Source organism: Mustela erminea, chromosome 2 (genome assembly GCF_009829155.1).
Source record: "Mustela erminea isolate mMusErm1 chromosome 2, mMusErm1.Pri, whole genome shotgun sequence".
Taxonomy (NCBI): Eukaryota; Metazoa; Chordata; class Mammalia; order Carnivora; family Mustelidae; genus Mustela; species Mustela erminea.
The window spans coordinates 107,017,347-107,089,435 of NC_045615.1; the positions used below are offsets into that span (position 1 = coordinate 107,017,347).

Sequence of the window (72,089 nt, forward strand, 5' to 3'; positions counted from 1 at the left end):
GTAGAGTCATGATTTGTCTGTGGTTGTTGCATATGTCTCTTTCCATTACCACTCTATGAATGTCTTAAAATTAGGGCTGGTTATTTTTTATTCTTATATTATCCTCCATCTTGTGTCTCCCACTCCAAAATGTGGTATAATGCCTGACACATAATAGTCATTCACTTTTAATGCCAAGTTTAAGCTTTCTAATTCCACTCTTAAATCATCTACACTGCCAACAGAAATACCTTTCTAGTATACAAATAAAATCTTGTCTTATTTCTGCTTAACATCCTTTGATGACTTCCAAATGGCTAAAGGATAAAGTCCAAATTCTGAATCCTTTGAAAAAACGAGGCTGTCTTTGGGGTAAATACCCAGGAGTGCAATGGCAGCATCATAGGGAAGCTCTGTTTTTAATTTCTTGAGGAATCTCCACACTGTTCTCCAAAGAGGCTGCACCAACTTGCATTCCCACCAACAGTGTAAGAGGGTTCCCCTTTCTCCACATCCCCTCCAACACATGTTGTTTCCTGTCTTGTTAATTTTGGCCATTCTAACTGGTGTAAGGTGATATCTCAATGTGGTTTTAATTTGAATCACTCTGACGGCTAGTGATGATGAATATTTTTTCATTTTTTCAATGTCTGATAGCCATTTGTATATCTCCATTGGAGAAGTGTCTGTTCATATCTTCTGCCCATTTTTGATATGATTGTCTGTTTTGTGTGTGTTGAGTTTGAGGAGTTCATTATAGATCCTGGATATCAACCTTTTGTCTGTACTGTCATTTTCAAATATCTCCTCCCCTAAGATACAAATGTCGTAAAAAGAAGGGCCATCTGTACCCCAATGTTTATAGCAGCAATGGCCACGGTTGCCAAACTCTGGAAAGAACCAAGATGCCCTTCAATGGACGAATGGATAAGGAAGATGTGGTCCATATACACTATGGAGTATTATGCCTCCATCAGAAAGGATGAATACCCAACTTTTGTAGCAACATGGACGGGACTGGAAGAGATTATGCTGAGTGAAATAAGTCAAGCAGAGAGAGTTAATTATTATATAGTTTCACTTATTTGTGGAGCATAACAAATAGCATGGAGGATATGGGGAGTTAGAAAGGAGAAGGGATGATGACAGCTTTGTAATAGAGCTTGAAGTCCGGAATTGTGATGCCACCAACTTTGGCTTTCTTTTCAATATCCCTTTGGCTATTCCAGGTCTTTTCTGGTTCCATATAAATTTTAGAATTATTTGTTCCATTTCTTTGAAAAAGATGGATGGTACTTTGATAGGAATTGCATTAAATGTGTAGATTGCTTTAGGTAGCATAGACATTTTCACAATATTTATTCTTCCAATCCAGGAGCATGGAACATTTTTCCATTTCTTTGTGTCTTCCTCAATTTCTTTCATGAGTACTTTATAGTTTTCTAAGTATAGATTCTGTGCCTCTTTGGTTAGGTTTATTCCTAGGTATCTTATGGTTTGGGGTGCAATTGTAAATGGGATTGACTCCTTAATTTCTCTTTCTTCTGTTTTGTTGTTGGTGTAGAGAAATGCAACTGATTTCTATGCATTGATTTTATATCCTGACACTTTACTGAATTCCTGTACAAGTTCTAGCAGTTTTGGAGTGGAGTCTTTTGGGTTTTCCACATATAGTATCATATCATTTGTGAAGAGTGATAATTTGACTTCTGGTACTGGCACAAAAACAGACACATAGATCAATGGAACAGAATAGAGAGCCCAGAAATAGACCCTCAACTCTATGGTCAACTAATCTTTGACAAAGCAGGAAAGAATGTCCAATGGAAAAAAGACAGCCTCTTCAATAAATGGTGCTGGGAAAATTGGACAGCCACATGAAGAAAAATGAAATTGGACCATTTCCTTACACCACACACGAAAATAGACTCAAAATGGATGAAGGACCTCAATGTGCGAAAGGAATCCATCAAAATCCTTGAGGAGAACACAGGCAGCAACCTCTTTTACCTCAGCCGCAGCAACATCTTCCTAGGAACATCGCCAAAGGCAAGGGAAGCAAGGGCAAAAATGAACTATTGGGATTTCATCAAGATCAAAAGCTTTTGCACAGCAAAGGAAACAGTTAACAAAATCAAAAGACAACTGACAGACTGGGAGAAGATATTTGCAAACGACATATCAGATAAAGGACTAGTGTTCAAAATCTATAAAGAACTTAGCAAACTCAACACCCAAAGAACAAATAATCCAATCAAGAAATGGGCAGAGGACATGAACAGACATTTCTGCAAAGAAGACATCCAGATGGCCAACAGACACATGAAAAAGTGCTCCATATCACTCGGCATCAGGGAAATACAAATCAAAACCACAATGAGATATCACCTCACACCAGTCAGAATGGCTAAAATCAACAAGTCAGGAAATGACAGATGCTGGTGAGGATGCGGAGAAAGGGGAACCCTCCTACACTGTTGGTGGGAATGTAAGCTGGTGCAACCACTCTGGAAAACAGCATGGAGGTTCCTCAAAATGTTGAAAATAGAACTGCCCTATGACCCAGCAATTGCACTACTGGGTATTTACCCTAAAGATACAAACGTAGTGATCCAAAGTGGCACGTGCACCCGAATGTTTATAGCAGTAATGTCCACAATAGCCAAACTATGGAAAGAACCTAGATGTCCATCAACAGAAGAATGGATCAAGAAGATGTGGTATATATACACAATGGAATACTATGCAGCCATCAAAAGAAATGAAATCTTGCCATTTGCAACAACATGGATGGAACTAGAGCGTATCATGCTTAGCGAAATAAGTCAAGCAGAGAAAGACAGCTATCATATGATCTCCCTGATATGAGGAAGTGGTCATGCAACATGGGGGCTTAAGTGGGTAGAAGAAGAATCAATGAAACAAGATGGAATTGGGAGGGAGACAAACCATAAGTGACTCTTAATCTCACAAAACAAACTGAGGGTTGCTGGGCGGAGGGGGGTTGGGAGAAGGGGGAGGGATTATGGACATTGGGGAGGGTATGTGCTTTGGTGAGTGCTGTGAAGTGTGTAAACCTGGTGATTCACAGACCTGTACCCCTGGGGATAAAAATATATGTTTATAAAAAATAAAAAATTAAAAAAAAAAAGAAAGGAGAAGGGAGTTGGGGGAGGTGAATCATGAGAGACTATGGACTCTGAAAAACAATCTGAGGGGTTTGAAGTGGCGGGGGGGGTGGGAGGTTGGGGTACCAGCTAGTGGGTATTATAGAGGGCACAGATTACATGGGGCACTGGGTGTGGTGAGAAAATAATGAATACTGTTATGTTGAAAATAAATAAATTAATTAAAAAAAACCCCAAAACCAAAACAAAACAAAAAAAGAAAAAACAAGGCTGTCAAGGTTTTGTTCTCACTCAGTTCTCTGAATCACCAGCCATTACACTCTCTTCCACTTCTTAGACACCATATTATTTTGTATTTTGAGCTTTAAATCTGTAGGTTTTAAAGTCCAGAACGCCTGCTCTGTTGACTGCCCAGTGGACTGCTCTTCATCCTTTGGGATTCTGTGTCTTGAAGGGGTATGACAGATTATAGTGGTTAAATCTGTGGCTTAGGCAAAAGGCTGCTTGCTTTCAAATCTTGATGCTAGTTGTGTGACCGTGTGCAAACAATTTAAGTTTTTCCAGCCTGAGTTTTGTGGTTTGTAAAATGGGGGATAGTAGGGTTCTTGGTCGAAAAAATCAATGAGCTAATCTATCTAAAGTGCTGCACACGATGCCTGGCACATAGTGAGTATTCAGTTAAATTAATCTATTTTCTAAGCTGGGATTCAGAACTAAGATAAAAGCTCATTGTAGCAAAAACTGAGGATTATAATGTAGTTTTATGGGGATTGTAATCATGGTGTGAAGAAAATGCTAAGGGAACACAAAAGGTGAGCCCAGAAAGAAAGGCACAGATCCAGTGGGGACAGGGATCTGAGAAAATGCTTATGGGAAGATGGCCGCTTGAACTGAGTTCTAAAAGATGGATCAAAAGTGTTGTGCCTTAGGGAAGGGATGAGGATGGTGGATCAATGATGTGTGGAGTGGGGGCCTCATGGATCTTAATCTGGCACATCAGCTTCATTAGGGTGAGAGGCTATTATTCAAAGGTGGAAGTTTTTAACATTAGTGTTTTGGATTATTTTTGGATGCAGTGGTCTCCTTGTTAGACCATTACCACCCCAGGCAACTTGCCTCTTTCTCACATGCAGAAGAATACTGGAAGGAAGAGGGCTCAGACAACGAAAGCTTTCCTCTTGATGGAAAAAATAGATGGAAGGTAAATATGAGCCAGAGTGTGGAAATGTGGCTCATAGAGAAGCCTTTCCTTAATCTCTCCCTTCTTTTTTCTTTTTTTTTTTTAATATTTTATTTATTTATTGAGATATTAGTGAGAGAGAGAGAGAGAGAGAGAGAGAGACAGCATAAACAGGGGAGCAGCAGGCAGAGGGAGAAGCAGGCTCCCCACTGAGCAGGGAAACTGACTCAGGGCCCAACCCTAGGACTCCAGGGTCATGACCTGAGCAGAAGGCAGATGCTTAACCGAATGAGCCACTCAGGCACCCCTCTCCTTATTCTTGATAAGTAGAATAAATAAAATGGTGTGTGTGGAGCAGGCTTTATCCTCTTCCTCATGGCGAGTGTGGAAGGGTGGGTATGCCAGGGCTGGATGGTCTCCTGTGAATTAAGAGCAGGAAGCAGGATGTCTCAAGCTTATCATTCTGGGGTCGACTAGCAGTCTGGGACTGAGAGGAGTGCTCAAATTCCATAGCTATGTTTGACATGAATGGAGCAAAACCAACTCCTGATCTCTCTCTCTCTGCCCAAGAACATCATTTATGCATTGTCAAGATAATTTCCTCCGTTCAGTGAAAAAAGAATGAAAAAAAAAGGGGGGGCAGCTATTCTTGTGGTAGGTAGGGGAATTCGAAGAGAGGGAACCCAATCGGATTTTTCACTAAGGCTCATTTTAATTGGCTAGAAGTTCGATAGCGGAATGTATGCAGGGTGAGGTAGTGAGAGAGTACTAGAAGCAGAGGGCAGGTCATGAAGACAAGTATGGCACTCTGATATGTTAAAGACGAGAAGAGGCATTATGAGTTTTTTTCTTTGAAATTCAAATTGGGTGAAAATACCACTTAGTAAAACTCAGGGGAAAAAAAATCAAGTCCGACATGCAAAAAGCTGTATGAATGTGATTGGAGATGTTGGTCTACAAAGCTTAATTTCATCTGAAAGAAATGCAAGAGAAAAGAAAATGAAATGTATTCATTAGTAATTGCCCTGTGCTAATGGGAATACTGAGTAAGAGATGGATAAAGAAATAAGCATCCTATAATACTGCTATTTAAGTGAAGTCCCAAAATGTTGAAAGGGTACTCCTTCTTGTATATTCTTTGGGAGATCTTCTCATTTCAACAGTTTGATTCAAAAGGGAAGAAACATATTAAAATGTTATTAAATGTGTGATTTGGATTCTTAGAGTCTGTCTACAAACATCTGAGAGGTCCTGGGAAATTGACCATTCTTCAGATATCTACCTGTACAAGTGATGCATTGAAAAGAAATGGGCTTTTTAGCTGGACATACTTGGGTTTTATCCAGGCTCTACCTTTACTAACTGTATATACAGGGAAGACAATTTGTGGAAATTCTAGGTAATCCCTCAAAAACAGAAGTTGCCATTTTCACTAGCTGTTACGTGAGTATCTAAAATGAAATGATAGTCAATCCTTTGGGAAAGAAGTAGAATTTAAAAATTAATTTTTTTTTTTTTTTTTTTTTTTGCTACACGGAGGAGTGCAGGTTAGTATGTTGTTCTTTTATAATTTTTTATTAATTTTTTAAGTTTAAATTCAATTAGCCAACACATAGTGCTTCATTAGTTTCAGATGTAGTGTTCAACAATTCATCAGTTGTGTACACCACTCACATCACATGCCCTCCTCAATGCCCATCACCTAGTTGCCCAATCCCCCCACCTACCTCCCCTTCCACAACCCTCAGTTTGTTTCCCAGAGTCAAGAGTCTTTCATGGTTTGTCAGTCTCTGGGATTTCTTTCCATTAAGTTTTTCCTCCCTTCTCCTGTGATCCTCTGCACTTCTTCTTATGTTGTTCTCATCAAACATTGACATCATATCTTCCATAAGAACAAACAGATGGTATGATGTTACGTAGAGACTCTCATCTAGAGTCTTTGAATATAGGTTTTATGGAGTTTAAGAACATTCTAAAATTTTTTTTAAATTTATTTTTTATTTATTTTCAGCATAACAGTATTCATTATTTTTGCACCACACCCCGTGCTCCATGCAATCCGTGCCCTCTATAATACCCACCACCTGGTACCCCAACCTCCCACCCCCCGCCCCTTCAAAACCCTCAGATTGTTTTTCAGAGTCCATAGTCTCACATGGTTTCACCTCCCCTTCCAATTTCCCCCAACTCCCTCCTCCTCTCTACCTCCCTATGTCCTCCATGCTATTTGTTATGCTCCACAAATAAGTGACATTCTAAAATTTTGTTGAAAGTGTATGTGTGTATGTGTGCACATGTGCTCATGTGTGTGCATTTGTGATCTGTCTCATTTTGCAAGCAGACATGAATAAATGTCAGATTCCTTTGCTTTCTAATTAATACCTAGGTTATCTGTGAAATTTTATAGTCCTTCACTTTTCTTTGGAAGATGCAAAAAATTGAGGCCTAAAATTTAAGCGACTTAAAGATTATTATTATACCTGAGGCTTGAATCTAGCTCTTCTGACCCCAAAGGTGTTGGCATTTCTGCCACATTATGCTGATTCTGATTGGAGACTTAAGCATTAATCATGGCACAGATAAATTCAGATGGTTCTGGGGAGTAATAACCTTTTCCTAATTTAATTTTTGTTTTAATCAAGAGCCTATGTCATTTTCCCATATTATTACTGGAATTGTTGGCAATTGCCTATGTCCATCTGTGTTTTTTTAAGATAAAGGTGATGTTTCCCCATTCTAGATGCCCACGTGGAAATTTAAAAACAAGTCTATGTGCTATACTGTGTCTTGAGATTGAGACGGTGTGTCATGAGGGCAAAGAGTGATTAGGTTTTTACCTGAGTGTTTTTGTTTTCATCAGATGGTTGAGTGTCATGGGGATACCACCAAAGTATACTCTCATTTCATCCTGTGATTCTCAATTATGAAGCTGAGGACCAGTGCTTCCTGTAGACGATGTTTATCTGTCAGGGTCAGTGACTACTGGTTACTTGATTCCTTGTTAGGATACTGAATTTCAGAGTCAATTTTCTCAGTCTTGCTCACTTTGCTCAGCCATGGGAATTGTTTTCCAGTGCCATTCAAAATTCTATTTTACAACTTAAGTTCTTTTTTTCCTGAAACATAATCTTTTCTATTATCAAAAATAATCTAATAAATGAAAAGGGTGAAACACTGAGAGTACAAATGGTACACAATTTAAAAGTAACAATATAAGTCTTCCTCACATTCGAGAACTGCCTCTGGTTCTCTTTCCTTACTCCCTAGACCCTTACCTCCTTTGTTGGAGAAAAGGTTGAGCAGCAATGTTCATTTGGTATAGTTCAGAAACTTCCTAGGAAATTACATGCAAAAACATTTGCATATAACTTGAAAAAAAATTAAGACAGAGTGGTACACCGTTCTGTACTTTTTTTTTTTCTACTTAAAACTGTGTTTTGGAGCTATTAGCACAATCAACAACCTAACTCAATAACTCATTTTTAAAAAGAATGATTCATTGGTATCTCATCATATTATTGTGGCATCCTTTATTTAATTAGCCCCATAAGTTTATGTTGTTTTATCCTTTCCCTTTATCATTGGCCAATGCAAATAATTCTAAAGTGAACATCTATCTGCATACATCTTTGCACACATGAGCATAGATATCTGCAAGCTATCTTTAGGTTGTTTCCAGAAGTGGAATAGCTGGGTCAAAGTATCTGTTCAAATTGCTTCATTTTGCAGCCTCCTTCTTCTCCTCCTCTTCTGTCGTCGTCGTCGTCGTCTTCTTCTTCTTTTTCTTCTTCTTCTTCTTCATCCTCTTCTTCTTCGACGGAGAGAGAGAGAGAGAGAGAGAGAGAGAGGGGAAACAGGGAGGAGGGCAGAGGGAGAAGGAGAGAGAGAATCTTAAGTAGGCTTCACACTCAGCGTGGAACGTGATCCGGGGCTTGATCTCATAACCCTAAGATCGTGACCTGAGCCAAAATCAAGAATTGGGCGCTTAGCTTAGTGTGCCACCCAGATGTCCCTGAAATCTTTATTTCTATATTTAACCATTAGCATGATTAACTAATCAACCAATTAATTTTTTAACTTCTTATTGTGGTTACAAACATACAAATTTGGGCAAAGGTTAAAAGTGAAAAACAAACGATTAAAATTCTCTAGTCATTAAATTGCCTTCTTTTAAACACCAGGTAAAGAAAATTTTCTTTCACCTATGAAATTCTTCCAGGAATTTTAATTGCTTCTAGATTATTATTGTCCACTCTAATCTGTACCTGAGTGATGAGTATAAGCATTAGATTTGTTCTTTAAAATTTCTATCACCTTTGAGAACTCTGTGCCTATGGTGTGCTTTAAGTTGTCTTTTGCATAGTTTCTTGTTCCATACCTGGTCTTCCTACCATGCAGTCACTTGGACTTTATTTTAATATATAGACATGTAACACCTGGTGTTATACTACGTATCTCCATTATTTAGTTAACATTTCGAAAAGCCACAATAACTTGAATTTCCTCCTTAGTGACACGCAACATCTCATATGGTCATATAGGAAGTTAAGAATCTACCCTGGGCTTGAGATTTGTCTTAATCTTGGTAAAATCTTTTATTACACAGTAAACTCCCATATCAACAAAATGTCTTTTACCTAATTATGTTTCACCCACATCCATTTGATCCAGTGCTCTGTGCTTACTTGCCCAGAAACTGCTGGTATATGTTGACCAGGTCCCTTCCCTTCCCCATGCAGGGCAAGCATTTCCCTGGATGGGTGACACTGTGTTTTTCCCCTAGCTATTAGTCTGGTGGTCAGGCTTGGTGATGGAGACAAAGTTGGGAGGGGCAGGTGGCTCATGTTATCTTGAAACTTCTGCAATATTTTCAAGAAAGAACTAGGAGAAAGAGGCTTTAACGTGGAGAAATGATCACTTCTCTAGGACCATAGGGGTCAGGAGAATCTACGGATTCCTTCTGAGGCATTGACATGAAGGACTATATGCAGGATCTTGCATACTACTATTTTCCTACACCACACCCCCTACTTTTTTCCACACCAAAGCAGAACACTTTCCAGGGTTAAAATTCAATCTTCTCTGAACTCCATGACCTCTATAATTGAGCCCTGTATCTGATCCTTAGTTGTTTTCTGTCTTCGGGCTGCAGAAGATGAAAAGTCTATATGCTGTCAAGGAGACCCTCCAGGTTTTGCACTTTGCCTTAAATTTGTAATTGCATCTTCAGCATTTCATTACATTTGTTTAATGTACCCCCCCCCCCCCCCATAAAAACCATCTGCTTCCATGGTCCTTGTGATTATCATTTTTCCTAAATCTCAGCGATAGTTCAAGTATTGCCCTGCAGGTCTATTTCCACTCACCAACATTCTGTCTCAGTTCTCCACCAGCAAAACTGTAACAATTCCTGCTATGATGTGCTTTGGGCTATTAGGACTTCCTTTACTCCTTGTGATGGATTTCCCAGTGTTAACCAGCTGGCAAGGGACCCAGATCCAAAATCCCATTTTAAAAATCTGTTTTTTGACCCCTCCTAGGACTAACTCTCTCAGTTTCTGTTCTCTGAGAAATATTTGGAGATAAAGACATGTGGGTAGGTAGCTTATTGAGGAGTACCTTTGTTTCTAAAGGTAGCACCAGATAGGGAATGAGGTGAGAGGGAGGAGTTAATACACTTATAATAGAGGTCTCAGATGATTTCATGGGGGAGTTTCAGAGCTAGGATGGTGTTTTAGAGTTGTCCCTATCTAGGTAGAAGCTGAATTTTGTATCCCCCACATATCCCAGTTAATGGGTGTGGGCTGTCTCTGAGAAAGCAGTATAATATGGGGTGAAGCAGCTCTCTCTGCTGAAAGTCTTGGGGAAGGACTCAGGTGAGAACTATCAGCAGTGGGTACTCTTAGCAACAGGTATTTGTATAAGATGAGATAATGCATAAGAAATTGTTTATGAATGGCTTTATTTCACAAAAACAAAATCACATAGTAGCAAAATACAGTAGAAAGAGCAAGAGTTTTGATACCAGACTTCTTACCAGTTTTTTTTTTAAAGATTTTATTTATTTATTTGACAGACAGAGACCACAAGTAGGCAGAGAGGCAGGCAGAGAGAGAGAGGAGGAAGCAGGCTCCCTGTGGAGCAGAGAGCCCGATGTGGGGCTCGATCCCAGGACCGTGGGGTCTGACCTGAGCTGAAGGCAGAGGCTTTAACCCACTGAGCCACCCAGGTGCCCCGAGTTTTGTTTTTTTTTTTAATTTTTAGTTTATTCCTTAATCTTTCTGAGCTCTGGTTTTACCTTCTGTAAAATGGAAATGAATATATTTTTCTTGTAAGAGTGGTTTCAAGGACAAATGAGTCAACACTTATTATAGTGTTTTATAAATCTGGCAGCCCTGTTCCAAGGTAAAGAATCATACTCCTACTCAACCCAGATTTGCTCACTCAGTTAGCTCTTGTCCATACTATCCTTTCTGCTGTATACAGAACTTATAATGCCAGTGATGAACTTGAAAAGGATACAGATTTTATTTGATTTGAAAGGCTAAACAATTTCATATTCCTTTGCTTAGTGTTCAAATCCATGTTTGTACATAACCCTTTCAGAAGTGACATGAAAGAGCTCATTTGACATGATGATGAGAGTTAATTTTGCTAGGGTAAAAATTTTAGCTCAGTGGGCTGGTTACATTTAAATACTGAAACTTGACTTTCCCTAAAGCATCCCATGGTCAGAATCTGTCTCTCTAAGTAAAGGTCAATGACAATTCACCTTCAAGGGGAAGACCCAACTGCTTCTCTAGAATGAGGATCAATACAATCATTGCAAGTAAACCTTGTCTGACCTTATCCTTTGTAAGAAGGAAAAGAATCAACAGGGCATGAAAAGTGTCAGCATTTTGAGTTTTGAGAGAGGAGAGAGGGGAAAGAGTATATGCTATACTCATCCATCATTGGACTTCAGTAAGATCAGTAAGGTTCAAACTACAGATAAAGAGGTAGGAGTTTGTTCAGTTCTGCAGTTTCTAGCACCAATTCAATTCAATTCAATTCAATTCAATTCAGTTCTATTCAATTCAAACTTTTATTTAGTGCCAACATTTTGTATGACTTTATGTTAGTTGCCAAAAAAAAAAAAAAAAATCTCTGGCTGTTTGTTCATTTTATTTCATGCCAGACCTTACTAGGTGCTGGGCATAAGCATCTATAGAGAGAAAGATAGGCAGACACACAGAAAATTTATTGTGATAAATACTAAAGGAATTGGATAAAATTCTGTGGAATTACTATGAGAAGGAAACTGAAGCTATGTGTTCATGGGGAAAAAGGTGATTTTGAGTTAGGGCTTGCATAAGTAAGCATTTACTCATGACAAGGGGAAGGTTTGGCTTAGTTCATTTTGACAATTATTTGTCAAGGTATACTATATGCTGGACCCTGGGATCGTCAGAGGCATAGAGAAGGCAAGTACAGCATCACACCTGCTGTCAGGAAGCTCACAAGTGTCATACAGCAAGTGGAGGTAACACTCTGAAAAAACTTGTCACCTGGAAAAGAAACAAATGAATTGACGAGGAAAGGCCTTATTTGTAATCCTGATCAACATATCTGCTTTCTAAGATAATCTTTGGTCTGGCTACAGGTGTTAGGTTTGCCCTCAGGATGGCAACAACATTCTCAGAAAAATGCCAGGGAAGACATGGTAACCAAGAAGTTTCTGGTATGTTTGGGATTATGGTGCATATTTTCAATGGAAGATGATGCAACTGTTTAAAATGGTGCAGAGAAATACGTTATAACATGGGAAGTGACTTATGATCTATAGTTGAATGAAGAATGCAGGTAATACAGTATATGCAATGTGATTTCACTCTTGTAAATTTTTAGCATACATTCACAGGAAATAATATAAGAAGATGTCTAAAATGATCATGGTAGTTCTATTTGGATGGAGGGATTATGAAGAGGAATTAAGAATAGTTCTCACTTCTCTCTCTTCCTCTTCCCCTCTCTTCTTCCTCTTCTTCTACTTGGCTCATGTGCATTTCCTTTCTTTTAGTGAACAAACCTGAGTTATTTCACGAATGAAAAACTAGCAAATAAAAAGTTTATTTAAAAAATCCTTTAAATTAAATGAGTACTTCTAAGTTTATGATAATCCTTATGGTTACGGAATTTGTTTTCCAGAAGAACCAATACTGTTGGGAGGATTACATCATTACTATCATTGCCATTATTGCTATTTTATTTCCATGCTTTGGTAATTGAAGTTTCCATTGGTGTACCTTCCTCACTCCCAGATCATGTAAGACAGAGATCATCTTCTTCAGAACTAGAAACAAAGGCACAAACACTTGCCATAGACATATTTGGATGCATACTTTGCAGAATAAATTTTCTTAGTGGCAGAGATCATGAAAGAAAAATGGTCACAGGCTGGGGAAGGGAATGTGCAGCCAGGAAGGCCTGATAGAACGAAATGGCAACCCTCAGACTGGTAACTCCAGGGCTGCATGGAAGCTGAGTAGGGGAGGTCTTAGTGATCCCGTCACCATCTAGGAGGAACAGCCATCCACATATCATCCACCAGTCTTCTGGTCTGGAGTGAAACTCAGCTGAGGCTTGAGATTCTATTCAACTTGCAATGTATCTGTGTAGACACTGCCCACTTCTGAGTCTGAGCAGCCCACTGTTGCACTCCCATTTTATTGACAGAGGAGTGGAGGTTTGAGGAAACTGAGCTATTTGCTTAGAGGTCACCAGCAAATTTGAAGCTAGAATTTGAGTATCATGAATCCTTGTTAAGTACCCTCCCTCCCACATACACACTACCTAGAGCTTGATTTGTTGACCACATTTATTCACAGACTACAGTTCTTTCCGTCAGTGCTCTCTGGGCAATGACTCCTTTCTGTGATGAGAAATAAACAAGATGATGACAGGCTCCTGAAGTTGTTGTGTCATCCCTAACCTGGTGCTCCACTCCTATAGCTCGAGACAGGGTTATTTCTGGTGAAATCTTTGCTGTAAAGTACACCAATCAATTTTCCTTGATTGATTTCTAATATGTAATTATATAATCAAGCACTCCCATAAACAAGCTTGGCCCTGACACAGAGTGATGGGGTGCAGTAATATTTTAAATAAAAGATGATCGCATAGCCATTTATTTTGAAGTCCAATTTTCAGGATTGGGAACTATACATTAATGGCAGTTTAGAGATTAACAACAAGCTAAATGTGAAACTGTATGAGCTAATGCCTTCTACATAAACAAATGTACAAAAATAGCATCCTGCAACTGTTTTCAAAGTCTGACAGAGTTACGGGGCTTTCTGCAAAGCAGAGGGTGCAAAGAGTACCAGATTCATCAAATTCTGGCAGCGATCTGCTAAAAAATAATGGTTTTGTCTACAAATGGAAACTGCTAACAGCTTTTCCCGTCCACTGTAATCGTCTTTCCATCTGCTTGGGTTTTATAATCGTGTCGCTTTTGGAAAATTACAACACAGAGCATATTCTCTTGGAGGTCTGTTGTTGAGCTGAATATTCTGGGCCACGAAATGGTGACAACAGTTGAAGAGTTTCCCTGCAAACGCGTTACAACCATTGCATCCCAACAAGGCCCGCTGGTGCTGCAAGGCTCTGGCAGGAGGGGAGCAGCGGACTGTGTTCAGTAGAGCACAATTTAAAAACCAGTCACATACACTTGAACAGGCACGATCTAATGCTCGTGGTGCTTTGGAATAATGGCTATGACTTTTTTGCCTCCTTCTGACAGCTTTTCTTCTTAATCTATCTTTTCTCGTTTCTATTTCTCTACTAAAACTGTATTATTATCTAAGCACAAGGTCATGAGGTATCTGGACAGCTCCTCTAGCCTATGATCTGCTCAAGAAGGAACATTATTTTCTTGTGTCTTCAGATCTTTGGCCCAGAGCCCAGCTCATGGTGGTTTTCAGTACCTAACCGCTGAATGAATGAATGAATGCTGCTTTGTCTTTCATATGATGATTTTTACTTTATAAAACCATATGTACTTAATAAAACATTTTCACTGACACCATCCTCACAGCAACAGAGGAGGAAAGAAAATGAGGTATTGTCTCAATGTGTTAGTTCAGGTCTTTCAAGAGGCAGATGACAAAATTGGATTGATCATGAAAGACATTGATTATGGAAGTCACCCTCAAGAGAAAAGGGGCAGTGGAGAATGGGGGAGCCATCAGATCATGATGCAAGTCTTACTACCACAGAAAAGGAAACGAAGGATTGAGTAGTAGAAATATTCAATGGAAGAGCAGTTAAAAGAAGTTTCAGCAAAGCTGGTAGAGAGTCTTTGGGCCTAAGTCATGGGTCTGTGGAGTCTCACATCTCCCAGTAATGTGCCTGCCTCTCCCAGGAGTGGCCTTGCTTCTTTCAGACTTTGGGTTGCCAGTGAGGTGAAGGATTTCAGACAGTGTGACTGGGGCCCTCAGTCAATTACACTCCACGCAGTAGGAGACTTGATAGGAGAATTCTCATGGTGACCACATTCTATTTTAGAGATAAGAGATCCTGAGAAGTTAAGATTCATTCTCAAGGTGTCATGCCAAGTGAGTGGCAGAGTAAGTGTTAATGCCTTGTTGTCGAAACCTAACCTATGTGTTTTCTTTATAGATAAAATTGTGTCTTCATTTTTACTGTTGACCCTGTGCCCCATGTGGTTGGTGCTGATTGGTGGGGAGTTTCTAGGCAACACTGTGTGGGCAAAACATCTATCAGGGACACAAGAAGAGACAGGGAGTGGATAAAAGTGAAAAGTGAGGATGAGAAGTCTCCTGGGTGAGGGTGGGTAAAGCATTTATTCAAGAACAAATGGGTAGAATGATGAATCACTTGGAGAAAAGCAACACACGAGACCTGTATGAGGAGATCAATGTTTTGGGATTTTCACAGGAATTCCCAGCTGACAGACTGTAGAAAGCAGAAAAGTAGAGGAGAACTGACATAACTATTAACTGCCATCATGTAGCTTTTGAAAACACTAGTCTTGGATGTTGATTTGCTTATCCTGCCAGATTGGATGTTGATTCGCATATCCACTTAGGAAATATTTATTGAGCACAAACTCTGTGCCAGGTGCTGTGATAGGCTCTAAAGATTATTGGCAAACAAGACCCTATTGTTTCCAGGATAGAATAGACATCCAGTGGAAGAGACAGACAGTGAATACACAAATGATAATTCTAGACACTTGGAAATGTTTTCAGAGAAACACTCATGGCATGGGAAGCAGAATAACTACATGGTAATGGGAAAACTCTGAGGCAGTGGAAGCAACCTGAGATCTGAATGATAAAGAATTACCTCTATGAAGATGTGAGGGCAAGAGTTTCAGGAAGAGGAAGAAAAAGTGGACCCCAGTAAGAATATGAGTGGTTAGGGAGCAGAAGAAATGTCAGTGTGGATGGAACACAGGGCAAGGAGGATGGCACAAAGTGAGATGAGAAGGAGCCAGGGCCAGATTCCGTAGGGCCTTGGAGGCAGAGCAATAAGTTTGGGTTTTATCTAGTGGTGTCAGGAAGCCACTGGAGACTTTAAAAAAATTTTTTTTATTTTATTAATTTTTCAATTTTTAAATAAACATATAATGTATTTTTATCCCCAGGGGTACAGGTCTGTGAATCACCAGGTTTACACACTTCACAGCACTCACCATAGCACATACCCTCCCCAATGTCCATAACCCTACCACCCCCTCCCAATGCCCCTCCCCCCAACAACCCTCAGTTTGTTTTGTGAGGTTAAGAGTCTCTTATGGTTTGTCTCCCTCCTGATCCCATCTTCTTTCATTTATCCACTGGAGGCTTTTAAGCAGGAGAGTGTCATGGTGTGATTTACATTAAAAAATGAAGTTGATATGCAAGAAGGTGAGTGGAAGCAGGGAGACTAGCTAAGTCTGTTACCAGAGCCCAGCTGAGCTCAAATGGGCAATTGAGTTGAGGGGGATGGACAAGCTGGAAATAGCCTGGTGGATGATACAGAGAGAAGTATTCTTGCTGAAGGATGGTGCATGTGCAAAACAGACAGGCATGGGGGAAAGAATAGGGGACATTGGGGTTCACGTGTGGTTTTCAATGGCTGCAGCATTAGGTGTGCATTGCATAGAAGGAAGAAATGTAAAACGAGGGTGATCACTAGTTCCCAAAGCGATGAGGGTCTAGCTTGAGAAAACAAGCCCCTCCCCTTTCTGTGTCTCAGTTTCATTCTCAGTAAAATGAAGAGTGGTGTCACAATGGAATCACTAAGACACATTCCATTCTGTGATTCTCCAGCAGCCCCGGAGGAGAAAACTGAAAAGTCGACAATGCTGTGGCTTTACCATGTGGGTTTTCATGGCCTTGGTGCTGGGAACATGCTTTTAGGAGTTAGAATAAGAAATATAACAGATGAATAATGGAAATAGGTGTTGGATATCGCAAGTATTGAAAGCCCCTTTTTTTTTTTTTTTTTTTTTTTTTAAAGATTTTATTTATTTATTTGACAGAGAGAGATCACAAGTAGGCAGAGGCAGGCAGAGAGAGGAGGAAGCAGGCTCCTGGCTGAGCAGAGAGCCCGATGCGGGGCTTGATCCCAGGACCCTGGGATCATGACCTGAGCCGAAGGCAGAGGCATTAACCCACTGAGCCACCCAGGCGCCCCTGAAAGCCCCTTTTAATGGGGGCATACAAAACAGGTCATTCTAGGAGCCATGTGACACAGGTGGTGTACTTCCTGTTTTCCCATCCTCATCAGGGTTGAATCTTCCATGAAATGCAGAAATTCCTTACTGTCCTGAACACACAAAAATCCCTTCTGTAGAAAACAGCTGAGGCCCTGACATAATGATTACTAATTTGGGATTTTGTTTTAAAAGTCTGTTTGACAAACTGAGGGTTGCTGGAAAGGAGGGGTGTAGGAGGGGTAAGGTGGCTGGGTGATGGGCATTGGGGAGGGTATGTGCTATAGTAGGTGCTGTGAATTGTGTAATGTGATGAATCACAGACCTGTACACCTGAAACAAATAATACATTATATGTTAATAAAAAATAAAAAATAAAAAGTAAAAGGCTGTTTGATAATAGCACCTACCCTGTGCCCCATGTGGGTCCAACCAGTTGATTTGTAGCTAATTTCTGTGATTTGTAACAAGTAGGTGATGTGGTGATGGTTTTCTTTCTATTTTACCTATGAGATGAGTGAGGACTAACCAAAAAGGTAAGTGATTACTTGAGGCCACTATAGACTTTCTACAGCCCTGGTTGGGATGCCACAGGAAGCACACTAGACTCAGTCTTCAAGAACTGGGCTCTGCCACTGGATAAGAAATGACCTTGACTTTCAAACCACTTCACTCTTGTTCTTGAGTGATTTCCTATTCTGTGAAATGGGAATAATTACAACACCTCAGGGAGCTCTGTGAGCATCGAGACAAATTGTGTAAAGAATCTGGTGCAGTAAACATTGGTGCTCTCCATGCCTAAAGATGTTTTGCAGACCACTGTTATCCAAAGATTTAATACAATCCCCCTCAGTATTTCTAGGCAATTAATTTGGTTTTGTACAAAAATCATTTAATCTGGAGATATTTGTAGCATGGGAGAATTCCTAGGGTTCTTGGATTTCTGTATGTGTGTGGAGGGAGGTGTTGAAGTAAATATTTCCTCTGGAGATTCAAAAACAGTGAGTCAGGAATTTGAACAAGTTGATATTAATTTCAGGCACTATTTTCTTCTGTTTTATAAAGCCAACATGGAAGAAATAAACCAAATGTTTATTAAGTACTCAGCCATGTTCTAGGCCCTCTGGGAGAAGGGGTAAGGTCTGGACATGAGCTGCACTGTTGATTTTCCGAAGGAGCCTGCTGTTGACTGTCTAGTGTAATGACTAGATAGGGTGGGTTTCTGCTGGAGGCAGAGGTTATTCTCTCAGTAAAATCTGGTGTCTGTGTATGTGTATGTGCATGCATGTGTGTGTGTGAGAGAGGGTGGGAGAGAGAGAGATTATATTCATGTTACTCAAAAGGTCTTGGATTAAATAATGTAGAAAAATCCTGGCCCAGACAGAAGAGATCCATGAGAGGAAAAAGGGAATCAGTAAATTTGTGAGAAATCGTAACTAGTTTTTATATAGATAGCATGTGGGTAACCAAATATCTGTCAGGGGTTTCCTGGATCTAGGCAAGATGGCCCAAAGGCTGTGATTCTTATGCCTCCATTTAGTAACTAATATTACACAACTTGTTCTTCACTTTACCAGAAAGATAGTACAACCCATCCACAATATGATTTCAAAGCAAATCAATAAAACCAAGGAAGAAGTAAAAGGAAAGTAACTTAAGATAAAGTAACATGTATAGTATTTTAGTATGTGAGTGCTCAGATCTGATTGCACTGGAGAGATCATGGGCTAATCATACGATTGTGCTCCAAGTCACCTTAGGGACACATCTGGGGCCTTGGTGTGGGCTGTCGTTGGGCACCGGTTTTCCACCATGTGGTTTTTCTCTCTATGTGTTGTTCCACTATTCTGTGGTTTAGCCTACGCTTGCATGTGGTAGCTGGCCTCTAGGAGGGTGGAACAGAAGCACCAAGTTTTCAATCTCTAGGCTCTGCTGTCACATAGCACAACTTCTCCTGTGTTCTTTCCATGAGAGAAAGACATGGGGCCAACCTAAAATATTCAAGGAGTGGGTGGGTGGGAAACAGACTCCTGCTTTACAGGAGGAGTGGAAAAGTCATGTTGCAAATGGGCATGTGGGATGAAAGATCATTGTTGCCATTTGTGGAAACAACCTACCACAGAAGAAGAAGGGTCCTGAAGAGTAAAAATATAAAAAAAAAAAAATCTATTTATTGAATTCTCTGGATATGTCTGGCACTGTGGTAAGGCTTTCTGTGTCCATGATGGGTAAATCTTTGAGCAAGCCTATGAAATCAACAATTATTATTATTTCTACCTCATAAAAAAATGGACAGAGAGGTGAAGTAACTAATTATGGTCTCATAGTCAATACGGATCTGAGTCAATACCCATCTCTGTCTGACTCTGAAACCTATGGTCTTTCCTGTGGTTCATGTAGCAGCTACTTATCTTTTAAGTAATCTCTACACCCAATGTGATGCTTGAACTCACAATCCCAAGATCTAGAATGGCAAGTTCTACCAACTGAATCAGCCAGGTACCTCTCATGTAGCAGCTTCTTCGAGGGGAAATGCCTTCTGAATAGAGTAATGGAGTTGATTTGAGTATGTGGATGGATCCAGGGATTGCACACAAAAGATGTTCAATTCCTTGATAGCAGAGAACTGCAGCTGTCTACTTGATGCCTTTTAGTTTAGGGAAATGGGGAATAAGTCCATGTGTTGGTCTGTGCATTTGTTCCCACATAGTGGGTTGAAAAGGCATTGGCAATTTGTAAGTCTATGTGTTTCAGTGCCTGTAAGATGTTCAGGTATGTACTTGTACAGAAAATGTGTAGTTCTGGAGTGCCAATTGTCTGGATGACACCCATGTCATTCATGTGCAGAGGATGATTCCTAGTGATCCAGGGGAAAGAAAAGAGGAAAGTGCCAGAATGATGGATGAGACATGTGTTTCCTGGTGGGACAGAACTACTAGGAACAGTTCATAACTGGGCATTCTCTTCATGCAAGGAGGGAACAATAAAAAACATCCCTGATTCTTTTGATCTTTGACATCACCAAGCAAGGTTAATCTTTTTGAGGGTGTGATACTCAAGTCACAGTTAGTATTTGTTATGAACTTGATTTAAAAATCATATCTTTTTGTGAACAGAATCAGTTTGGGATGATCATTAAGTCAACATTTCTCACAAAGTTCTGATTGAGGGCATAGAGAATCTGCCTAGCATCAAGCTGATTCTGATTTTTGTTCTACTTGTGTTGTGGCCTGGCTGTGTGAAAGGTCTTTCTGAAAAAGCTTCTACAGCCCCAGAGCTCAAGAGTTTACTCATCTATTCATTCATTCCCTCACTCAGCCAATATTTTTGGAAGCTGCTAGGGACATTGTTCTAAACATTGTGGATATAGTAATAAACAAAAAGATGGGGCACCAGGGTGATACAGTCAGTTAAGCATCTGATTCCTGATCTCACCTCAGTTCTTGGTCTTGGAGTCATGAGTTCAAGTCTTGCCTTAGGGTCCATTCTGGGCATAGAGCCTACTTAAAAAAATTAGAAAAAGGAGGAGGAGGGGCAAGATGGTGGAGAAGGAGAAGACCCTGTTTTAACAAGACCTGTAAAGTGAGCTGAATATCTACCAGAACTCTGAACACCCATGAAATTGGCCTGAGATGTAAGATTATATACTTCTGGATCTCTGCAGAGGCTGAAGACATCAGTGGAGTGGTAATACAGAGTGAGAATGTTTGGAATGATATCAGAGGATAAACAGAAGGGAGAGGGAGCCACCAGAAGCCATCCATTAGAAAATAATACACCAATATGAAAGTGCCCTGTGATGGGGACCAGCATTAACTTGGAGAATGGTTAAAAGCACTCAACAAAAGCAAAAGATCTTAAGGGGCAACTGGTGGAATCAGGCCATCATGGGCACAAGCCTAAGCCCACAGTCCAAGAATGGTCACTGCCAGGGACAACACATGCCAGAGAGTCCAGCAGGGCCTCCAGTCTTTGGTCCCCGAGCCCACAGCTTTCTGCTGCTTGCACCACCGCTCGAGCTTGGCACACTCCTGCCCGCACCTGAGAGTGACCTATGTGGGCACCAGCTGGCACTCTCTAGGCCTGCAGCTTTCTGCAACCTGTGTGGCCCCGAGGTCTTACTGCACCCAGCCTGCACCTGAGAGAACCCAGTGCTGAGGTCAGGGTCGCTTGGCCCACAGACTTCCACGACCTGCACCTCCGCCAGGTGTGAGGGCACCAGGTGTGGGCATGGACCACAGACAGCAGTCCCAGCAATGGCAGCCACCTGGGTTCAAGCTTGCCCGGACCAATATCGCGATGGTTTTATTGGCATGGGGTGCAAGTGGGGTCCTTGGACGGTCACTGAGACAGTGGCTGCGGGGTGTGAACTGCCTATGGGAGGCTGCAGTGTTCAGCAGAGTTTGCAGAGGGGGAGTAAATGTGTTCTGGACCACTGGAACAGGCTGTGGCTTCTCTCTGAGGCAGACGTCTGGGTACTAGACAGTATGCTTTCCACTAAACCTCCAAAATGTTGCAAAAAGATGCTAAAGAACAAAAACCTCCAGAGAACAAAAGCCTGAAAAACCGGTTTCCACAGAAACCTACCCCCTTGGTAGGGGGCAGGGTGATTCAGCCCAAGCAGGACCAACTGAGAAACAATGTGGCAGGCCCCTCCCCAAACAGTTCCAATGTCAGAATTATTGGGATCCCTGAGGGGGTGGAGAAAGAGAGAAGACTCAAGATACAGTTGAAAAGATTCTGAATGAAAATTTCCCTAATCTGGGTTATGGAACAAGTGTTCAGGTCTTAGGGGCAGAAAGGGCACCTCTCCCCCAAGATCGACAAATCTAGAAAGACCTCCAGGCACTTAATTGTGGAATTCATGAATCACAATTTTAGACAAGAGTTCCTAAAGGCAGCTAGGGGGAAGAGATTCCTTAGATACAGAGAAAGGTCCATCAGAATAACGTCAGACTTGTCCACGTAAACCTGGCAGTCTGAAAAGGCTTGGCAAGACATATTCAGGGCACCAAATGAGAAGAACATGCAGCCAAGAATATGTTCTCCAGTAAGGCTGACATTCAAAATGGTTGGAGAGATAAAGAGCTTCCAAGACTGGCAAGGTTTAAAAGAGTATGTGACCACCAACTTGGCACTACAAGAAATATTAAGGGGGGTGCTATAAAAGAAAAAAAGAACCCAAGAGTGACCTTGAGCAGAAATTTACAAAGACATCTATATAAATGAGTACTTCTCCAGCAACATGATGTCAATAAAAACTTATCTTTCAATAATCACTCTCAACACGAATGGCCTAAATGCTCCCATAAAATAGCACAGGGTTGCAGACTGGATAAAATGACAGGACTGTCCATATGTTGTCTACAAGAGACAAATTTGGAAGCTAAAGATACATCCAGACTAAAATTGAAGGGATGGAGAACCATTCATGTCAATGGGCCTCAAAAGAAAGCAAGGGTAGTGATTCTCATATCAGATAAATGAGATTTTAAACTAAAGACTATAGTCAGAGATACAGAAGAACACTACATCATTCTTAGAGGGTCTGTCCACCAAGAAGATATAACAATTGTAAATATTTATGCCCCCAGTATGGGAGAGGCCAACTATAAAAGCCAACTGTTAATCAAAATAAAGAGTCATATTGATATGAACACATTAATTGTAGGGGATCTTAACATACCACCCTCAGCAAAAGACAGATCATCTAAGCAGAAAAATCAATAAAATAACAAGAGAATTGAATGGACCAGATGGACTTCATAGATATGTACAGAACATTCCACCCTAAAACAACAGAATACTCATTCTTCTTAAGCACACATGGAACTTTCTCCAAAATAGACCACATACTGCATCACAAATCAAGGCTCAACTGATACCAAAAGAATGAGATTATTCCCTACATATTATCAGACCACAATGCTTTGAAAATGGAACTCAACAGCAAGAAAAAGTTTGGAAGGAATTCAAACACTTGGAAGCTAAAGACCATCTTGTTCAAGAATGTTTGGATCAATCAGGAAATCAAAGAAGAACTTAAACAATTTATGTAAACCAATGAGAATGAAGACACATCAGTCTAAAACCTATGGAATATGGCAAAGGCGGTCCTAAGGGGGAAATACATAGCCATCCAAGCCTCACTAAAAAAAAATGGAAAAATCCCTAATACATCAACTCTCTATACACCATAAAGAACTGGAAAATCAACAACAAAATGAGCCAACCCCACACACAAGAAGGGGAATAATTAAGATTAGAGCAGAGATCAATGAGTAAGAAACTAGAGATACAGTAGAACATATCCACAAAAACTAGAAGCTGGTTCTTTGAAAGAATTAATAAGATTAAGAAACCACTGGCCTTTCCAAAGGTTTTGGAAAAAATCTTTTCCAAAAGAAAAGGAGAGGACACAAATTAATAAAGTTATGAATGAAAGGGGAGAGATTATGAGTAAAATAGAAACAATCATTAGAAATTATTATCAACAGCTATATACCAATAAGTTAAGCATTCTAGAAGAAATGGGTGCATTCCTAGAAACCTATAAACTTCCAAGACTGAAACAGGAAGAAAATGACAACCTAAATAGACCAATATCTAGTAACAAGATTGACAGTGATCAAAAATCTCCCCAAAAAACAAGAGCCCAGGACCTGATGGATTCCCTAGGGAATTCTACAAAATGTTCAAAGAAGAAATAATACCGCTCCTAAAGCTGTTCCAAAAAAACAAACAGAAGGAAAACTTCTAGACTCTTTCTATGAAACCAGCAGTATTCTGGTCCCCAAACCAGGCAAAGACCCCATCAAAAAGGAGAATTTCAGGCCAATATCTCTGATGAATATGGATGCCAAGATTCTCAACAAGATCCTAGCTGATAAGATTCAACAGTGCATTGAAGAGATTATCCACCATGACCAGGTGGGATTTATCCCTGGGATGCAAGGTGGTTCAACATCACAAGTCAGTCAATGTGACAGGAAAAATCAATAAGAGAAATAGAAGAAGCACATGGTCCTCTCAATTGATGCAGAAAAAGCATTTGACAAAATACAGCATCCATTCCTGATTAAAACTCTTCAAAGTGGAAAGAACCAAGATGCCCTTCAACGGACGAATGGATAAGGAAGATGTGGTCCATATACACTATGGAGTATTATGCCTCCATCAGAAAGGATGAATACCCAACTTTTGTAGCAACATGGACGGGACTGGAAGAGATTATGCTGAGTGAAATAAGTCAAGCAGAGAGAGTCAATTATCATATGGTTTCACTAATTTGTGGAGCATAACAAATAGCATGGAGGACAAGGGGAGATGGAGAGGAGATGAGTTTTGAGGAAAATTGGAAGGGGAGGTGAACCATGAGAGACTATGGACTCTGAAAAACAATTTGAGGGTTTTGAAGGGGCGGGGGATGGGAGGTTGGGGGAACCAGGTTGTGGATATTGGAGAGGGCACGGATTGCATGGAGCACTGGGTGTGGTGCAAAAACAATGAATACTGTTACACTGAAAGAAATAAAAAAAAAAGAAAGTTAAAAAAAAAAACTCTTCAAAGTATAGGGATAGAGGGAATATTCCTTAACTTCATAAAATCTATCTATGAAAAACCCAGAGTGAATATCATTCTCAATGGGGAAAAGCTGACAGCCTTCTCTCTGAGATCAGGAACACAATAAAAATGCCCACTTTCACCACTCTTGTTCAACATAGTACTAGAAATCCTAGCAACAGCAATCAGACAACAAAAAGAAATAAAATGTATTCAAATTGGCAAAGAAGTAAAACTCTCTCTCTTCACAGATGACATGATACTTTATATGGGAAACCCAAAAGACTCCACCTGAAACTACTAGAAGTCATACAGCAATTCAGTAATGTGGCAGGATACAAAATCAATATACAGAAATCAATTGCTTTCTTATACACTAACAATGAAAATACAGAAAGGGAAATTAGAGAATTGATTCCATTTATTATGGCACCAAGAACCATAAGATATCTGGGAATAAACCTAATCAAAGAGGTAAAGGATCTGTACTCGAGGAACTACAGAACACTCATGAATATAATTGAAGAAGACACAAAAAGATGGAAAAGCATTCCATGCTCATGGATTGGAAGAATAAACATTGTTAAAATATCTATACAGCCCAGAGAAATCTTTGCTTTTAATGCTATCCTGATCAAAATTCCATTGGCATTTTTCAAAGAACAAAGAATCCTAAAATTTGTATGAAATCAGAAGAGACCCCGAATTGCTAAGGAAATGTTGAAAAAGAAAAACAGGGGAGACAAGATGGTGGGGAAGTAGGAGGAGGCGCCCTTTCAACCTGTACCCTAAAGTGAGCTGATTACCTACCAAGGAACTCCGATCACCCACGAAATCAGCCTGAGATCAGAATTACACACGTCTGGATCTCTACGGGGGCAGAAGATGTCAGTGGGTAGGTAAAGCAGAGTGGGAATGTTGGACTGATATTAGAAGATAAACAAAAGGGGGAGGGAGCCACCAGAAGCGACCCACTGGAAAGTAATATCCCAATACGAGAGTGCCCTGCACTGGTGACAAGCATTAACTTGGAGTCTGGTTGAAAGCTCTCAAAAGAGCAAAGGATTGCGGGGAGAAATTGTGGGAATCGGGGCGGTTAGGGACAGGGGCTTAAGTCCCCGGACCCAGGACAGCCACCCCTGGCACTGAGCCAGAGTGTGGCAGAGAAACCAGGACTTGGTCCCTGAGCTGCCAGTGCATCTGAGAGCGTGTGGGGTCAGGCTCCTGTGAGGGGCTGGGAGCCTCACCAGCTGGCAGAAGCACAGACTTTTTACAGTCCCCAAGAGAGTGCTGTATTGTGCTATCAAGAGTCTGAGCCGCACCCTGCACCCTCCCTTGAGAGAGGTGCATGCAGGCACCAGCCGGGAGCTCTCAGACCCGGAAAGACCAGGAAATCCCAGCCCGGGCCAGCAGGAAAATCTGTGTGCAATCACTGCTTGGAACCTCTCTGGCAGTCTGGAGCTGCCCAGACAGCCTCTGCTGGTTTTGGGTACAAGCAGGAGTTGCTGTGAGTTGCTGTGTCCCCAGGGACTTTGACTCAGAACATGCTCTGCCAGCAGCCAAGGGGGAACTTAATGTGTTTTGGAGCACTCACAGGGGAACAGACTGAAGCTTCTCTCTGAGAGGGACATCTGGGTGCAGTTTGTTTTCCTCCAAACCTCCAAAAACCATCAAAAGCTGTCAAGGTGAGAGAAAACAACAACAACAACAACAAATGAACAAACAAACATAAAAACCTCCAGAGAACAAAAGCCTGAAAAACCCGGTTTCCTCAGAGCCCACCTCCTTGAGGGGGGCTGGAGTACTTAACTCAGGGAACATTGCCTGAAAACCCACGTGGCAGGCCCCTCCCCCAGAAAGCCAAAGATGGGGGGGAATAAAAAAAAAAAGACTACAAGAGAACAACCACCACTACTTCATAGATACCACTTTTATTTTTAATTTGTTCCCACAATTCTGGTTCATTTTTTTTATATAGATAGTTTTTTAACCTATTTACCATCACAGTGAAATGTCCAGTACATCAAATTCCATAATAACTTTTTAACCTGAACTTTTGATACATATACCTGTATTTTTCTTTTGCTTTTCTATTTTTAAATTTTTTAAAAAAATTTAGTTTAGTTTAGTTTATTCATTTTTTATTTTATTTTTTTTAACATTCATGTAGAGTTAAACTTCAAGGTAATCCCCTTTCCCCAATCAATGCTACCCCTATAGGTAAACAAATTTTCAATCCCCCTTTATCTTAGGAAAGTTGAGTCCTTTAACAAAGATATCAAGATACATCCAAGAAGAATCAAAATAAACTCGCCCACGCTGAGAACTTATAACCACTCTCCCGTTTTTTCTTCTGCCAGTGTTTCTGTGTGTTTGTGTTTGTCCTGATAGTATATAAATCTTATACTTGGGGTTCTTTTTGACGAGGTTCTTTTTTTTTTTCCATATATATATGCAAATATATACTTTTTGCATATATATGCAAATATTTGCATATATAGAGAGTCATATATATATGTCTTGTCATATACTTTTCTCAGTCTTTTTGTCATATATTTTTATCTTTGTCATATACTTGTCTTATACTTTCATATACTTTTATCTTGTCATATACTTTTGTCTTGTCATATACTTTTATCAGTCTTTTTGTTTGTCTGTTTTTGTTTATATATGTCATAAATCTTACCTTGTGGCCCATTTGGGGGGAGCCTTCTCTTTTATCTTTCTTTTTTTCTCTGTCTCTCTCTATCTCTCTTTTTTCTTTTTCTTTTCTTTTTTTCTTTCATTTGGGTGGGGACTCCTGATTGCTCAGAAGCATTCCAGGGTGCACCTTGACTGCACTACAGTTAATACATCCAGCTACATCCGTTCAGCCATCTCTCACCAAAATGACTAGGAGAAATGCCTAACAGAAGAAAAATTCAGAGGATGGGCCTTCTGCAACAGAGCTAATGTCTATTAACATAGACAATATCTCAGAAAGGGAACTCAGGATAACACTTATCCAGGCAATAGCTAGGTTGGAGAAAGCCTTGGATGACCAAATGGTCATCCATGATTAGGGCAGAACTGAAAGCCACCAGGGATGATGTACACAATGTTAGGGCAGAACTGAAAGCCACCAGGGAGGATGTTCACAATGCTCTCAATGAGTTCCAATCTAACCTAAATTCTACAAAAGCTAGGATAACTGAGACAGAAGATAGAATTAGTGATCTGGAGGACAAAAATATAGAAAGGATCAGGAGGAAGCCTGGAAGAAACAGCTTAGAAACCACAAAAACAGAATCAGGGAAATAAATGATGACATAAAACATTCCAATGTCAGAATTATTGGATTCCCTGAAGGGGAGGAGGAAGAAAGATTCTAGAGATACTGTGGATTTTCCCAATCTCACGAGTGGAACCAGCATTCATATATTAGAGGCAGAACGGTCTCCCCCCAAGATTATAGATTCTAAAAAAATTCAAGGCACCTGATAGTAAAATTGAGAAGTCATAATTGTAGATACAATCTCTTGAAAACCTCTAGGACAAAGAGGCTCCTTACTTACAGAGGAAAGCCCATCAGAATAATGTCAGACCTGTCCAAAGAAACCTGGCAAGCCAGAAAGGGCTGACAAGACATAATAAGGGCACTAAATGAGAAGAACATGCAGCCAAGAATACTTTATCCAGCAAGACTGACATTCAAAATAGATGGAGAGATAAAGAGTTTCCAAGACCGGCAAGGCTTAAAAGAGTATATGACCACCAAGCTGACACTGCAGGAAATATTAAGGGGGTTCTATAAAAGAGGGAAAATCCTAAGAATATCATTGAACAGAAATATAGAGACAATCTACAGAAAGAAAGACTTCAAAGGTAACAGGATGTCAATAAAAACGTATCTATCAATAATCACTCTCAATGTGAATGGCCTAAATGCGCCCATAAAATGGCACAGGGTTGCAGATTGGATAAAACGACAGGACCTATCCATATGTTGTCTACAAGAGACCCATTTTGAACCTAAAGATACACCCAGACTGAAAGTGAAGGGATGGAGAAGCATCTTTCATGCCAATGGGCCTCAAAAGAAGGCCGGGGTAATGATTCTCATATCAGATAAATTAGATTTTAAACTAAAGACTAGTCAGAGATACAGAAGGACACTACATAATTCTTAAAGGGGCTATCCACCAAGAAGATCTAACAATTGTAAATATCTATGCCCTCAATATGGGAGCAGCCAATTACATAAGAAAACTGTTAATCAAGATAAAGAGTCATATTGATATGAATACATTAATAGTAGGAGATCTTAACACACCTCTCTCAGTAATAGACAGATCATCCAAGCAGAAAATCAATAAAGAAACAAGAGAATTGGTTGACACATTGGACTAGATGGGCCTCATAGACATATACAGAACATTCCACCCTAAAACAATAGAATACTCATTCTTCTCAAGTGCACATGGAACCTTCTCCAGAGTAGACCACATACTGGGTCACAAATCAGGACTCGACTGATACCAAAAGACTGAGATTATTCCCTGTATATTCTCAGATCACAATGCTTTGAAACTGGAGCTCAATCACAAGGAAAAGTTTGGAAAGAACTCAAACATCTGGAAGCTAAAGACCACCTTGCTTAAGAATGTTTGGATCAACCAGGAAATCAAAGAAGAACTTAAACAATTCATGGAAACCAATGAGAATAAAGAGACTTTGGTCCAAAACCTATGGGATACAGCAAAGGCGGTCCTAAGAGGGAAATACATAGCCATCCAAGCCTCCTTCAAAAAAATGGAAAAATCCAGAATACACCAGCTGTCTCTACACCTTAAAGAACTGGAGAATCAACAACAAATCAAACCAACTCCACACATAAGAAGGGAAATGATCAAGATTAGAGCAGAGATCAATGAGGTAGAAACTAGAGATACAGTAGAACGTATCAATGAAACTAGAAGCTGATTTTTTGAAATAATCAATAAGATCAATAAACCATTGGCCACACTAATCCAAAAGAAAAGAGAGAAAGCTCAAATTAATAAAATTATGAATGAAAAGGGAGAGATCACAATTAACACCAAGGAAGTAGAAACAATCATCAGGAGTTATTATCAACAGTTATATGCCAATAAGTTAAGCAATCTAGATGAAATGGGTGCATTCCTGGAAAACTATGAACTCCCAAAGTTGAACCAGGAAGAAATTGACAATTTGAATAGACTGAATCTAGTAACAAGATTGAAGCAGTATCAAAAACCTCCCAGAAAACAAGCGCCCAGGTAGTATGGGACATACTAGCAAACTTTCAAAGAAGAAATAATGCTTACTCTCCTGAAGCTGTTTAAAAAAATTGAAACAGAAGGAAAACTTCTACACTCTTTTTATGAAGCCGGCATTACCCTGATCCCCAAACCAAGCAAAGACCACACCAAAAAGGAGAATTTCAGACCAATATCCCTGATGGATATGGATGCTAAGAGTCTCAACAAGATCCTAGCAAACAGGATCCAACAGCACATTAAAAAGATTATCCACCATGACCAGGTGGGATTCATCCCTGGGTTACAAGGATGGTTCAACATTCACAAATCAATCAATGTGACAGAACAAATCAATAAGAGAAGAGAGAAGAACCACATGGTCCTCTCAATTGATGCAGTAAAAGCATCTGACAAAATCCAGCATCCGTTCCTGATTAAAACGTTTCAAATTATAGGGATTGTCGTGGCTGGCGTGACAAGCTGACCAGGAACATGAGGGTAAGAGGATGGTGAAAAGAAATTAAGAGACAAAGATATGGGGGCAGGGAGAGCACCAAGGATGATGTCCCATAGTGCCAAAGTTTATTTTGCAGAGTTCTGATTTATACCACACAGTAAGGGAATCACCTCCTGTACATCTGGTGCTAGTTTCTATTTTGGCCTGAGAGTAGCTGGCCATGCAGAGATATCAGACAGCCTTGACCTTCGTGGTTTGGACACTTAGGTCGTAACTCAATATTCACAAAACACAGGAGCCTTATTAACTTAGTCTTGAGACAGAAGCTGCAATGGCAACAAGCCAAACCTTACAATGTTCTCATAACAATCACCAGGGGAAAATGGTGGCACTCTAGATCTCCACCCATGAAAGTCCTTGGTTGAAGAGGTTCCCAAGAACTGTTGCTCTATTGGGTTAACCCCTTCTAGGCACGAGGCTCCCAACAACGAATAAAAGGAACATTCCTGAACTTCATAAAATCTACCTATGAAAGACCCACAGCAAATATAATTCTCAATGTGGAAAAGCTGACAGCCTTCCCGTTGAGGTCAGGAACACAACAAGGGTGCCCACTCTCACCACTCTTGTTCAACATAGTATGAGAAGTCCTAGCAACAGCAATCAGACAACAAAGAGAAATAAAAGGTATCCAAATTGGCAATGAAGAAGTCAAACTCTCTCTCTTTACAGATGACATGATTCTTTATATGGAAAACCCAAAAGACTTCACCCCCAAACTACCAGAACTCATAGAGCTATTCAGTAACGTGGCAGGATATAAAGTCAATGTACAGAAATCAGTGGCTTTCTTATACACCAACAATGAAAATACAGAAAGGGAAATTAGAGAATCGATTTCATTTACTATAGCACCAAGAACCATGAGATACCGGGGAACAAACCTAACCAAAGAGGTAAAGGATCTGTACTCAAGGAACTACAGAACACTCATGAAAGAAACTGAAGAAGACACAAAAATATGGAAGACCATTCCATGCTCTTGGATCGGAAGAATAAACATTGTTAAAATGTCCATACTGCCTAGAGCAATCTATACTTTTAATGCCATTCCAATAAAAAATCCACTGGTATTTTTCAAAGAGCTGGAGCAAATAATCCTAAAATTTGTATGGAATCAGAAGAGACCCCGGATCGCTAAGGAAATGTTGAAAAACAAAACTAAAACTGGGGGCATCACGTTACCTGATTTCAAGCTTTACTACAAAGCTGTGATCACCAATACAGCATGGTGCTGGCATAAAAACAGACACATAGACGAGTGGAACAGAGTAGAGAGCTCGATATGGACCCACAACTCTATAGTCAACGAATCTTCGACAAAGCAGGAAAAAAAATATACAGTGGAAAAAAGACATTCTCTTCAATAAATGGTGCTGGGAAAATTGGGCAGCTATATGTAGAAGAATGAAGCTCGACCATTCTCTTACATTGTACACAAAGATAAACTCAAAATGGATAAAAGACCTCAATGTGAGACAGGAATCCATCAGAATCCTAGAGGAGAACATAGGCAGTAACCTCTTCAATATCAGCCACAGCAACTTCTTTCAAGATGTGTCTCCCAAGGCAAAGGAAACAAAAGCAAAAAAAAAACTTTTGGGACTTCATCAAAATCAAAAGCTTCTGCACAGCAAAGGAAACAGTCAAGAAAACAAAAAGGCAACCCACGGAATGGGAGAAGATATTTGCAAATGACAGTACAGACAAACGTTTGATATCCAGGATCTATAAAGAACTCCTCAAACTCAACACACACAAAACAGATAATCATATCGAAAAATGGGTAGAAGATATGAACAGACACTTCTCCAATGAAGACATACAAATGGCTATCAGACACATGAAAAATTGTTTATCATCACTAGCCATCAGGGAGATTCAAATTAAAACTACATTGAGATATCAGCTTACACCAGTTAGAATGGCCAAAATTAGCAAGACAGGAAACAACGTGTGTTGGAGAGGATGTGGAGAAAGGGGAACCCTCTTACACTGTTGGTGGGAATGCAAGTTGGTGCAGCCACTTTGGAGAACAGTGTGGAGATTCCTCAAGAAATTAAAAATAGAGTTTCCCTATGACCCTGAAATTGCCCTAATGGGTATTTACCTCAAAGATACAGATGTAATGAAAAGAAGGGCCATCTGTACCCCAATGTTTATAGCAGTAATGGCCATGGTCGCCAACCTGTGGAAAAAAACCAAGATGCCCTTCAATGGACGAATGGATAAGGAAGATATGGTCCATATACGCTATGGAGTATTATGCCTCCATCAGAAAGGATGAATACCCAACTTTTGTAGCAACATGGACAGGACTGGAAGAGATTATGCTGAGCAAAATAAGTCAAGGAGAAAGAGTCAAGTATCATATGGTTCCACAAATATGGTATAACAAATAACATGGAAGACATGGAGAGATGGAGAGGAGATGAGATTTGAGGGAAATTGGAAGGTGAGGTAAACCATGAGAGACTATGGACTCTGAAAAACAATCTGAGGGTTTTGAAGGGGCGGGGGTGAGAGGTTGGGGGAGCCAGGTGGAGGATATTAAGGAAGGCACGTATTGCATGGAGCACTGGGTGTCGTGCAAAAAGAATGAATTCTGTTATGCTGAAAAGAAATTAAAAAAAAGTAAGAAGAAAATAAGAATCACCCATATTTTTAGCATATAAAATCAGTGTTATGATCTATTTGCTTCTGGTATTGTAATATTTTCTCCATCTCTAAACTTTTTATCACATAAGTAACATATGAATAAATTCTCTGTAAAAGAATGTGAAAATCACAAATAAAACGGAATGTCTTATTTTTAGTACAAAAAAAAAGAGAGAGAAGAAAAGAAAAACAAAGCTGAGAGCATCACGTTGTCTGATTTCAAGCTTTACTATGAAGCTGTGATCACCAAGACAGTATGGTACTGGCATAAAAACAGACACATAGACCAGTGGAACAGAGTAAAGAGCCCAGATATGGACCCACAACTCTATGGTCAAATAACCTTCAACAAAGGAAGAAAAAAATATTCAGTGGAAAAAAGACAGTCTCTTCAATAAATGGTGCTGGGTAAATTGGACAGCTCTGTATAGAAGAATGAAGTTCAACTATTCTCTTACACTGTACACAAAGATAAACTCAAAGTGGATAAAAGACCTGAATGTGAGGCAGGAATCTATCAAAATCCTGGAGGAGAACATAGGCAGTAACCTCTTCGACATCGGCCACAGCAACTTCTTTCAAGACATGTCTCCAAACGCAAAGGATACAAAACTAAAAATGACCTTTTGGGACTTCATCAAGATCAAATCTTCTGCACAGCAAAGGAAACAGTCAACAAAACAAAGAGGCAACCCATGGAATGGGAGAAGATATTTGCAAATGACACTACAGACAAAGGGCTGATATTCAAGATGTATAAAAAACTCCTTAAACTCAACACACACAAAACAGACAATAACGTCAAAAAATGGGCAGAAGACATGAACAGACACTTCTCCAAAGAAGACACACAAGTGTCTAACAGACCCATGAAAAAAATGTTGATCATCACTAGCCATCAGGGAGATTCAAATCAAAACCTCATTGAGATACCACATTACAGCGGCTAGAATAGCCAAAATTAATAAGATAAGAAGCAACAAGTGTTGGAGAGGATGTGGAGAAAGGTGAACCCTCTTACATTGTTGGTGGGAATGCAGGTTGGTGCAGGCACTTTGGGATACAGTGTGGATATTCCTTAAGAAATTAAAAATAGAGCTTCTCTATGACCCTGCAATTGCATTACTGGGTATTTACCCCAAAGATACACATAAAGTGAAAAGAAGGGTCATATGTATTCCCAATGTTTATAGAAGTAATGGCCACAATCACCAAGTTGTGGAAAGAGCCAATATGCCCTTCAAGAGACGAATGGATAAAGAAGATATGGTTCATAAATACAATGGGATATTATGCCTCCATCAGAAAGGATGTATATTCAACTTTTGTATCAACATGGGCAGGTCTGAAGGAGATTATGCTGAGTGAAATAAGTCAAGCAGAGAAAGTCAATTATCATATGGTTTCACTTATTTGTGGTACATAAGAAATAACATGGAGGACATTAGGAGAAGGAAAGGACAAGTGAGTTGGGGGAAGTCAGAAGGGGAGATGAGCCAGCCATGATAGACTGTGGACTCTGCAATACAAGTGGAGGGGTTTGGAGGGGGGGCGGTGGTATGGGTGATCATGGTGGTGTGTATTAAGGCGGGTAGGTATTGCATTGAACACTGGGTGTGGTGCATAAAAAATGAATCTTGGAACACTGAAAAAATAAAATTAAATAATAATAAAAAAAAGATACGGAGTTCCTAATCTCATGGAACTTATATTCTAATTGCGTGGGTGGGCTCTAGACATTATGTGCTATGTCATATGTTAATAGGTGTTAAGAAGAAAAATAAAACCAAGGAAGAGGACACAGAATGATAGTGCAAATCTATTTTGGACAGGTTACTTAGGGGAATCCTCTTAATATACTAACATTGGAATACAGTCCTCTGTGAAATGCAGGTGATAGCTAAGAGGATGTCATGAGGAATCAATTCTCAGACACGGAGAGCAATCAGGACGAATTCCTGGAGGTAGACAGGTGCTTGGATGGGTCAGGAACAGCCTTGAGGCTCTCATGTGGCAGGAGTAAAGTAAGAGAGGGGCCCCAGTAGGAGATGAGGTCAGTGAGGAAGGGATCCAGTCTTAGACACCAGTGGCCTTTCAGGGCTGGGTTATGACTTCTAATTTATTCTCAGTGATGCAAAAATCTATTGAAGAGTTTTGAACAGAGGAGAGAGATAATTTGATTTATAATTTTAGAAGGTCATTCTGGCTCTTATACAGGAAACAGAGTGTAAGGGGGCAAGGACAGAAAAAGGAAGGATTGCTGACTAGTGCAAAGACTACTGTAATAATAATCCAAAAAAGGAATTATGACAGTTTTGACTAGAGTGATAACAGAAACTTGTGAGAAGTGGTCTGATTATAGATATTCTTCAAAATTAAGGTCAACAGGGATTTGTTGAAAACGAAGTGCAGGATGGGAGTAAAGAATAACTCTAACTTTTCAACTTGAGAAACTGTAAATAAGGAGCTACCATTTACTCAGATGGGAAAGATGAGGGTAAGGGCAGGTTGGGAGAAAAGGAGAAGGAGTTGAGTTTTAAAAATGTGAAGTTTGAGATGCCTATGAGACATACAGGAATATATTTTAAATTAAGTTGAATGTAGGAGTTTAGAGTTCAGGGTATATGTCCAGGTTAGTGATGAGTATTTGGATATCATCAGCATATAAATGATATTTAAAGCCATGGGATTGGATGAGTTGATCTATTCAAGAAAGTAAATGTAGATAAATAAGAACAGAGATCCAAAGGACAGGTCTTTGAACACTCCCACATTCATACGTCAGGAAAACCAGTGAATGAGCCTGAGGAGTGGCCAGTGTGTTAGGAGGAAAGCCAAGTGATAATCCCAAAGGTAAGTAAAGGAAATATATCAAAGATTAGAGAGTGGTCATCGTGTTAAATGTAGCTGTTAGGCTACATCTGGTAAGAATTGAGAATTGGTTTTGAATGGCAGAGTAAAGGCCATTGCTGACCCTGATTGAATTAGTTTTGGTGAGGATATGAAGTTGAAAGCCTAACTTGAGGATGTTCAAGAGAAGATGGAAAGTGCAGACAGAACATGGACCACTCTTGGAAGAGTTTTTCTGTGAAAGAAATGGACTGAAGTTGAAAGTGGTTGATGGGGGGCATTATATTATATTTGGATGCTGCTGGTAATGAACAAGAAGGGGAAATGATTGATGATAGAAGAAATGGAGATTTGTTGGAGCAATTTCCTTGAGTTAGTGAAATGGGATAGGAACTAATTCACATGTGGAAGTTTTGGCCATGGATGGGAGCATGCCATTATTATATGGGGAGAGATGCAGTATGTATAGTTCAGGTGTATTTAGTGTGGTAGTTTTGTGTGAAACATTTGGAGGTTATCTTCTGATGGCACTACTGTCTCAATTAAATAAAATGCAGGGTCATCTACTAAGAATAAGGAAGTAGCAAAAATGGCAGAACTTTGAGGAGGGATAAGAAGCTGAGAAACAGGCAGCCAAACAGACAGAGATGTTTGAAGAAGGGCATGTGTTACCTTTTGTGAACAGCAGTGAGACTCTCTGGAGGTCACTACTCAGGAATTCAAAGTGGAATCACTCATGGGCTTGTGTGTTTTCCTCAGCTATGTTTGAAGACACAAAAGAAGGTTGAGAATTAGTTTTAAGCATTTTTGGGGGTTCATTTTTTCTTTTCCTTAAGGAAGAGTGAGAGGAAAAAAGATACCTATGTAGAGAACTGATTATAATGACGGGCTGTGGATTTTAACATGACTAAAAACAAAAGGGTGAGGGATGAGGAACACTAAATTGAATGAATTTTAATCTGGTTGTGATTGAGGGATTGTTGAAATGTGAGCACAGCAGGAGAGAGTTGGAGGTCGAGTTAGTAGTAAGTGTGGGATTCTTCCAGCTGATCTTTTAGAGGGATAGTAGTAGAAGGTGGTCATCTGTGATAGGACATGGAATGGGTTTGTGAGATGAGATAGAGGACACAATTGAGATAGAGGAGAGAAAGTCAAAGAATTGAGAAGCTAGAATGTTGGATGGATCATCTATATTGATATTGAACATACCAACCTGAAACTCTATATTGCTACTTACTAGGGTTATTCCCTAAATGCTTAATTCTCAGGGAATATTTATTGAATAAAATATTCCAAAATGATAGTCAAGTTGCAGGTTCAGAATAATTTCTTGTGTGCACAGTTGAAGCCAAATAAGTAGATCCTATTTCACAGTGAGCCAAATTGAGGATACTAATCTCTAAAAATAGAGTACAGCAAATTAGCTCTTTGGGGGAATTACTTGGCAAATTCTCTTTCCTTGGACCCTGCAAAACTTAGCTTCCCAAACACAACAGAAGGAATTCGCACAACATCAACAAGAACTTTTATCTTTAAAAATGTTTCTATTTCTATATAATTAGGTCTTTGGTAGGAAGACAAACATAAGCAGAGGGTATTGTGTACAGAGAAGGTGATGAAGGGGAAAAGAGTCAATGGAATTTGGATTTTTCCTCATCATTATGATGGTACCTAGAGTTTAGCAATTTTCTTTTTGGTCCCAATTAAAAGTAAGAGCTTTGAAGCCGACCTTCCCTTAGAAATAGTGGGTACTGTGAGAATGCAGGGCTGTATTTATACTGATAAATGGGTTGAGTTTCTAACATTTGGGGGTTGGCTTATTTGGTAGGTGAAATGTATTTTCCCATGGAAATAATTTTACATGTGGAAGTCAGTTTCCTAGGCAAGTTTTTGTCTTCATAATGAACCCAAAGTAATGAGTATTATTTTGTTTTGTCTCAATAAAAAGGGTTGTAAAGTTTTATAATACTATGTTAATATATTTAGAAGGAGAAATGTCTCCCCTTTCCTCTGGAGCTAGCTTATTTGATATATAATTACACCAATATTTCTTTCCTTTTAAGGAAAAACTGAGGTCCGGGTTGGAGTGTTGAAAGTGATTCTTTCATCTGGCCAACATCTTAGTTTCCTCTAGAAGTAGAATCTCCTAAGAAATATGAAAGATAGAGGTAGGTCATTTCAGTGGCCCATTTTGGCTTTGAGAAGCATCATTCTACAATTAAGCTCTACCTGTAATAAAGTAAGCACTGTATTTTAATTCCTGTCTAGAACCTGTGTCTACATTCCAACTGGACCAAAATCCTTAAGAGAGAATAATGTAGTATATTGGTATCCTCAAGCTTCAACAATATTATATAGCACCAGACCAAGCTGCACTTGGGTGGTGCTCTTCACCGATGCAAGTGAAGTCAGGCTTGTCCACCAAATTCATCTGCTGCCTGTTTTTCCCTCACTGTTTGAGAGTTTCTCCCTGCCATTGACACTGTGCTCTCCTCTGCTCCTCTTTCACAGCCTTCCTATGCCATCACTGTTTTGTCCCTGAAGGGGATAGATGGTGTAATTTAGAGAGCTCTGGCAAGAGAATTCCCACCTCATTACCATTCAAGCTGTTTGCAAATGTACCAATCTATTCTTTTTTGGAAACCAGTGTGGTTTGGGGAAAAGATATAACTTTGGAATGGACAAGTTGATTTTGGTGTGAGTTGACTATCTACTTGTTTTGGAATTTGGGAAACCTCATTAACTGGCGGAGACTTGGTTTCCTCATATGTAAAATAGAAGATGTCAACTTCAACGTGACTTGAGGAGTTGCTCTGTGGATTGAATGTTTCCATCAGTATCTAACACTGTTGCTGGAAAAATTAGGTAGATTAGCATGGATATCACCTCCCTCTTACTAACTTTAATGGTAGCATTTATCTACATTTTATAAAATGAGCTGGGACCCTGAGTGGGTAAGTAAATTGTAGAGCTTCACACCCATGTTCATCTTACTTCCATTACGTTACAAGCTCAGCACCCTCCCAGAGGACCCTTCATGTCATCCATGAGGATGGAGTATTAACTGAGGTTGCTGCTGGTGCCATCCCACAGCCACAGTCCCAGAACTACCATGTCAGATAGCAGGAGGATGTCTTTTAAGCAGAATGGGCACCCACTGCAGGCTCATCCCAAAAGTAATCGTGACTTTTGGTGATAAAATTTTTAACAAGAAATGAGATCATTTTTTTTCTTTTTGAGATATCAGTAGGCCCCATTAAAAATGGTTATTTTTTCAAACAATGATTAGAAAAAGCCATACTGGGTAGAATGCCAAATCCAAGAATCTGAGATTAGATATGACTCTGAATACTAAAAGACCATATATTTAGTAAAAAAAAGTGGAGAGAAACATGTAAGACACATCATTTTTTCTTTTATTTATTTATTTTTAAATATTTTATTTATGAGAGAGAGAGAGAGTGAGCATGAGCAGAGAAGAGGGAAAAACAGATGCTGAGCAGGGGGTCTGGCGCAGTACTTGATCTCAGGACCCGGAATCATAACATGAGCTAAAGGCAGAGGCCTAACTGACTGTGCCACCCAGGAGGCCATCATTTTGGCTTTTTAGTAACTGGGAATGAGACAGAACTTTTTAAAAGACAAAGATAAAGATATGGCCAGTCATGGCTCCTTGTGTAGATGGAAAGTACTACAAATCTCCTGAAGTCCATTATTCTGAATAAGAGTAACCTTGTCATCACACACCAGGTGTGCACATTTCAATCACCAACAAACCAGATAGGAGGAATTACTAGGGCTTCAGAAGGTTTTGGGTTACAAGTAACTTATTGATGAGAAAGTCAGTATTGGAAATATTTTCTGTATTAAAAAGTTAAAAAAAGTTTGAAGTCCAGAATTGTGATGCCACCAGCTTTGGCTTTCTTTTTCAATATTCCTTTGGCTATTCAAGGTCTTTTCTGGTTCCATATAAATTTTAGGATTATTTGTTCCATTTCTTTGAAAAAGATGGATGATACTTTGATAGGAATTGCATTAAATGTGTAGATTGCTTTAGGTAGCATAGACATTTTCACAATATTTATTCTTCCAATCCAGGATAATGGAACATTTTTCCATTTCTTTGTGTCTTCCTCAATTTATTTCATGAGTACTTTATAGTTTTCTGAGTATAGATTCTTGGCTCTTTGGCTAGGTTTATTCCTAGGTATCTTATGGTTTTGGGTGCAACTGAAAATGGGATTGACTCCTTAATTTCTCTTTCTTCTGTCTTATTGTTGGTGTAGAGAAATGCAAGTGATTTCTGTTCATTTATTTTATATCCTGACAGTTTACTGAATTCCTGTACAAGTTCTAGCAGTTTTGGAGTAGAGTCTTTTGGGTTTTCCACATATAGTATCATATCATCTGTGAAGAGCAAAAGTCTGACTTCTTCTTTGCCAATTTGGATGCCTTTAATTTCCTTTTGTTTTCTGATTGCTGAGGCTAGGACTTCTAGTACTATGTTGAATAGCAGTGGTGATAATGGACATACCTGCTGTGTTCCTGACCTTAGTGGAAAAGCTTTCAGTTTTTCTCCATTGAGAATGATATTTGTGGTGGGTTTTTCATAGATGGCTTTGATAATATTGAGGTATGTGCCCTCTATCCCTACACTTTGAAGAGTTTTGATCAGGAAGGGATGCTGTACTTTGTCAAATGCTTTTTCAGCATCTATTGAGAGGATCATATGGTTCTTGTTCTTTCTTTTATTAATATGTTGTATCACATTGATTGATTTGCGGATGTTGAACCAACCTTGCAGCCCTGGAATAAATCCCACTTGGTTGTGGTGAATGATCCTTTTAATGTACTGTTGAATCCTATTGGCTAGTATTTTGGTGAGAATTTTCACATCTGTGTTCATCAAGGATATTGGTCTGTAGTTCTCTTTTTTGATGGGATCCTTATCTGGTTTTGGGATCAAGGTGATGCTGGCCTGATAAAATGAGTTTGGAAATTTTCCTTCCATTTCTATTTTTTGGAACAGTTTCAGGAGAGTAGGAATTAGTTCTTCTTTAAATGTTTGGTAGAATTCCCCCGGGAAGCCGTCTGGCCCTGGGCTTTTGTTTGTTTGGAGATTTTTGATGACTGTTTCAATCTCCTTGCTGGTTATGGGTCTGTTCAGACTTTCTATTTTTTCCTGGTTCAGTTGTGGTAGTTTATATGTGTCTAGGAATGCATCCATTTCTTCCAGATTGTCAAATTTGTTGGCATAGAGTTGCTCATAGTATGTTCTTATAATTGTATTTCTTTGGTGTTAGTTGTGATCTCTCCTCTTTCATTCATGATTTTCTTTATTTGGGTCCTTTCTCTTTTCTTTTTGATAAGTCTGGCCAGGGGTTTATCAATCTTATTAATTCTTTCAAAGAACCAGCTCCTAGTTTCGTTGATTTGTTCTATTGTTTTTTTGGTTTCTATTTCATTGATTTCTGCTCTGATCTTTATGATTTCTCTTCTCCTGTTGGGTTTAGGGTTTCTTTCTTGTTCTTTCTCCAGCTCCTTTAGGTGTAGGGTTAGGTTGTGTACCTGAGACCTTTCTTGTTTCTTGAGAAAGGCTTGTACCACTATAAATTTTCTTCTCAGGACTGCCATTGTTGTGTCCCATAGAATTTGAACTGTTGTGTTTTCATTATCACTTGTTTCCATGAATTTTTTCAATTATTCTTTAATTTCCTGGTTGACCCATTCATTCTTTAGAAGGATGCTGTTTAGTCTCCATGTATTTGGGTTCTTTCCAAATTTCCTCTTGTGGTTGAGTTCCAGCTTCAGAGCATTGTGGTCCGAAAATATGCAGGGAGTGATCCCAATCTTTTGATACTGGCTGAGACCTGATTTAGGACTGAGGATGTGATCTATTCTGGAGAATGTTCCATGTGCACTAGAGAAGAATGTGTATTCTGTTGCTTTGGAATGAAATGTTCTGAATATATCTGTGGTGTCCATCTGGTCCAGTGTGTCATTTAGGGCCTTTATTTCTTTGTTGACTTCAAGCTCTATTACAAAGCTGTCGTCATGAAGACAGCATGGTATTGGCACAAAAACAGACACATAGATCAATGGAACAGAATAGAAAGCCCAGAAATAGACCCTCAACTCTATGGTCAAGTAATCTTCGACAAAGCTGGAAAGAATGTACAATGGACAAAAGACAGCCTCTTCAATAAATGGTGTTGGGAAAATTGGACAGCCACATGCAGAAAAATGAAATTGGACCATTTCCTTACACCACACACGAAGATAGACTCAAAATGGATGAAGGACCTCAATGTGAGAAAGGAATCCATCAAAATCCTTGAGGAGAAGACAGGCAACAACCTCTTCAACCTAAGCCACAGCAACATCTTCCTAGGAACATTGCCAAAGGCAAGGGAAGCAAGGGCAAAAATGAACTATTGGGATTTCATCAAGATCAAAAGCTTTTGCACAGCAAAGGAAACAGTTAACAATACCAAAAGACGACTGACAGAATGGGAGAAGATATTTGCAAACGACATATCAGATAAAGGACTAGTGTCCAAAATCTATAAAGAACTTAGCAAACTCAACACCCAAAGAACAAATAATCCTATCAAGAAATGGGCAGAGGACATGAACAGACATTTCTGCAAAGAAGACATCCAGATGGCCAACAGACACATGAAAACGTGCTCCATATCACTCGGCATCAGGGAAATACAAATCAAAACCACAATGAGATATCACCTCACACCAATCAGAATGGCTAAAATCAACAAGTCAGGAAATGACAGATGCTGGTGAGGATGCGGAGAAAGGGGAACCCTCCTACACTGTTGGTGGGAATGCAAGCTGGTGTAGCCACTCTGGAAAACAGCATGGAGGTTCCTCAAAATGTTGAAAATAGAACTGCCCTATGACCCAGCAATTGCACTATTGGGTATTTACCCTAAAGATAGAAACGTAGTGATCCAAAGGGGCACGTGCACCCGAATGTTTATAGCAGTAATGTCCACAATAGCCAAACTATGGAAAGAACCTAGATGTCCATCAACAGATGAATGGATCAAGAAGATGTGGTATATATACACAATGGAATACTATGCAGCCATCAAAAGAAATGAAATCTTGCCATTTTCGACAACATGGATGGAACTAGAGCATATCATGCTTAGCGAAATAAGTCAAGCAGAGAAAGACAACTATCATATGATCTCCCTGATATGAGGAAGTGGTGATGCAACATGGGGGGTTAATGTGGTAGGAGAAGAATAAATGAAACAAGATGGGATTGGGAGGGAGACAAACCAAAAGTGACTCTTAATCTCACAAAACAAGCTGAGGATTGCTGGGGGGAGGGGGGTTGGGAGAAGGGGGATGGGGTTATGGACTTTGGATAGGGTATGTGCTATGGTGAGTGCTGTGAAGTGTGTAAACCTGGTGATTCACAGACCTGTACCCCTGGGGATAAAAATATATTATATGTGTATAAAAAAATTATAAAAAAAAGTTAAAAATGTTGATTGTAAACAGCAAGACAGAAGAAAGAGAAATTAAGGAGTCAATCCCGTTTACAATTGCACCCAAAACCATAAGATACCTAGGAATAAACCTAACCAAAGAGACACAGAATCTATACTCAGAAAACTATAAAGTACTCATGAAAGAAATTGAGGAAGACACAAAGAAATGGAAAAATGTTCCATGCTCCTGGATTGGAAGAATAAATATTGTGAAAATGTCTATGCTACCTAAAGCAATCTACACATTTAATGCAATTCCTATCAAAGTACCATCCATCTTTTTCAAAGAAATGGAACAAATAATGCTAAAATTTATATGGAACCAGAAAAGACCTCGAATAGCCAAAGGGATATTGAAAAAGAAAGCCAACGTTGGTGGCATCACAATTCCGGACTTCAAGCTCTATTACAAAGCTGTCGTCATCAAGACAGCATGGTACTGGCACAAAAACAGACACATAGATCAATGGAACAGAATAGAGAGCCCAGAAATAGACCCTCAACTCTATGGTCAACTAATCTTCGACAAAGCAGGAAAGAATGTCCAATGGCAAAAAGACAGCCTCTTCAATAAATGGTGCTGGGAAAATTGGACAGCCACATGCAGAAAAATGAAATTGGACCATTTCCTTACACCACACACAAAAATAGACTCAAAATGGATGAAGGACCTCAATGTGCGAAAGGAATCCATCAAAATCCTTGAGGAGAACACAGGCAGCAATCTCTTTGACCTCAACCGCAGCAACATCTTCCTAGGAACAACGCAAAAGGCAAGGGAAGCAAGGGCAAAAATGAACTATTGGGATTTCATCAAGATCAAAAGCTTTTGCACAGCAAAGGAAACAGTTAACAAAATCAAAAGACAACTGACAGAATGGGAGAAGATATTTGCAAATGACATATCAGATAAAGGACTAGTGTCCAGAATCTATAAAGAACTTAGCAAACTCAACACCCAAAGAACAAATAATCCAATCAAGAAATGGGCAGAGGACATGAACAGACATTTCTGCAAAGAAGACATCCAGATGGCCAACAGACACATGAAAAAGTGCTCCATATCACTCGGCATCAGGGAAATACAAATCAAAACCACAATGAGATATCACCTCACACCAGTCAGAATGGCTAAAATCAACAAGTCAGGAAATGACAGATGCTGGCGAGGATGCGGAGAAAGGGGAACCCTCCTCCACTGTTGGTGGGAATGCAAGCTGGTGCAGCCACTCTGGAAAACAGCATGGAGGTTCCTCAAAATGTTGAAAATAGAACTGCCCTATGACCCAGCAATTGCACTATTGGGTATTTACCCTAAGGATACAAACGTAGTGATCCAAAGGGGCACATGCACCCGAATGTTTATAGCAGCAATGTCCACAATAGCCAAACTATGGAAAGAACCTAGATGTCCATCAACAGATGAATGGATCAAGAAGATGTGGTATATATACACAATGGAATACTATGCAGCCATCAAAAGAAATGAAATCTTGCCATTTGCGACAACATGGATGGAACTAGAGCGTATCATGCTTAGCGAAATAAGTCAAGCAGAGAAAGACAACTATCATATGATCTCCCTGATATGAGGAAGTGGTGATGCAACATGGGGGCTTAAGTGGGTAGGAGAAGAATCAATGAAACAAGATGGGATTGGGAGGGAGACAAACCATAAGTGACTTTTAATCTCACAAAACAAACTGAGGGTTGCTGGGGGGAGGGGGTTTGGGAGAAGGGGGTGGGATTATGGACATTAGGGAGGGTGTGTGCTTTGGTGAGTGCTGTGAAGTGTGTAAACCTGGTGATTCACAGACCTGTACCCCTGGGGATAGAGTATTATGCCTCCATCAGAAAGGATGAATACCCAACTTTTGTAGCAACATGGACGGGACTGGAAGAGATTATGCTGAGTGAAATAAGTCAAGCAGAGAGAGTCAACTATCATATGGTTTCACTTATTTGTGGAGCATAACAAATAGCATGGAGGACATGGGGACTTAGAGTGGAGAAGGGAGTTGGGGGAAATTGGAAGGGGAGGTGAACCATGAGAGACTATGGACTCTGAAAAACAATCTGAGGGTTTTGAAGGGACGGGGGGGTGGGAGGTTGGGGTACCAGGTGGTGGGTATTATAGAGGGCACGGATTGCATGGAGCACGGGGTGTGGTGCAAAAATAATGAATACTGTTATGCTGGAAATAAAAAAAAAAAATGAAAAAAAAAAAAAAAAAAAAAAAAAAAAAAAAAAAAAATGTTGATTGTATCTCTCCAAGGATGACGTTGTCTTCCAAGAATTTATTTTACTTGCAGAAGTGGCAGGTAGGGTGAAAAAGTGATGGAAAAAGAGGAATGAAAATGACTGAAGGAGATCATGAGATGGAGAGATGCCAAAAGGAGAAAAGAGAGTGATGCCAATAGAGAGAGACATACATGATGTATTGCAAGGAAAAAAGAAAACATTATGGTCTGGGGTGGCTTTCAGACAACTCTACCAACTTCATTTGCTTTTTTCATCAGAAGCTCCGGGGAAAGGCATAATCATTTCTCAAGTGAAATGTAATGCCGTTGTAGCTATGTAGGTGGTAAATAAGTTTGGATTACTGTGCTGGTCTTCCCTGTTCCAGGTATCCTCTTGTCTCATCCCTACATTGCAGCCATCTGGCAGTAATAAATCTCTGTGTGGTTTCCATCTGTGAGTGGAGAGGGAGAGTGACATGCTTCTTTATTCAGGGACCTTTGCATATAGTTTTGGTTCTAAGAAGGACCCTGGCACTAAAGATGTAGATTCACTCTCAGAAAGCATAAGTCTCATGGAAATAGGTATTTTTAGATATGACCTTCTTGGAATTAGATGTTTCCAACACCACAGGCAAGTCTATGTGAGCTTGGGCAAGAGTTTGATTGCTCTGTGTCTCAGTTTGCTCATCCGTAAAGAAGAGGATAATGCCCTTGTAGGATTTTGTAAAGGGCAAATGCAATCATAGGTGTAAAAGGCACATAGTGTCTGGCACATAGGAAAGTGAATCAATCAGGGTTCATTCAGAAAGCAGAAATTCTAACTGACATCTTAACAGAAGAGAATTTAATATAGGGGATTGGTAAAATAGGGATTGGAGGAACAAATGGGAAAAACAAAACAAAAGCCAAGCAAACAAACAAAAGCCAAAAGTCCCCACGAGTTAGCACAGTCATAGTAAAGGGAGAATGAAGGAATGTGGTGAGGTTATCAGAATGTGGTCCTGAGGAGAAGGAGCTCACAACCCAAGCCTCTAGGAGGGGACACCAGCCAGTACCATGTGTTTCTGAGGAAGCACAGTGAGACCAATCTTGAGAGTGTGGGAAACTAACAAACAAACTGGAAACAAAAACAACTTCTGCCCAGGTAAAGAGCTCTTGCCTGTGTGACACAGACAGGAACAGAGAGTCAAGCAGGAGGGAGCTTGTTGCCTCTTCCTCTTCCACTGTCTCCATCTCTCTAGCAGCCCAGTGGGCAGGGCATGAAAGAGAACACTTGGCAACAAAGAAATATGGTTTATCACCTCAATCCCAACATCAGAGCAGAGCCCAGAAGGGTGGATATGGAGTTGAGGGGCAGTAGTTTAATAACTTGGACATAAGTGCTCAATAAATATTGGCCACACTCTTTATCTGGCATTTCCTCCCCACCTCCCCTCCCTCTTTTATTTTTTCCCCCAGTAATCTTGATTTTTTTAAAGAAATTCTGTATACTGAAGGATAAAACCAAGGATGGCAAGGAAAAGAGCCCATGGATCTCAGCAGAAGAAAAGAATAAAGAGAGAAAGAGCCTAGTCTCAAAACAAGTTGGAAGCTTTGGCTGTAGGATCATACTTCAGTTTTTTTGGCAGATCAGATTTTGAGTCACTGTGTGACTCTCCCATAAGGGAAATTTGCTGATGTCTTGAGTGAGGAGCTTTTCTATTAAACAGGAAATGCTTCTCATACAAAAGTCAGGGTAGGGCTGCCTGGGTGGCTTAGTGGGTTAAGCCTCTGCCTTCAGTTCAGGTCATGATCTCAGGGTCTTGGAATCAAGCCTTGCATTGGGCTCTCTGCTCAGTGGGTAGCCTGCTTCCCCCCTCTCTCTGCTTGCCTCTCTGCTTACTTGTGATCTCTGTCAAATAAATAAATAAATAAATAAATAAATAAATAAATAAAGTCTTTAGGAAAAAAAAAAAGTCAGGATAAAGTTAATGAATTGCTCTCTCATTAGTACATTTGCCCTAGAGGAGGTAGGACAGGCAGCTGAACCTTTCTCAGGAAGGAGGGAAGATCATAGGTAGAGATACCTGCTGGGTGGGACTGGAAAGGCAAGAGAGAGGTGAGGCTGGGATGTAGCCAACCCACTGGTCTGCATGCATCAGCCTGACATGTACTGTGTGGCTGCTTCTGGATCACAGTAGGGTGCTCAGGATTCAAAGACATTCAAGATGCAGTTATCACTCTCGTAGTGCTCCAAGAAATCAAGTACAAAAATGCCTAAATGTTAGAATCAGTCCTGCCTCGAGAGGTCACAGCCAATCCTTTCTTCTTCACTGGATTAGCTCCACTTCTTGTGTCCTTTTCAAACCTCAGGTTTTTATTTTTATTTTTATTTTTTATTTTATAAACTTTGACAATAGCCAATGGGTTTTCTATGTGGAAAATAATTTAAAGTTATTAAAAAAAAAGTCAGTGAGGATGAAGAAAATACATAATTCTGTCATTTCAAGATGGTCAAATACCACTTTACAAAACCCGACAATTTGGGGCGGGATAGTCATTTGGAGAGTGACCTATATCTATTTATCCATCCATCTGTTTATCTATCTATTCATCCATCCATCCATCCATCCATCTGTCCCTTCTGTCCATTGTCCTGTTTATCCAGCCCACAAATCTCTAGAGTGCCTATTATAGAACAGCAGACCTGGTCCACAGTGCTGGGACTATTACAGATGACAATATAGTTTCTGCCCTCAGACTCTAGCAGAGAGAGACAAGGATATAAAAACTAAATTATAACAAAATGCTAAGTGTTTTTATAGAAGCATGAACAAGATATAAATTTCTTAGTATGAAAGGTATTATTATTATTATTATTATTACTTTTAAATTTTATTTTATTTTTTCAGTGTTCTAAGTTTCATTGTTTATGCAACATTACCCAGTGCTCCTTGCAATACGTACCCTCTTTAATACTCACCCCCAGGCTCACCCAACCCTTCACCCTTCTTCCCTCGAAACCCACAGTTTGTTTCTCAGAGTCCACAGTCTCTCATGGTTTGTACCCCCATCCGATTTCCTACTCATTTTGCCTCTGTATCTCCCAATGTGCTCTGTGTTATTCCTTTGACTCCACAAGTAAGTGAAACCATATGATAATTGACTTTCTCTGCTTGAGTTATTTCACTCAGCATAATCTCCTCCAGTCCTGTTCATGTTGATACAAAACTTGGGTATTCATCCTTTGTGATGAAGGCATAATATTCCATTGTATAAATGGACCATATCTTCTTTATCCATTCATCTTTTGAAGGGCATCTTGGCTTTTTCCACAGTTTGGCAATTGTGGCCATTGCTGCTATGAATATTGGGGTACAGTTGGCCCTTCTGGTATGAAAGATATTTTTAAAAGTAAAACTAAAGCAATTGGAAAACAATTCCTAGGATGTTCAGTGTAGCACCTTAACCAGGTAGTGTAGAGCCTAGTTTCAGATCCTGGATCTTGCCATTATTGGCTCTGTCAGCCAGAGCCTTACATTTTTTTGTGGCTTTATTATTTTTTTAAAGATTTATTTATTTGAGAGGGGCAGGGGCAGAAGGGGAGGGAGAGAGACTCCCTGTTGAGCACAGAGCTCAATGTGGGGCTTGATCTTAGGACCCTGAGATTACAACCTGAGCTGAAGTCAAGAGTGGGCCACATAACTGACTGAGCCACCAGGTGCCCCTATGCCTTTATTTATTTATTTTTTTAATATTGAGAATGGACTAACTACTTAGCTCATAAAATTACAAGTATAATTAAGTGATTCAACACATATAAAGCAATTAGAATTATGTCTAGCATATAAAAAGCATTAAAATGTTGGCTAATATTAATATTTGTGTATTAACTTAGAGTTTAAATTCATCATTGCATTTAATCCTTAAAACCTCTCCTTGCCCTGGGAAAAAAGACAGAATTGTTATTACTTTCCGAACAGGGAGAGTGAGGTCCAGGGAGGTTATTTTTTTGGGGAAAAGCCACAGACTGTCACAGCAGTGGAGCCAGAAATCTATCTCAGTGCTTCTTCTATAATGTTCTTTCTGTTATGCCACGAAGCATAACAGGTTGACTTGGAAAAGCTACTGTTGTTCCCTGAGCATCAGAGCGACTGACTGACTGCAGCTGGGCTGACTGTAAACACAGCCAAACGACACAGGCTGTAGCCTAACCCAGTCACTGCTGCTTTGCCTGCATCTGCCACTCAATACAGGGCCCCCGGTGATGAAGGGACAGAAGGCGTGGGTCAGGGAGCTGCCAAACACCAAACACACATCTTAATTGGTTACAGGCAGTCACCTCCGTCCAAATCCTTGATGGGAAAATGGTTCCCACAGGGGTCCAGGGAATTAGGAATTCAATGTCCTTTTCACATCAAAATTGGCTTTGGAGTCTGAAATCACTCAAGAGTGAGCTATTTTTGATTAATATTCTATTCCACATGTGGGTAGGTTTTCTAGATTGCTCCATTCAGCACTGGGGCTGGGTCCTGTGAAAATGCATCAGAGCTCTGAGCGCTGAGAACCTGAGGCTGAGAGAGCAACAGGAAATGGTGCAGGAGCCTAGGACTTACCAGGAAAGGAAGTGAAGACCACAACTTGTGGCTGCCTCTGAATGAAGGGGGTGCAGTGATTATGAAATGGGACTCGGAAGACTTGGGGCCTGTTCATTTAAGTTCATCTGTCTCTCTTTTTTTAAAAATGTAAACTTTTTGTTATTTTTTTTCTTTTTAAATATTTTATTTATTTATTTATCAGAGAGAGAGAGAGAGAGCATAAGCAGGGGGAACAACAGGCAGAACAGGCAGAGGGAGAAGCAGGCTCGCTGTTAGCAAGGAGCCTGATGCAGACGGAACTTGATCCCAGGATCCTGGGGTCTTGACTTAAGCCGAAGGCAGCTGCTTAACTGACTGAGCCATTCTGAATCATAAGAGTATGTTCTTTTACACATGTATAAATAGTTTTAAAGTTTTGCCTTTAATATTTAAATATATAAACTTATTCAGAGTCAATGTTTATATATGTGTTTACATCCATGATGCAGATATCCACTGCAACTTATTTTTTAAAACAAGTGATTGATTCTCACAGTACTGTTTACTGAGTGGTCCATATTGTCTCGTATAATCTGAAATATCAACTCTGATGTATATCACGTTTCTGAAGGTAATTATTATTTTAATTAATGATAGATTAATTGAAAAAAATCTATATGAAACTCTGTGAAGTATGCATTTGTATCTTTGTTTTACATAGAACTTGGCCAGAGTTGCATGGAAAATGACACAAATCCTTTTGACAGCAATGTCCATGCTCCTAACGCTTGGGGAAATGAGGAAGTCAAGTCATGCTGGGATTTGGGGAAACCTTATTTCCGCAAAAAATTAGAAGCCATCAAAATGCTTTCAGCAAGGCAATGACATACTTGGATTTCCATTTTAATGAGTCTTTAGAATTGGATAAAAGTAGGTCATGAGAAGGAAGTCGTGGTTGGGGGAGACATAAGTTCGTTGGCTCTTACAGTGGTCCAGATGTGAGGTGCTGGCACCTGGACCTCCAGGGCTTCAGTGGAGATGGAGATAAGCAAATGGTTTTGAAATATTTTTGGAGGCAAGCACATCAGGACTTGCTGTTCAAGTAGGTTTAATTGGAGGCTGAGAGAAGGGGAAGAATCAAGGAGGACATGTGGAGAGAACAGCTGGGTGATGGTGGTGCCAGTTGAGATAGGGAAACCTAGGGTGTCACCAGGGGAGTCAAGGGGACACATCAATTTGTGATGTCTATGAGACAAGATGTCAACAGGCACACTTGCGATACAAGTTTGGAGCTGGGGCGGGGAGGGAGTTTGGACTATTGATGCACACTTGCATTGACTAGTGACTTTAGCTGGGAGATTTATACAGGAATGGTATTATAAGGACTCCTGATTTTGGTGAACTAGAAAGGCAGTAGTAAGTGACATTGGAGAGACTATGGACTCTGAAAAACAATCTGAGGGTTTTGAAGGGACGGGGGGTGGGAGGTTGGGGTACCAGGTAGTGGGTATTATAGAGGGCACGGATTGCATGGAGCACAGGGTGTGGTGCAAAAATAATGAATACTGTTATGCTGGAAATAAAAATAAAAAAAAAATAAATGCAGATGAATCTTTTCAGAAGCTCAGCTGTGAAGGAAAGGAGAACAAAGGCAGAAGAAACAGAAGTAGAGGTGGGTAGAGGGTTGAGCAACTTTTTTTTATAAGATGAGAGGGATGTATATTGTGTAGAAGGAATTAATACAGAAGTAGTGGTCAAAAATAAAGGAAGGAGAGAAAAAACTAAAATAACGTGACTGAAGAGGCAGGGGTTTGAGGAGATGGGGTGGAGAGATATCCTTTCCTTGGAGGCCAGAGAAGCAGCATGTCATTTCCTGAAAGTGGCAGAGGAAGTTGACACTGTAATGTAATGTCAAGCTGGGTGGTTTGGGTTTGCATTGGGCTCTGCAGTTTACAAGTGATAGAACATTTTAAATCTTATTTTCTTCACTGGTAATATGGGAATGATGATATTATTTTTCTTTTAAGATTTTATTTATTATTTATTTGACAGAGAGAGATCACAAGTAGGCAGAGAGGCAGGCAGAGAGAGAGGGAGAAGCAGGCTCCCTGCTGAGCAGAGAGCCTGATGCGGGACTTGATCCCAGGACCCTGAGATCATGACCTGAGCCGAAGGCAGCGGCTTAACCCACTGAGCCACCCGGGCGCCCGGGAATGATGATATTATTATTCATGTGTAGGACTGTTATAAAGACTAGATGAGATATGTAGAGCACTTAACAAAGAGCTTAGTAGATATGAGGTTATACTGTGTTAATGAATATAGGTTTGCATCTGTAGGTGGGAAGCCAAAGGTATTTACACTGAGTCCCCCAGTTTCTCGATGAGGTGATATTGGGCTAGGTTATGAAGACCACCTGTTTGCAGGAGCCATTCCAGATGATGGAGAGGGGATGATTGCCAGCAACCCTATCCTTCTGCTGGCATTACTATAGCAGGAGAAAGTGGTTTAAAGTGAGAATGAAGGGCAAGAATTCAGCCTGTTCTTGTCCTGGTTGATATAAGTGACAGAGACTGGACTGAATCTCTCACCTTCTTGGAACTGGCCCCCAAATAACATGGGACGTTCTAGGAAACTGGAAACAAAACCCCTCTTTCTGGCTGCAAGAGCTGTAGACAATGCTGCCTGTTTGACAGGTTGTCTCTGAAAGATGGCTCAATGTGTCCTGTTTTATGTAGAACTTGTTTGGAGTTCAACTGCCTTTTTCTTTCAGGATATTTGTGGTTATGGGAGGGCAGACTTCAGTTCCTCAAGATTATGCAGACATTTAGTCCAATGCAGGTCTGAAGACACATTGCAAAAAGTTCTGTTGGTGATCAGAATATAGAATTGATCCTGGCTCTTTTACTATTGAACTGTGTGACTTTGGTCAGCATCTGGAAAAGGAGAGATGTGGTCTGAAAAGCTGATAATTCACAGCAGTGAATCTAGTTCTCCAACCACTTGCGACTGAGAGGGGATGATTCTTCTTCTTCTTCTTTTTTTTTTCTCAGAGATTTTATTTATTTATTTGACAGACAGAGACCACAGTAGGCAGAGAGGCAGGCAGAGAGAGAAGGGGAAGCAGGCTCCCCGATGGGCAGAGAGCCTGATGCGGGGCTCCATCCCAGGACCCTGGGATCATGACCTGAGCTGAAGGCAGAAGCTTTAATCCACTGAGCCACCCAGGCACCGAAGGTGATGATTCTTCTTGCACCTTGAAGGTGTATGGAAAGACATTTTGTTGGCAGGTGGAAGTCTCTCAACACACCAGAATTAACGTAATTAATTGATTAATGGGTAATTGCTAATTACTCATTGTTCTTTCCTGTTTCCTTCCTTCCTTCCTTCCTTCCTTCCTTCCTTCCTTCCTTCCTTCCTTTTTCTTTCTTTCTTTCTTTCTTTCTTTTACTTTTAAGATTTTATTTTTTTACTTGACAGATAGACACAGAGAGAGAGCGAGAGAGAACACCAGCAAGGGGAGTGGGAGAGGGGGAAGCAGACACCCCACTGAGCAGGGAGCCCCATGCAGAGCTAGATCCCAGGACCCAGGATCATGACCTGAGCCAAAGGCAGATGCTTAACAACTGAGCCACCCAGGCACCCCTGTTCTTTCCTGTTCCTTAATAGGTTTGTTTAAGAAAACATTAATTGTGGGGACCCTGGGTGGTGCAGTTAGGTGTCTAACTCTGGTTGTGACTCAGGTCACGATCTTGGGCTCTTGAGATTGAGCCCTGGGTCAGGCTTAGTGCTCAGCACAAAGTCTGCTACAGACTCTCTTCCTTGGAGCACTGGTGTGGCTCAGTTGGTTAAGCATCTGCCTTCAGCTCAGGTCATGATCTCAGAGTCCTGGGATGGAGTCCTGCATCAGGATCACTGCTCAGTTGGGAGCCTGCTTCTCCCTCTTTCCCCTGCTAATGTGCTCTCTCTCTCTCTCTCTCTCAAATAAATAAAACCTTAAAAAAAAAAAAAAAGACTCTCTCCCTCTCCCTCTACCCCTCCCCATCACTCTCTCTCTCTCTCTAAAATAAATAAATATTTTAAAAAAGATAAAACATTTATTGAGGGCCCTCTTTACTAGGTGCTAAAAGTCTGGTAGTCATCCAGACAGATCTAGCCCTGTGTTCATGGGCATCATGACCTTATTTTTACTAAGGCATCTCCCAAAGGATCTTCATTTCTCAATAGAGTATGTTTTTATACTTCACTTAATGTTTTGGACTCAGCTTAATTCTTACCATTAAATATCATGTACTTGGAAGATGATTTTTATTTACATTTGTATGTTCAGTGTCCAGCATAATTCCTGGCATGTACAAGGTGTGCAATAATTATCTGAAAGAAAATCCAGTTTGTGAAGGTGTCATCTGGAAAATGTCAGTTCTGTTTTGGAGTATTGTGGAGGCAAGAGCATAAGTGGTAAGGAATTAACATTTGTTTAGCATTTATTATATAACATTTGTTATGTAATTTTGTGGTACCTTAAATACATTTGTATTTGATTTTGTATATGTATCATTTGTATACGATTCTTTATAATTGCTTGCTTTTTCTAAAATGAGAAAAGGGGGTCCAGAAATGATGTGTAACTATTTCATGTTACTTAGCTATTATGTAGCAGAGAACCTGATTTAAATCATGATTGGTTTGACTCCAAGGATTATGCTTGCTTGATTTCTATGTGTGTGTGTGTGTGTGTGTTGTAGTTGCAGGAATTACTATTGTAATCAGATGCAAAAAACTCACCAGTGATATTACATAAATAAAGGCTCCATGATACTTTGGGATCTCCAGGTCCTGTCTGGCTGGTGTCAGACTTTATCCAGCTTCACTGTCACTGACCACAGAGGTCCCAAAGGCTATTGGACAGAATAGATCCCAGATGGATGATGGCATGAAATTATAAACTGGAGACAAAATAAGTGTTATTGTTGTTTTTAACCATGGTGATTATAATGGTTTATGGCTTGCAAAACACTTGTTCACATGTCAACTCTGCTGGAAAGTAGACAAGGCAGGGGTCAGCAAGCTTAAGTCGATCATCTGAGCTTACACTGCTGGTTAGTGACCTGGCTGAGTCTGGTCTTTGTGCTCTTTGTCCAGTGATATATAGAATCATGAAAGATACTCTCGGTTTGGACTGACCACATGTATGACAACTATAAGCTAACCCAGCAGATACACAGATTTATAGTTAGGCCTAAAATAGTAACAACATAATTTCATAACAGCTCACAATTTATCTTTCCTGTTGGAAAGGAAAGATGCCCTTTCTTCTTTCTTCTTTTGTGCTTCATAAGAAAACCCAGTTGTGGATTGCAATCAGGAGCAGATAATGGGGTCCTCTCAGTTTGTTCAATTTCCAGACCATCACAAAGGAAGGAAATGCTTTTCTGTCATTTGGAAATGGTAATAAACAGGACTCTGAGTCAGGCAATTTGCAAGAGACCTGAGCAATTATGATACTTTAACCTGTTCTGAAAGAAGCTCCCCACTCAAGAGTTCTTTGTGGATCTTCTAATGTGTTCATATAAAATTGCAGCCAGTGATGGCACCAGAAGTCACATCTATCTTCCTTCCTTCCTCCCTTCCTTACGTCTTCCATCCCTCCCTCTTTTCCTTCCTTCCCTTCCTTTTCCTTCCTCCCTTCTTCCTTCCTCCCTTCTTCCTTCCCCAGAGGAGCTAAGACACAGTTTACTTCTGAGCTGACCACTCACCAAGAATTACATGCTTCTGTGTGTTTCACCAGTGCTATTTGTTTTCCTGTCCTTTCCCCTCTGAGTTATATTCTGTGCTTAGATCATCCCAGTTTTTCTGAAGACAGGCAGTTTGGTTTTAAAAAAGCACATAGTGGATTTAGGAAACATAGCACCTGTGCTTGGTCACCTGGCTTTGTGATCTCAAGAGAACATTTTATAAACCTTACTTCCCTCATCTTTGAAATGGGAGTAAGATCAGTCTCAGAGTGTTGAGTGAGTGAAATAAAACACTGTCTGTGAAAAATACTTTGCACATAAAATTGATCTATCTTAATTATCATCTTTTCACATTTGTGGTTCTATCTTTTCTTTTGAAACTTACCCTCCATTTCCAACAAATGCTCCTTCCTCAAACGTGTCCTTTGTCATTCTTTTTTGAAAGGCTTGGGGGCTCTGTGATGATTAATTTTATGTGTCAACTTAATTGGGCCATGGTGCTCAGGGAGTTGGCCAAACATTATAAATATAAATATATCATATAAATCTATCGATTTTTGAGTAAAGCATATTGCCCTTCATAGTGTAGGTGGGCCTCATCTAATCAGTTGAAGTTAGAGCAAAAGACTGACCTCAGCAGAGTAAGAGGGAATTCTGCAGCAGATAATCTTCAGACTCAAACTATAGACTTGGCTCTTACTGGGTCTTTGGCCTGCTGGCCCACACTGCAGATTTTGGACATATCAACTCCCATAATCATGTGATCCAATTCCTTAAAATATATCTCATTCTATGTATGTACATACATATACTATTGGTTCTGTTTCCCTGGACAAGATGGCTTGTGATTGCATCCTTCTGAGGTTGCCACTGAGTTGAGAATCAATGGCCCGCCATCCAAGCCTGTAAGCTGCCTGGTCCATCAGGATACTGGGCTGGGATGCTGGTGCATGATGACCCCCTCAATACCTTAGTAGGGATTCTCTGGGGTTCTCAATTCCTTTCTGTGGATTTCTTTCTCCAACAACACCAGACAAGGCACAAATCTTTTCCAGGAATGTTCCTTTCGTTGGATATTGGGAGATTGAGGGACTTTGTGTTTGGCCTACTTAAACATCAAGTTACTCCTCTCCTTGGGAACCATGGTGGATCCATACTCCTACCATATCATTTGCAAAAACCTGAGAGCATCTATCATCTTCTTGTCCTTTGAATGTGACATGCTTTTTCTGCCTCCATTCTTTTGCACACTTTTCTCCTTTCTGAAGTGGCTTCCCTAATTCCACTCAGGGCTGCCTAGTATTCAATATTCCTCTCAAGTCCCATATCCCTCCACAAACTCTCCCTGATGACTCCTGCCTTAGCCTACCTACTTCTCCCTTGAACTTCAACACCCCTGAGAAATCTGTACCACTGACTTTCGTTTTTTAAAAGTGTCTGTTTTAGATCCTTAAGTGAGGTGAGAGCTTAAAAACTCAAACATGTGGGAAATGGTTAATGGAGGGGCTACTATTCACTATATTATTTGCCAGAGATAAATGTATAAGACATGGCTTGTATTTTTTTTTATTTCTTTTCAGTGTTCCAGAATTCACTATTTATGCACCATACCCAGTGCTCCATGCAATATGTGCCCTCCATAATACCCACCACCAGATTCACCGAACCCCCCACTCCCCACCCTTCCAAAACCTTCAGTTTGTTCCTCAGAGTCCACAGTCTCTCATGGTTCATCTCCCACTCTGATTTTCCCCAACTCCCTTCTCCTTCCCATCTCCCCATGTCCTCCATGTTATTCCTTATGCTCCACAAGTAAATGAAACGATATGATAATTGACTCTCTGCTTGACTTATTTCACTTAGCACGATCTCTTCCAGTCCCGTCCATGTTGATACAAAAGTTGGGTATTCATCCTTTCTTACGGAGGCATAATACTCCATTGCATATATGGATCATATCTTCCTTATCTATTTGTCCGTTGAAGGGCATCTTGGTTCTTTCCACAGTTTGGTGACTGTGGCCATTGCTGCTATGAACATTGGGATACAGATGGCCCTTCTTTTCACTACATCTGTAAATACCCAATAGTGCAATTTCAGGGTCATAGTAAAGCTCTATTTTTAATTTCTTAAGGAATATCCATACTGTTTCCCAAAGTGCCTGCACCAACTTGCATTCCCACCCACAGTGTAAGAGGGTTCCCCTTTTCCCATATCCTCCCCAACACTTGTTTCTTGTCTTATTAATTTTGGCTATTCTAACCGGTGTAAGATGGTGACTCAGTGTGGTTTTGATTTGAATCTCCCTGATGGCTAGTGATAATGAGCATTTTTTCATGTGTTTCTTAGGCATTTGTATGTCTTTATTGAAGAAGTGTCTGTTCATGTCTTCTGCCCATTTTTTTGACATGATTATCTGTTTCATGTGTGTTGAGTTTGAGGAGTTCTTTACAGATTTTGAATATCAGTCCTTTGTCTGTAGTGTCATTTGCAAATATCTTCTCCCATTCCATGGGTTGCCTCTTTATTTTGTTGACTGTTTCCTTTGCTGTGCAGAAGCTTTTGATCTTGATGAAGTCTCAAAAGTTCATTTTCACTTTTGTTTCCTTTGCCTTTGGAGATATGTCTTGAAAGAAGTTGCTGTGTCCGATGTTGAAGAGGTTACTGTCTATGTTCTCCTCTAGGATTCTAATGGATTCCTGTCTCATCTTGAGGCCTTTTATCCATTTTGAGTTTATCTTTGTGTAAGAGAATGGTTGAGTTTCATTCTTCTACACATTAAAAAGATTATCCATCATGACCAGGTGAGATTTATCCATGGGATGCAGGGGTGGTTCACATTCACAAATCAATCAATGTGATAGGACAAATCAATAAGAGAAGAGAGAAGAACCACATGGTCCTCTCAATTGATGCAGAAAAAGCATTTGACAAGACACAGCATCTGTTCCTGATTAAAACGATTTAAAGCACAGGGATAGAAGGAACATTCCTCAACTTCATAAAAGCTATCTATGAAAAACCCACAGCAAATATTATCCTCAATAGGGAAAAGCTGACAGCCTTCCCTTTGAGATTAGGAACATGACAGGGATCCTCACTCTTGCCACTCTTGTTCAACATAATACTAGAAGTCCTAGCAACAGCAATCAGACAACAACAACAACAACAAAATTTATTCAAAATGGCAAAGAAGAAGTCAAACTCTCTCTCTTTAAAGATGGCATGATACTTTATATGGGAAACCCAAAAGACTCTACTCCCAAACTACTAGAACTCATACAGCAATTCAGCAATGTGACAGGATACAAAATCAATGTACAGAAATCAGTTGCTTTCTTATACACTCACAATGAAAGTACAGAAAGGAAATTTAAGAATTGATTCCATTTACTATGGCACCAAAAAACTTAAGATACCTGGGAATAAACCTAACCAAAGAAGTAAAGGATCGGTACTCGAGGAACTACAGAACACTCATGACAGGAATTGAAGAAGACACAAAAAGATGGAAGACAATTCCGTGCTCATGGTGGAAAAATAAACATTGTTAAAATGTCTATACTGCCTAGAGCAAACTATACTTTCAATGCCATTCCAATCAAAATTCCACGAGCATTTGTCAAAGAGCTGGAGCAAACAATCCTAAAATTTGTATGGAACCAGAAGAGACCCTGAATTGTTAAGGAAATGTTGAAAAGAAAAACAAAACTGGGGGATCACATTGCTTTATTTCAAGCTTTACTATAAAGCTGTGATCACCAAGACAGCAAGGTACTGGCACAAAAATGGACACATATATCAGTGGAACAGAGTAGAGAGCCCAGATATTGACCCACAGCTCTGTGGTCAAATAATCTTCAATAAAGCAGGAAAAAATATACAGTGGAAAAAGGAAGTCTCTTTAATAAATGATGCTGGGAAAATTGGACATGACTTGTATTCTTAAGTGGCTCATATCTAATGGGAGAGAGAACAAAACCCAAAAAACAGAAAATTAAAATGCAGTGTTATGAGTGTTACAGTAGTGATTTATACAAAGTCTTTGGGGGAGGGGATGACTGTAGAGAAGGGATCTATTATTGAATAACTGTCATGCACCATCTTATTTAATACTTGCAATAGTCCTGTAGGGAGGACATGGAGCAGCATCCTCACCTTCTCAATGAGACCAAAAAAGAAGTGACTTACCACAATCAGAGAACTTGGTGGCATCCGTGGGTCTCTTGGTTCCAAAGCCCATGCACTTCTCCATTACCTGGCTTCTCAGGAGGGTTGATTGCAAACTGCTAGCAAGTCCTACTCTACCTTTGACCCTCTCAAACTCTTGTCTCCTTTCAGTAATTTTTGGACTATTTGTGCCTTTTCTTTTTTCTCATAAGAACTTTGATTTTTACTGGAGATTACCAAAATAACACAAGAAAAAAAACACTAAGAGTAAATAAAACCCTTCTTTTGTACTGTGAAGAAGACTCTAGTTATCAATTTGTTGTAGAAACTTGAATTTGAAGGAATGAATTTTAGATTTTTTTTATGAATTTATAATGTGGTAGCCAGACACAATCATTAAAAATCCAACACATGTTCAGCTATTCCATCAAATGTAATTCTGAAGCCATATATATATATATATATATATATATATATATATATATATATATATATAAAGGCCCCTCTCCCCCCTTTTTTTACAACTAGGTTTGTTTTTCTCAAGAAATAACAGACTCAACTCTGCTTTTCGTAGGGAGGAATGGTAGAAGCAATGAAAGAAAGAAGGAGAAGAAGAAAATATGGAAATGTGGGCCAAGACAGTGGACCACTGCCAGTCATTCTGGGAGTGACAGTCTGCCAGTACATCCAGATCCTTTGGGCATGGAGAACCCACACTCTTCCCTTGGATGAGTTTAAGATTCTGTGTTTATCCCTTCAGGTCAGGGGAATGTCTCCCACTGCAGGGCTATCTTAGTCAGCTTGGGATATCATAACTGGGTGGCTTAAAGGATAGAACTTTATTCCTAATAGTTCTGGAGGTCAGGAAGGCCAACATCAAGTTACTGGATGAATTTCCTGGGGGATGGCCTGCTTCCTGGCAGAGATGGTTGCCCTCTTGCTCTATCCCCACAAGGCATGGAGATGATGTCTGGGTCTCTTCTTTCCCTTTTAAGGGCATCAATCCCATCATGAAAGCTTCACCCACATGACCTGATCCAAACCCAATTGTTTCCCAAAGGCCTCACCTTCAAATATGATTACCCTGGGAATCATGACTTCAACATATGGATTTGGGGGGCACAAGTATTCAGTTTATGCTGAGGGATCCTCTGTCTCTATATTACAATACCCAATGTTTTGTCTTCTCCTTTTATCTTTCTCTTAAAATGTCCAATGTCATTTGGAGTCAATCATGGTGCTGGTGGGGCTTGATGGATGGATCTTCCCATGTACAAAAATTCTTTCCAACTTTGCTTTCTACAACACTTCCTTCTAACCCCTACATTATCTATGTTCTGACCAATCCATGATTCTGTCTCTTAACACTCCCTTTACCTCATGTACTGCATCTACCTACCCTCTTTCCTTTCTAACCTCTTTATCAAAGCACTCCATGATCTCTTCAGTGGAGACCTATCTCTCTCTCTCTTATTAGCTTTTATAGGGGGCTATCTCTCTCTCTCTCATTATCTTTTACAAAACTATTGCAAGTATTAAATAAGATGGTGCATACACATCTCTAGTGCAGGGCTGGGAACATGATAGGTGTTCAACAATAGATCCCTTCTTTACAGTCAGCCCCTTCCCCCAAGGGCTTTGTACACATCTCTCCTGTAGCACTCATAACACCACATTTTAATTTTCTGTTCTTTGGTTTTTGTTCTCTCTTTGTTCAAGAACCAAAATCTACTTGTGTCATTTACTAGTTGTGTGATTTTGAGGAATGTCTGTAACACCTCCAGATTCACCTCTGTTTCTTCTCTTATTAAATGAGGAAACCAAATGCTTGTCATGCCTTGGGGACTTTGCTGATGCCATTTTTCTCTGCCAGGAACAATCTCTTCCTCTGATTTGCTTGGCTGACTCATTCTTTAGGTTCAAATTAGGAGTCACTTCTCCCTGGAAGCCCTCTTGATTTTCCAAGTTGCCTCCAAGTTGGGATCAAGCGGCCCGTCACTACTTTTTGTTACATTGTAATATGTGTTTGCTTGTTTGTATCTCTCTCAAGGCCCTATGACCAGGCATGGAACATAAAGTAGATGATTAGAAAATACTGCCCAAAGACACTTTGCTAATTTTGTGTATAAAGCACAAGGCACATAGTAAGTGGCCACTTGATGAATTGTAGCTTTCTCTTCCTTATTTGTAACTTAGTGTGTCCTGAACTGAAGTTACTGTTATTTTGTTCCTGTCTCTTCACTCAATTTTATACCCTTGAAGACCTGTATTCACTCAATGCCTGAATCCGTGACTCATAATGTTTGTATCCCCCACGGATTCTAACATAAGGCACCATTCACACATACAATAGGTACTTGATCAAGGTTGGATGAGACAGTGATATGTGGTGGTCTGAAATAATTTTGCTTCAAGTTGTCATGTTAGGAAAAAACTTTACCTTCTCTGGTGTCATGAGAGAGAGAGTCCACTTTCTTTCAGAATGGGGTCCCTTTTAATAAGAGGTGCTAAGTGTTTGTGGAAGGAATAGATGTTGAGCATATCAGGTTCTTCTTGTTTGTGCAGTGCTGGATTTAAGGTGATCTCACGATGACAGAGACCTCCTGGTTCTTCATTTTGCCTCTCTCTAGGCCTTGCACATGGATTGGTACTTGACAAAGTCTTGCTGAACTGAACTGTGAAAAGAGACTTGGGTCTCAGCTTTCACCTTGATCTATGGACTCCTCTGAGAAAACTGGCCACAGATAGTTTTGACTTTCATGGCAGCAGATAGCATGTGGCCATACTAAAGGGCAGAAGCAAAAAGAAGAGGCATGGGTAAACTTTAAAGAGGAGGAAAACCTTGTCAGAAGTTAGGCATGGACACCTATTTGTTCATCTCTCTTCCCTGATGCCCATTTTAGGGACATTCTAAAGAGAACAAGTAATAGACTACCATTCCTGGAATGGGAAACAAGGGGAAGACATGTCAGGTGGACAGACCAGGACAAAAAGCCAAGGTAAAACAGAGGGCTCTCTTCCTACTCTGCCCTCAACCCTGTTGGGTGAGCCTCACCTTGTCCTGGACTACCCAGTCCCAGCCCTGTAGAGTAGCCAGGGCTGCTGAGAGACAGCGTGGGCAGGGAAGGTGGGTGAGGGCAGCTGCTGAGGACAAGTGTGACAGCAGAGGTGCCTGGAAAGCTCTTTTATTTCATACCTGGATTTACAAATATAATGAGGCTTCATCTGTTGACTGACAGGCTATCATCCATCAACCCTCTTCCACTGGAGGCAGAGACTAGGTCCTGTTGGGTCTCTGAAACATTGGTTTGTTCCCTTCTCCTGCCTCATAGGCTGGGTAAACAAAGGGAATGGAGCTACAGATGGAAGTTTGATGCACGCTTGTGTCTGGGGGCAGGCAAGTCTGTGGCTGGTGTCCCTGCCAGGAAACACACCAGCTGGTGCTGTTTTTATGTCTGCTCTCCCCAGCTCCAACTCCAACGGGGAGCAAGGCAGGGAACTGATGTGCTAAGCCTGTCTTCTTTCTCCCTCCAGCTTCCATTCTGGGTTTATACATTCTTGGCATGAGGGCTGCCCAGCTGTAGGCCCTGATTCCTGGTCCTGCTGGTACAAAGGCTGTGATGATTGGCCTTCTGGGATGCAGGGAGGAGGTGGATGGCTTCCTGCACCTGCTCTGGCTTGCATTAGGGACTTCCCCTTTTTACCCATTATGCTGAGACAGCTTAGTACAAACGAACTATCTCTAGCTCATTTTGGGGGAAAAGTGGATTGAATTCTCTGTTCAAAAAGGAAACCTCTTGGATAATGCTAGTGCTGTACATTGAGAGCAGACAACCTGGATCCCACATTTAAGACTATCCATCCACCACCTCTGTCACACTGGGTTCCTCAAAGTAGAGGCATTACAAACTCTTCAGAATAAAAAATTCTGATTCGTAGATATACTAGGTGAGTAACATTGGGAAGTTTCTTATTTAACTTCCCTAACTCTCTCAGTATCTTTATTTACAGAATGAAGAAAGAGTGGATGGATGGATAAATGGATAGATAGTTTCCTCTGTCCATCCACCCATCCATCCATTCAATCATCTGTTGATCATTTATCTACCTAGAAAGAGAGAGTTTTAATTCCAATCTCCTCTTGCTCTTCTCCCCCTATGAGTGGTGCTGTTTGTGTAAGAATATTACAGATTTCCAAATCGAATTTTATAGTGAGATGTTTATAATTCTGGGTTTGCTAATGTTAACCTTGCAAATCATGTATATGGATATGTGTGTGTGAGTATTTGTGTGCATGTGTGTGTGTGTGTGTGTGTGTGTGTGTGTGTGTGTTTATGTCAGTCATTAAAACTCTATCTTGAGAGGCATATGGCATCATGATGGTACTTTAAGGTCCAAGTATTAAAGTTGGATCTTGGCTCTTCTATTCACTAGTAATTTCACCTTAGACAAGTGGTTTAACCTCTCTGTAGTTTAGTTTTCTTTTATAAGATGATGATAATAACAATTCCTATCTTTTTTATTTAGTTATTTTTATTAACATATAATGTGTTATTTGCCCCAGGGGTACAGGTCTGTAAATCATCAGGCTTCATATTTCACAGCACTCACCATAGCACATATGCTCTCCAATGTCCATAACCCAGCCAACCTCTCCCTACCTCCCCAACCCTGAGGTTTTTTTTTTTTAATTTCATTTTTTTTTTTATTTCCAGCGTAACAGTATTCATTATTTTTGCACCACACCCCGTGCTCCATGCAATCCGTGCCCTCTATAATACCCACCACCTGGTACCCCAACCTCCCACCCCCCGTCCCTTCAAAACCCTCAGATTGTTTTTCAGAGTCCATAGTCTCTCATGGTTCACCTCCCCTTCCAATTTCCCCCAACTCCCTTCTCCACTCTAAGTCCCCATGTCCTCCATGCTATTTGTTATGCTCCACAAATAAGTGAAACCATATGATAATTGACTCTCTCTGCTTGACTTATTTCACTCAGCATATCACCCTCTAGTTCAATCCACGTCATTGCAAATGGCAAGATTTCATTTCTTTTGATGAACAATGCCTATCTTTTGGTGGTGGTGTGATATTCAGTGAGTTTACACAGTCAATATTGAGAACAACGTTTTGTGCATGGTTTGCTAGTGAAGTATCCCTCACTTCTTAATGGTTTTTGTGTTCCTCATCTTTCCTTGTCCTCTTCTAGATACTTCTCTTTAAGTGCCCTCAATACTTAACTTATATTATCTCACCACCCTCTGTCATGAGAATGGAGGCCCTGATCATGTCACTTCTGTGTCGTATTAAGATATAGATATATGGGCACATGCACATACACACAAATATGTACTTACATATGTAATATAAGTAATAATTTTAATGCTATCAGGAACTGAAGTTCTCCTTATTAGAAAGAGAAGATACAAGTAAAATGAATTGCTGGTATATTTTAAAAAGAAAAAAAAAATTAGTTCTGTCCATTGAAAAAACCTAGAAAGAATGATCAATACAGTAGCACTGAGGACCTTCACATCCTAATTTTTGTATACAGATAACATTTCTTTTTTTTTTCTTAAAGATTTTATTTATTTATTTGACAGACAGAGATCACAAGCAGGCAGAGAGGCAGGCAGAGAGAGATGAAGGGAAGTAGGCTCCCTGCTGAGCAAAGAGCCCGATGTGGGGCTCCATCCCAGGACCCTGGGATCATGACCTGAGTCAAAGGCAGAGGCTTTAACCCACTGAGCCACCCAGGTGCCCCACAAATAACATTTCTCACAAAAGGACTGGATTTTCTTGCAGAAGTACATTAGTGCAGGTCTAAGATAAGAAATGTATAGGATGAGTGTGGGGCATCTTATCACATCAGAAAGCAAGGAAGCTACCAAAGACCCTTGGAGTCTTGTTAAAATTACTTAGGAGCAACATGAAGTTGCTTCTAACAGGTAAAGATGGAAAAATGTAAATATCTTTTGCTGTGCCAAAGCTTTTGATCTTGAAGAAGTCCCTAAAGTTTATTTTTGCTTTTGTTTCCTTTGTCTTTGGAGACATATCTTGAAAGAAGTTGCTGTGGCTGATATTGAAGAGGTTACTGCCTATGTTCTCTAGGATTCTGATGGATTCCTGTCTCTCATTGAGGTCTTTTACCCATTTTGGATTTATTGTTGTGTACGGTGTAAGAGAATGGTCGAGTTTTATTCTTCTACATATAGCTGTCCAATTTTCCCAGCACATTTATTGAAGAGACTGTCTTTTTTCCACAGTATATTTTTTCCTACTTTGTTGAAGATTAGTTGACCATAGAGTTGAGGGCCCATATCTGGACTCTCTAATCTGTTCCACTTGTCTATGTGTCTGTTTTTATGCCAGTACCATGCTGTCTTGGTGATCACAGCTTTGTAGTAAAGCTTGAAATCAGGTAACGTGATGCTCCCAGTTTTATTTTTGTTTTTCAACATTTCCTTAGTGATTCAGGGTCTGCACAGCAAAGGAAACAGTCAACAAAACAAAGAGGTAACCCACAGAATGGTAGAAGATATTAGCAAATGACCGTGCAGACAAAAGGTTGATATCCAGGATCTATAAAGAACTTCTCAAACTCAACACACACAAAACTGATAATCATATCAAAAAATGGGCAGAAGATAGGAACAGACACTTCTCCAATGAAGACATACAAATGTCTATCAGACACATGAAAAAATGTTCTTCATCACTAGCCATTAGGGAGATTCAAATTAAAACCACATTGAGATACCACCTTACATCAGTTAGAATAGCCAAAATTAGCAAGACAGGAAACAATGTGTGTTGGAGAGGATGTGGAGAAAGGGGAACCCTCTTCCACTGTTGGTGGGAATGCAAGTTGGTGCAGCCACTTTGGAGAACAGTGTGGAGATTCCTCAAGAAATTAAAAATAGAGCTTCCCTATGACCCTGCAATTGCACTACTGGGTATTTACCCCAAAGATACAGATGTAGTGAAAAGAAGGGCCATCTGTACCCCAATGTTTATAGCAGTAATGGCCACGGTCACCAAACTGGAAAGAACCAAGATTCCCTTCTACGGACGAATGGATAAGGAAGATGTGGTCCATATACACAATGGAGTGTTATGGCTCCATCAGAAAGGATGAATACCCAACTTTTGTAGCAACATGGATGGGACTGGAAGAGATTATTCTGAGTGAAAGAAGTCAAGCAGAGAGAGTCAATTATCATATGGTTCCACTTATTTGTGGAGCATAACAAATAGCATGGAAGACATGGGGAGTTGGGGAGGAGAAGGGAGTTGAGGGAAATTGGAAGGGGAGGTGAACCATGAGAGACTATGGACACTGAAAAATAACCTGAGGGTTTTGAAGGGGTGGGGGTTGGGAGGTTGGGGAAACCAGGTGGTGGGTATTGGGGAGGGTACGTATTGCATGGAGCCCTGGGTGTGGTGCAAAATCAATGAATACTGTTATGCTGAAAAGAAATTTAAAAAAAAAGAAAGAAAAATGTAAATATCAAAAGGAATAATAGTTGCAATGAAATTAAATACATCAAATAAACAAGAAAGCCATAAGCTCATGATAATATTGTAAACAAACAAGAAGGTTACTGGTTACTTTTGGAAGATTCTAGGGACTGAATTATTGAGAAAATTAATCAATAAAGGAAAATGAAAAGAAATATAGCATTTGTCCTTATTCCCTTTATCTCAACAGAACCAAGTACACTTCAAAATATACTCACACACACACATAGATGCCTCCCGATGGAATCCCATCGTATCATAAAAAAATGATTAAATTGAACTTCAATGTGATCAAACCTCTACATTTAACTAATGGTCTCCAGGAAATGCAGGAGATAAGGAACATATTAAATATCACCACAATCTTGAAACTCAGCAAAATCTAGAATGTGGGAATCTTTACTGGTAAAGGTAAAATGATACATAACTTTAATAAATGCATTGTAAAGGAAAACAAAAGAATAGAGGAAGCACAGTGATAAAAAGAAATTAAGAGACATATTAATCAGTGTAGTAAGGAAATGGAGGAACTCTGACCAGACTGGGTATTTGATGCTAGGATGGAGTTAGTGTTGATTTTTTTAGACATGATATGGGATTGTAAATATGCTTTGAGAGAAAGGTCTTCTATTTGAGAGTTAGATACTGAAATATTTATAGATGAAACAGTATAATGTCTATACTTTGAAATTTGAAATGTATATGCTTGACATACTTTGAAATTATCTGCTATTGGGGAGTGGGAAGAATAAATAAAATAAGATTCACCATGAATTGATAAATTGTTGGAAGCTGGAAATGGATACATGGAGTTTCATTATATTATTCTTTATTTAATTTTTTATTAACATATAATGTGTTATTAGCCCCAGGGGTACAGGTCTGTGAATCGTCAGGCTTACACACTTCACAGCACTCACCATAGCACATACTCTCCCGGGTGTTCATAACCCAACCACCCTCTCCCTATCCTCCTCCCCTCAGCAACCCTCAGTTTGTTTTCATTATATTATTCTTTCTGTTCTTGTCTGTGTTTATAATTCTCCATAATAAGTATTTTAAAACCAAAGAAAAAGCGTGGTGGCCATAGTCTCTTTTTATGGGATTTCTCATGGTCTGCTCTGTAGACACCTCCTTAAAACCCTCACTCCTTTCTGCCTATCTTGGCTCCCTCAGCTAGTCACATCCTCTGGATCCAGACCCTACAAGTGGATGACTTCATTGCATGAGCTGTCTGACTTTAATTTTTTTTTTTTTTTTTGCAACCAAATGATGTTTCTCTTATTTTGCTTTTCAGAAGCCACCTCCACCCGCATCCTAGATCTTGCCCCCTTCAAAGCAGTCAAACAAACACAGATCCTAAGCTTCTAAGAATTTATGATACCATTCCCTTCCTTTGTCTCAGATCTCTGATCAAGTTGGTTTGGGAATTACCCATTCATTTTTCTTCCCTTCCATACAGTCAATAAAGTGGTGCCTTGGGGGTATGGCACTTTTGGGAAGGCAAGCGTGTTATTTATTTATTTATTTATTATGTTATCTTAGTCACCATACAATATGTCATTAATTTTTGATATAGTGTTCAAAGTGGGACTTTGAAAAGCAGTGAAAAACACAAGGTACTAGGGAAGTGGGTTATAGTAAGATGACCTAACGTCCTCATCCTACCCATCCCCAACTGTCTGCCCTCTTTTCTATCAAAAGAGAACTATGGCGGTAGGAGAAAAGGCATTTTGTCATAGTGCCATCTTTTCTAGAAGACATGGCCAGAACTGTTACCAGCTGATATAGAAGACTTTAAAAAGAAAGACAGATCAGGGAAAAAGTGAGTTATTTTTTTGCATAATAGGGTGACCAACTGTCCCAGTTTGCCCAGGACTGAGGACTTGGAATTTCCAGCCTAAAACAAGAAAGTACCAGGCAAACCAGGACACATTGTCACCTGATAGTAAGATCAAATTCACATTTCTTACAGGCCAAGCCATGTGTGTGGATAAGTCATTTTATAATTGGAGATAAGTCTGTTTTCTTCAGCAGAAAATTAGTAATTACTGTGGGAATGGATGTTTGCTTTTGAGAAATTAACTAGCCACAGCTAAAGGTGGTCGGGAGATTGTCCTAGATTCAGAATATCCACTGTCTTTCCTCAACTCATGAGACCACCTTCATGGTATATTACTTTAAACCTATGGAAATCTAGGCAAAGAAAATCTCTAATAACACTTGGCTGAGGTCTTGTAGTTTCAAAACAATTATATCAATATTACTAGTAACAATATTACTGAAAATACTTCAAGATTCCTTTCTGGTTGTTGCTTTTGTCTTCAAAGGGATGTACAGTCAAACTACTGTATTCTAAATGTCAATTAAAATAATCATTTTTTCTGAATGGTTAAGCCACTAACTCCAAACACTATTAGCTTTGTTTGTTTCATTTTGCTTTTGATTTTTAGGATTTGTTATTTTTGAAATTTAAGGACTTTTAGTTATGACAATGGGTAGGAACTTCGCTCATTAACTTGGTCAGGAGAGAATTTTGATTCCTTTTTCCATCTCAAAGCCCCATTCTTTGGTAAAAATGAACAATGGTGTAGTCACTAAGGAAAACAGTGTGGAGGTTCCTCAAAAATTAAAAATAGAAATACCCTATGGCCCATCAATCCCACTTCTGTATATATTTCCAATATAACTGAAATCGGGATCTTAAAAAGATGTTAATACTCTTGTGTTCCTTGTAGCATTATTATTCATGGTAGCCAATATATGGAAACAACCCAATATCCATCCAAAGATGAAAGGATAGAGAATTATATGTATATGGTACAAAACATAATGGTATAGGTATACAATGGAATATTATTTAGCTTTAAAAAAGAAGGAATTCCTGCCATTTTTGATAACATGGTTAAAGCTTAAGGACATTAAACTAAGTGAAATAAATACTGTCACAGAGGGACAAATACTCTATTCTTCTTCTTTTTTTTTTTTTTAAAGATTTTTATTTATTTATTTGAGAGAGAGACAGTGAGAGAGAGCATGAGTGAGGAGAAGGTCAGAGGGAGAAGCAGACTCCCCATGGAGCTGGGAGCCTGATGCGGGACTCGATCCCGGGACTCCAGGATCATGACCTGAGCCGAAGGCAGTCGTCCAACCAACTGAGCCACCCAGGCGTCCCAATACTCTATTATTCTACTTATAGGTAGTATCTAAAATAGACTAGTAGAAATCAAGAATAGAATTATGGTTGCCAGGGATTGGGGTTAGAGGAAAATGGGGATTTGCTAATTAAAAGGTATACATATTCAGTTATGAAAGAGATAAGTGCTTATAGATAGCACTACTGTCATGTGAACTTAAAAATCTACTAAGATAGATAGTGATCTCATGTAAGTGTTCTTATCACAAAAACAAAACCAAATATGGAAAGCAAAGGGATACAAGTAAGCTTTTGGAAATGATAGATATGTTTATTATCTTAACTGTGGTGATGGTTTCATGTGTGTTTGCATATATCCAAACTCATCAAATTGTACATGTTAATTATGCCCAATTTTTTGCTTATCAACTATGTCTTCAACAAAGATGTTTGAAAAACAAGATCCATTCCTTGTCACAGAATTTACTTCATCTGAGGATGAGTAGTAGATTCCATCTTCCTTTCCGCAGGGACAGAGTAAATAACAAATATTTGTGTACCAGAAATAGGAGTTAATCAAAGAAAAATTATCAGAACTTTTGTCTTAGAATGTAGAGTGCTGAGGGACAGAAAGAACTCCTTAGAACTGTCTTCCACCAAAATTCAAAAGAGTAAGTATTGTCTGGACACATGTACCACATTTTATTGATGTGAGGTCCAGAATTATTTTTTTTTCTTTCAACATTAATACAATTTTAGTGTCATTCTGAAAAATACCATTTTGTTGTGAACTGTATAGAGATGGGCTGGGAGAGTGGACAAGGCATCACCATCTTCTAAGTTTAGAGCTTCCAGCTTTGGGCTTTAGCAGGGCTGGATCTCCCAGAGTCTTCTGTATGTTTCTACCTGGCAGGGAGAGTGAGAACAAATTGGTCAGGACAGAAATCACCTGGTGGACAGATGGGGACCAGCTGGAGACTGTTGTCAGGGAGATACTTCTCTATGTAAATTCCTCTGCACTGGGGAGGGAACATCAGACAACCTGCCGTCCTCTTCCCCTCTCCACCTTTCTGCCTCTCAGTGGCCTAAGTCCTGTTTCTACGTCTGTCTGTCTGTTGTTCATTAATAGATAGTACCCCATAGATGTCTGATGTGAAATTGAATCAGCAGTCATTAGGTAGTGGGTCTGCAATAGGCACAGAATTAGGCCAGAGTCTGACATACTGGATTCTCATGATACATGCCTCTAAGCTCCAGAACTTTTAACATCTCAAATTTGGATGCATCTCGTAATGGAAGGCATCATATTGGATGAGACATAGTAATCCTTTATGACTTTTTGAGCTTTATTTTATATTTCTGCACTTCTCAG

The 72,089-nt window shown here is 39.9% G+C and overlaps 1 long non-coding RNA gene across 1 annotated transcript; it reads left to right on the forward strand.

Moving 5' to 3' along the window:
- The first annotated feature begins 14,847 nt into the window (after positions 1-14,847).
- On the forward strand, positions 14,848-38,527 carry LOC116583658. The gene is made up of 3 exons (XR_004282826.1): positions 14,848-14,894; positions 37,903-38,007; positions 38,108-38,527. It is a non-coding gene; the product is annotated as an uncharacterized LOC116583658 (long non-coding RNA).
- The last annotated feature ends 33,562 nt before the right edge of the window (positions 38,528-72,089 follow it).